Consider the following 70,119-nt stretch of genomic DNA (forward strand, 5'->3'; position numbering starts at 1 on the left):
CCATCGACGGAGCCATTCGCGTGGACGCCGAGTATTCCGGCCCGAAGTGGGTTCACCGGCAAGGGCAGTGTCTTCCCATTCTGGAGATTCGAGGGGATTAAACAAAAAAGGTCCATAACCAGAAAATTGTGAAAAGCCCCCTCACACGTCGGCCAGGTCCACGACACATGCCAACATGGCCGATTTTTACATGACTTTGGCCATCTGGACTAAAATAAACAAAGCTGCCAAGTTTAGTGAGTCATTTGAACAGTTTTCAAGTTAATGGATGAAATTGAACATCGTTGCCAAGTTCATGGACATGCAGTGTAATTTCCTCCCTTTTCAGTGATAATAGAAACAAAATCCGGTTATTTATGTGTGGATATTCCATGCAAAGATACCATTAATCGAGATCTTCGGTGGTATTGTACACCAGAAATACACGATGTGAGCGCTTACCCGATTTTCTAGACTGTCCAATGTTCTTCCAATTCCTTCGGAAAAGTAGCAAAAATAATCCGTTGTACTCACTCTGATCCTAAATTTTTTACTCAAATTTGTCCAAATATAAATGCATCTATTCTTAAAAAGCGTCTAGATACATGTAATATTTCGACAACAATTTAGGATCGGAGAGAGTACTTATCTGTGGTATGACATGTCCTAATTCCAAGATACATTACAGCTTGGAGTGCAGAAGTGGCATGCCGGTCCTGACGGACATCGGGACATATCATTTAATTATACCAGTATCCTCAATTAGCTTCAGGTAATCCCTCGGTTCATATAAATTGTCTTAAATTTGTCTAAATATGGATATATATCTATGATTCAAATTTGTCTAAATATGGATATATCTATGACTAAAAAACGTCTACATACATGTAATATTTCGACTATTAATAGCTGTGTGGGTGGAGAAAATATACTGTGACATCCGGTGGAAATTACGTTTAGAATTTTAAAAAAGATCACAGAAATACAGTATGGTGAAATCCCAAATGATAATGAGTCTAAACTTGAGACTTTACATGTTAATCAAACATTTTCTGAAAACTACTAAGCATCGTTTTTACATAGTTTTCACGGTTACTTGATTTACACTGCAACATATGTACTATAGTTATATCCCTGCAGAATTCGTACAACGCATCTCCAACTTCTATTCACAAACATGAAACAGCCAAGGTAACGGTTCAAAAAATATTGGCAGGAGCATACCAGCAAACAACATAGATAAAGAGTTATCATCAGATGACTCTGTTCCCTTTCTCAAAAAAGAAAACAAAATATGACTATTCCATAATAACGGGCCTTACTTCTGATGTGCCAACCAGCAGGAATATGACTTCCCTGCACCATTTCCTCAAAACTAAGACACGCCCAAAATTGTCTTGACAAATAAGATGAGCTTCATTCAGAATTACAGATGCTAAGAATAAAAGAGAGAAAGCTACTAGTCAGTTGGAAGTTCCTTTTTCCTCTTCCTTTTAAGCCTGCAATTGGTCCCGTAGATAAGCATGTTTAAGCTGAACATGGTCTCAGCAGCACATAGAGCTCAGAAGAAGGAACACCAAGATCTCTGTCTTTTAGTCCTTTCTCTTTTCTCTTGCAGAGGAAGAAGGGCAGAAGAAACTTCCCCTTTGGCCAAGGGTATATGTCCTGATTCTGCAGCCCTTGCATGTCTTTCCAATTATTGAGGTCATGTCAGCTTTCCCATTGTTAAGGTCATGTCAGCGTTGCGACAGGGTGTGTATCCCTGACAGCAGACGGCTTTCCTTGGTCAAGCAGACCGGGTCATTCTCTGACCAACTGTCAGAGAATCCACTTATTTCTGCACAAAGCACCCTTGAGAAATCTTCACTGAAGGCATCATGCGAAAATGCTCAAGTAAAACCATCAGGGTTATCAAACAAATGCCGAGGAAAATGACTACCATGAGATATCAACAGATTGGACAATTACATATATAAAAGCTAATCAATCTATCCATGCCTGTAATTTGTAGAACAACAGCAGATGAAACTGAGGTGACAGGAAATAAGGCACAGTGTGAAATCAGTTGACATGCTAAGTAACTCATTCTACTTCCAATCTTACATATTGTTCAGGATCCAACTGCAGCATAGCTTCTGAGAGCCAAATGGCAGATCTTCGTGTACAGCCAAAGTGGAGTGACCCTATGTTGTATACTAATGCACATTGGACGCTACTGTATTAACAATATGAGCTACGGAACAAAACCAGGTTCAAGTGCTTGTATGGTCTAACATTGACATGAATCATTAGTAAAACTCGTGGACCATGTATTGCAGATTCACATGCTAAGCTACTGTAATCTATAACAGTTTTCTGCTGAACGAGTTGCATCAAAATTCAGCGAGTGATGCACCACATGCCCCCATCTCACTGAGTGCACAGTGCACCCTCCTTCACAGATATAGTTGAATTGTATATTTGCTGCCTTGCAATTGCACGGATGATTTTGATACCATTTCAGTTGCAGCTTATCTCCACTGTGGATCTGTAAAACAGAAACGAAAAGCAAAATAATTACATTGCAATTTCAATAGAACAAAGTTTCATCAGAAAGCTACATATGCAAGGAATAATCTTGCGGAACTGCAGATTTTGTGATCAATCATATCAGTAACTGTACAAATAGGAATTTGTGAGTATGCCATGTGGGCCCAGGTTCTGTGAAATGCATCCAGCCCCATGTTTTGTGATATTAGCAGTCTTAAATTTATAATTATGTGGAATTGGTCTTTAAATAGTTTTGAGATATAATTGGTCCTGAGCTCTGTAGTTCTATAAATGTTTGTAAAAATTCAAAACTTTTGTGATAGTTTGTACATCAAACTTGTAGTTAGCAAAATTTACTCGTTTCAATAGGACTCAATCAGATGAAACATCACAAGGTTTTCAAAGGAAAAAGGAGATTACAAAACATCGTTAGCTGCTCTATCAGCATAACATATGCAAAAACATACAGAACTCAGTAGTGCAAATTTGATTTGTTAAAGTTTGACTGGTTGCGAATCTTGGTTGAGAGAATATCAGGTGTAGTACATTCGAACATCTCAATGCTTAACATAATTTCGGGTCCACCCTAAGAAGTCATGAGAAGAATTAAGAGATGTGCAATCGATGGGGATAATTGGAAAAGTTGTTTAAAAGATTTCAATTTAACAGATCAAACAATTCCGAAATCATGTTGAATTTGCACTTGACACTAGGCAGGATCTGGATGACATCCAGATCTCGCCACTATAACTTACATCTACCACAAGAAGTTATTTTCTCAAAATACCTGCCGTATGTGTTTCCAAAAGAAACTCAAGTTTCAATACCATGTTGGGTTCCAATAACCAACCAAATGAGTGAATGACACAGAAGCTTTGAGTTAGGTGCAAGATAAGTAATATACACATACTTCAACTAGTCCATTGTAATATTTGGCGACATAAAGAAAAGGACCATTAGAAGGATAAGTTTATTGGTATCTGAAATATTGAAATGTACAAACTGTACCTATTAATTTTTTGAAAACTAAAGCGTTTCACAAATAAGCATTAATGGGCTAGGTCCTGTAAAGTTCACCAGCCGAGATAAAGGAAATAACAGCTTCCCTAGCCTTAGGGATGTTCATCACCAGGTTACAGCGGATTGTGGTGCCAAACCAACTCGTACCATAAAGAACAGGTTCAAACAGTTTGGGTTAGATGGTTTTCATGGGTTGAAGCAAACCAGCCAAGTCCCACTGCTGCTCGTCGCCAATGCCAATCAACGAGCAAGAGCGTGCCATCGACATCTCTGCACTGGTGCTAGCACATTGCGGCGAGGTCTCGACCTCCCATTCCCTGCCATGCTCGGCATGACCTCCGATCTGAAACGAGCAACTCTTTTCTAGACCTTCTCCTTTCGAAACAACCAGCCATCGGGGCGCCAACGATGAGGGTGAACATAGAAGCACAACATCAGAGAAGAGCTGGAGCACCTACAACAAGCCACGACCTTCAAGGGATGAAGGAGCATGGGCACTGATGCCAATGAGGAGCAGGAGCTCAGTTTCGATGAAGACAGTTGCAGAGTGAGTACGGGTTCAATGGTTTTAACCCATTGTGACCCGGGACCCATGTGAAACCGGCCAAGCAGTCTTACTCGGATTGGTTCAGCGGCTTGCACAGGTTGAAACAAACCCATTAGCAGGCCTACCTAGCCCATTGCTATTCCATTTTTTATTTTTTATTACCATGGCAGCAAAATGAAACAACCTCAAAGTTTGACTTTTTCAACATTTGGCTCTTTAGCATATAATATACCATCTCAGTTAAAAAGGCGATCTTTGCTAATCCACGCACAAGATTTTAAAGGAACAATTTGATTAACAAAATCATTGAAAGGGGCGCAAATCTGAGTATACCTTGCAAACTCTCCAGTTAGCTTAATGTATGGTAACCTAAAAGTCCTGGAAAGTCGTCTGGGTTTGATGGTTTATTCCCAGGTTTAGTTAACCATGGAAATAATTTGGTAAGCCCTAGTCTTTCAGAATCAGGACCTTTTTGTCTACCGTTGACCCCATATTTCTCCCTCTCAATGGCATCCATAATATCCTCCCGAGCCACAGTATTTCCACCTGGCCAGATCACAATCATGCTCAGAAGGATATTAACATAACATCTTAATTATCACACATTTCATTAACTTAATCATATAAAAGACCTCTCTGTTTCCAAAAATGAGAAACAAACAGAACAGAAATACATGCAACATTATAATTTCTCAGTAGCACTGATAGGAAAAACGTAGCAGTTCTTAAATCTTAATAGCAGATAACAAAATACTTGCCCTATTCTACTGAAAACGGGCCATAAAATTATAGGTTTTACATATTGGAATTCAATGCAATTCCTAGTCCAGCAATTATTTGTGTTTGCTTGCATTAAATATGATATTTGTTGCATAAACCAATTGATCCACTCTGTAGTTTTATGCATCAGATGATACAAGATGACTTCAAGTTACCTCTTCGAGCAGCTAGTAACGCGGCCTCATTAACAATATTTGCTAGATCTGCACCAACCAATCCTGGGGTCACATTAGCAACCAGATCACAAATTATTTCAAGATCCTCTTCTAAAGGAACTTCTCTGAGATGAACAGCCAGAATATTTCTGCGGCCCTCCAAATTAGGCACGGCAACAAAAACCTTTCTTGAGAAGCGACCGGGTCGACAAAGTGCAGAATCCAGAGCTTTAGGTCTATTAGTAGCAGCCATGACAATAACTTTCACATCCGAGTCAAAACCATCCATTTCAGTAAGTAGCTGTTTATAGAAAAAGCAACAATATCTTTATTTCTTAATATGATTTGACAAAGAAAGAAAGACGGTGAAAGCCTGAGAGGCAAACCTGATTTAGAGTTTGGTCCCTCTCATCATTAAAACTTCTACCTCTGCTTCCACCCACAGCATCAAGTTCATCAATAAAAATGATTGACGGAGCAGCTTCTTTGGCTTCCTTGAACAAATCCCTGACACGGGCTGCTCCTCTTCCAACAAAAACTTCAACAAATTCACTAGCAGAAACAGGGAAGAATGGAATTCCAGCCTCTCCTGCAACTGCCTTAGCCAGCAGTGTTTTCCCAGTCCCCGGAGGCCCAACAAGCAGAACACCCCTTGGTAACCTAGCTCCCAGCTTCTTGTAATTCAGTGAACCGCGCAAGCAGCTCACTATCTACATTTCATATTGTATAAAGTTCATGAACCTCATATAAATATTCAGTCAATTGGAGTACAGAACAAATTCTTGTATAAAGAATTGAAAACAAGACAGTAGTTCAAACAACTATAATCGAAAAACTCTGCAGCCAATGCTGCAGAATGAATAGACAGATCTACTAATAATTAAGCTTGTCCAAGACTTTCAGTATCTATGGTATTTGTATTTGTATTCATATTCCAGACATGCCGTCGCTATATTCTTCAAATGAGGATTTATTAATCAAAATTGGAGCAAACATATGAATTCCCACAGGAAGCACATTGTGTTCACTGTTTTTTTTTGCGGGTATTGTGTTCACTGTTTTTTTTTATTAATCAAAATTGTTTTCACTGTTCAGCAGCAACAAGTCAGTGAGGCAAGCAGGCTAAAGTGCAGCCGGACGGAACTTCAATCGGATCTTAATGTCACATTCTTATTTTCTCAAGTCCCTCCTCATACCCTCGCTATTTGCATTTTCAGTAGAACGACACAACCCACAAGATTAAGTCAAGTAAAGTTTATTTGGCAAGAATGTAGTGTATTTTGATGCAAAATGAAATGGCCAACTTTCAGTCAAATGAGATTTTCTTAAATATCAGTCAATGAGCTTAGCGTTGAGACCTGTCCTAAGATCCAGGTTTTGTTTCTATACAGGTTTCTATGGAGGGTCTAAAACTAATTAGTTTCATTATTTTTCTTTTGTTTCTTTTAAATTCATCAAATGAACACTTTTGTCGACTAAGATGAGGTCAAGCCAGAACCTATGAATAATTGTGTGCAATACTTCCCCTGATGATTGACATTTTGCTGACTAGCCACGTCAATGTACTCTACTCTACCTTTCCCTCTTCCACTCTATGATTACTGTCTACCGGCAATTATCTTCACACCTTCATCAACATCACAGAAAACAATGACGAGTAAGCATAGAGCATCCATATTCACCTCGACAAGCTCCTCCTTGGCTTCATCCACGCCCTGGACATCATCAAATCCTACTTGCTGCTTCCTGGGCCGGCGCCGCTTGTCTGCACTGCCGCCAGCCGACATTTGCCTCTGTAGGAACCACATCATCGGCAGCAATGAGACCCACAGAGTGAGCAGCGTACTCAACATGTCCACCAGCAGCCTCCCCGCCGGCCGTGGTGCCGATCGGTAGTCCACCCCGCCCTCCCGCATTAACCCCAGCAGGAACCCCTCATCATGCGGCACCCTCCTCGCGTAGTACGGCCACTTCGCTGTGGCGGCGCCTTTACCGGTATCGCCCTCGTCGTCACCGCTGCCGATGTCCTCGGCCTTGTTGAAGTAGATGCGGCGCGAGTCCTCCTCGAACGCGACGGCGGTCACGGCGCCCGCGCGGAGCCCCGCCAGGAGGTCCGAGTAGGCCACTTCCCGGGCCGAGTTCTTGGGCAGCGTGAGCCGCGCGGCGAGGAGGAGAGCCCCCAGGACGATCGACGCGACCGCCGGGGGAGGCACGCGACGGAGGGCCCGCCGCAACGCCGCCGCGGCGTCGCCCGCGAGCTCTCGTGGCGACAGGCGCTGGAGCCGCCACGACAGCAGGCGCAGCCTCGGCCTGAGCCTCAGGCGCCGCCGCAGGCTCTTGCGGTCCGGGCGGAGCCCCAAATCGGCGCCCTTGTCCCTGTCCACCTCGCCGACCTTGGCACGGACGGGGCTCCTCCACCGCAGCCGCAGCCTCGCGTAACGCCCGGCGTCAAGCACTCCGCAGCAACCATTGCTCTCGGCGAAGCAGGCCCACGAAGAAGAAGAGGCGGGGTTCCTGAAGCAGCAGACGTGGGGCCGCGGGAGGGAAGCAGCGGTAGCGGATAAGATGGGGAGAGACGCCATCGGAGGAGCCACGCCTCGCCCTCGCGTCTCCCTCTTCTCCTCCCTCACTCGTTTGTCACCGCCATTCGGTGGGAGTCGGACAAGGCCGCGGGCTGCGCGCGCGAGGTGTTCGAGGGAATTGCTCCGAGAAGAAGCGGAATCAAGCTTGGCCTGTCCTGTCCTGGCGTGGTGTCTCGGCTTGGCCTGGTGAAGATGCGTGGACGGAGAGTCGGAGAGGATGATTGGCCGAACAGATTTTTTTCGTATCCAGCCAGGTAATCGACGGCCCTGGGCTTCTTTACGGCCCCACGAGAATGGGCTCTGCTCTCCTAGTATGGATGCGGGCCGGGGCCTGTCTTCCGAACGAGAATGACGCGAAATGTCTGCGCTTGGGCGAAGCGCGACTTTGCAATTTCTCTCTTTGCGTATGCCAGCGCTGTATATCTTTGACCGACGAAAGAGAAACTAAACCTAGCCGTCCTTTTTAAGAAAGAATTGATCTCCATGGTCCCCTTCGTCATTGATAGTCGACTTGCTGCTAAGAGAAGAGAGAACCACGGATCAGTCTGGCATAGTTTTGCGATTTTTCTTGTTATGTTTTGTGTTTTCATGGTGACATCTTGACTATGGAGATTGCTTCATCTAGAACATTAGTGTAGACGTCACAGTCTATTTCATGAATTCAGTTATTCTCATGGCTCATTTTTATGCTACTGGTCTTTTTTCGTGCCAACTAATCAATGGATTAGTGGTTCCACAACTTGTCTTGCAAATGGTGTCCCTGGTGCGTTCATGAATTTTAGGTTCCCACCGTTTGAGGTGCAGTCTCATGCGGTTTTTCAAAACCTATGAAATCAATCGAACTTGTGCAAATATGATTTTCGTCATCGAACACTTTGAGGGATGTGAAGATGCAAAAAATAGAACTAGAGACTGATTTAGAAAGACCATCATGATGAAGCATTTTGTTTTATCAAGGAATGTTCACCTCGATCGATCTATATAAATACTTCTACGGATGTTTCTTTACATTAGAGTGTAATTCCAACGACAACAAAGGAGAAGATTGTCCATTGTAAGCGGACAAAAGAAAAATGGTTACACATGAATTAGGCCATGCAGGTCACCTTTCTGTTCTCGTGCGATAAGTAAAAAAAACAATGATGCAGTATTCCGGATGGCACCTCACGGGTTCGTGTATGGGTACAACTCTACCATACCCGTACCCGTACCCGTGGTCAGATATGAAATTTTACCATACACACCATCCGCCACGGGTACGGGTAACCCGCGGGTATTTTTATCCAACCCGCCAAAGAACAATAGTCAACAGAATTCAGCAATCAGCAGTAGCATTCAGCAGCAGAATTCACAGCATCCAGCAGCATAAACAACAGAATAAACAACAACATACAACATTAGAATAAACAACATTCAGCAGCATAATCAGCGTAATCGGCATGCATGTGGGTCTGGCGTAGGGCTTGGCATCTGCGATGTACTCGGGGTCGGGGTGAACACCTCGTGATTTCTGATGTCATAAGGCTCCGGCGATGGACCTGGCGTCGGCGTCGGAGTCGCAGTCGTGTGGTCACTCTTGCCGCCGCCGGAGTCGGAGCCTTCGAAATCGATGTCCATCTCGAGCTGGAGGAGGCCGCGGACGGGCGGCTAGCGAGTCAGTGTGGCGGAGTAGGCGGGTGCGCGGCCGGCGTACTGGTGGAGGAGGAGGCGTCGATGAGGGCAGGAAGTAGGAAACGGCTCGGGGAGAAAGCAGGGCTGCTAGGTGGCGACTCGGGGAAGAAGCAGGGCTGCTAGGCTGCTGCTCGGGGAGGAAGCAGGCGGCGTCGTGGTGGACTGGACATGGGAAATGAGGAATTAGGTTTAGGTTATGATTTTTGGCAGCTTATATATGAAGTCTATTTGGGTTGGGCCAGACAACAAGGGATTAATGGGCCTCGAGTATTGTCCTGACAACTCAGGTGCGGGTACACGGATAGACGGGTTTGGATGGTCCAATACTATATCTATACCTGCCATATCCGTCGGTACAGAATTTTAACATTTATATACACGCGGTATTGCTTTGTACCAAACCTGTATAGAAACCGTCGTGTAAACAGGTATCATGTATCCATTGCATCGGGATGCAGTATGCACAAGGAGTGGCCCACATGGTGCTTGTCCTGCCACGAGCCGTACGCGAATGAAAATGGGCTCGGTTTCCCAGAACCAGAATCTTTGCTTTCGGGCCCACAGGCCAGGGGAATGAGAAAACAAAGAACCGCCGGCATCTTGTGGCACACCATCCCAGACGAGTGAGCCCAAACCATAGCGGAGTCTATGGTCCGTCTCACCTGGACGGCTGGACGGCAACTGATTGCCACGACCTTTCTCTCCTGCCGCCGTCCTACTCTAGTAGTAGTACTCCCTTTCCCTTCCCATGATCCCATCCCACCTACAAAAAGCCAAGCCACCGAGCCGATGAGAGCCTGACGCTGCACCTCCACCGTCTGATTAGCTCAGGGGACGGGATTGGAGTTAATTAGGTTTAGCGACAGTGAAGAAGCGGAGCGGAGAGGATGGTGAAGACCATGGCGGGGTGCCCCGCGAAGATGGGGTTCCGGATGCCGGCGGAGTGGGAGCCGCACGAGCAGTGCTGGATGGGCTGGCCCGTACGTACTCTCGTCCCCTTCCCCTCGCTCTCTGTTTCGATTCACCGTGACCGCGACTCCCTGCCATGTTCTTCGCTTTCGTAGTTATTTGCTTGGTGATCAATTAATAGAACTGAGATTTTCTTTTGTTTTGTTTTGCCCGTGCCGGGTAGCGCTGAGAGATGCCATGGCTATGTGAATTTTAGCTCATCTTCGTGTGAGCAGTGATGCGTCGACCATATGGTTCCGATCGAATTCGCTCCCTTCTGCTTAGAGAAATGTTTAATTGTCTGGCGGAGTCGCTCGCTCGCTGCCGATCAGGTTTGTTCGGCGTCGTAGGTCGCGGGGCTCGACGGTGGCGGTCTGTCCTCGCGCGTCGTTTCTCCTGCCGGTGCCGTCCCTCCCCCGGCAGTTAGTTATTTGCGAATCCCCGTGGGTGGCCTTGATATGTTGAAGAACTCTGGCAAATAAATACTCAGATTGACACACTAGGACCTTTGCCCTGCTAGTCGCTGACATGTGGGTTCGGGCAGCCAGCAGAATAGTTGTTCAGCTGGATTATTAGACTTTTTGTCAAGTTGGAATGCTTGATTCCTTTCAAATGGAATCTTTGAACCGGGGCAGTATTATATGTTCTATTTGTGGCCTCAGTCACCGGAGCATCCAAAATTAATTAATCTATAAGCCCCAAGCACATCGATTGTCTTGTTGCATAGTTTTTTCTATCCTACACGACCAATAACAAAAGATCTAAGAATGCATTTTTACTCGTAACTGCAAGCATGGCTCAACCAATGCAATTCTGCAGATAAGATGAGTTTATTCATGTTTGTTTCATAGTAGTCATGTGTAGAGTATATTAGTTCCATAGGTGCCATCCCACCCCCCCAAAAATGCAAAAATAAATCATACGGTCCAGTAATTTATATAACCCAGACAGCCGTCTAACTGTCAAGGTCTATTTTGGACCTATTTGTTGGAATAATTATGCTGTGAGGCTGTATTCTATTATTTTATTTTAATTTTGAACTTCTAGGTTGGATATATGATATTCATATTGTGAATTGAATTTTTTGTGTGAAATGTGGCACCCCAGCAATCCATCATTGATTGTTGAAAGCACCATGCTGCCAACTATCTAATATCTCTACTATGTACTGTATTTTTCTTCGCCTTGTTCTCTGTGATTTTCTGCCACGCAATTCTACAGCTATCTATATGTCTCTAATATGTTGAATTCATGTATCAGAGGACTTAAATGCGATCACAATATCTAGTTCCATGATATCTTTTATCTCTGCCCAATCACTGTTCTGTTGGTGCAAATTTTCCATGATATATTTTCTCTGCCTTATCATTATTCTGCTGATGGGTTTTTCCCCAAAATGCCTATGCAGTTTCTTTTGTCATTGTGTATCCTCCCCAGCATGCCATTGTGTTTTCCCCAAGTCTTCTTGATTTTTACTTTATCAAAAAACTTTACTTTATGAAACAATTTAAAGTGCAGCATCATAATAATTTTTCTCACTTCTTTGAATCTTAGGAGCGTCCTGACAATTGGCGGGAGAATGCCGGTCCAGCTCGAAAAACATTTGCGAGAACCGCAATTGCCATTTCAAAGTTTGAGCCCGTCACCATTTGTGCAAGTGCCGAACAGGTGACACACTTTATATGAACTTGCTGTAGGCTTGTGCAAAATCATGTGTGACATAATGTTATTCAGTTCCACATTTTGTCTCTGCCAGTATCCTTATGTCCACAAGCTAATGCAACATCAGCCGAACATCAGGGTGGTTGAGATGAGCATGAATGATTCCTGGTTTCGTGATACTGGTCCCACTGTGCGTAACTTATTTTCTCTTTTATCCCTTTACTATTCGGATTTGAAGTCCGGTGTGTGGGGTTGCTAATGATATCCCTGGTTTTTAGTTTATTACACGTAAAGGCGGATCAGATATAGGACTCACAGATCAAACAATAGCAGGAATTGATTGGGAATTTAATGCCTGGGGAGGTATGCTGTTAAGTTGAATTTTGTTCTACTGAGTACTTTTCTCATGCTGTTTATATCTTTTGTCTAGTTTAAAATGTTTTTAAAATAATAAAGTATCTCTGTTGATGCAAAAGTGCAGTTATAAATCCATGCCAATGTCTTAGTACCGACTTGTAAATGGTTCCATTTTTCCTCCTAAGCAACAGAGGACCTGATTTGCACTAGCAAAGGATAAAAGCACTCTACTATTTTTAGAACAAAAGTTCCATGAATTTGCAACTCATTGTCTCATCACCTTCACCACATGAATATTCAGTAAGTTCTGGTTCTGCTGTCCTGCAGGAGTTGGTGGTGGTTGCTACGATGATTGGAGTCTTGACAGAAACATTGCCAAGAAAGTGAGAAACAGATCCCTACTTAAGAACAAATTGATGTCTTTAGTTAGTCTCTTTCTATACCTGAAATTCATCCGCTTTTTGCCAATTGATTTTAGATAATTGATATGGAGAGGATCCCTAGGTTTCCACACAGAATGGTTCTCGAGGGTGGAAGCATTCATGTAGATGGAGAAGGTGCTTGATGTGTTATCTAATCGTTGATGAACAGATGATTTCAGTTTTGCGTTCTTGCTAACAATTTTGTCACATTACGGAAGGTACATGCATTACGACCGAAGAATGCTTGTTGAATCCTAACAGAAATCCCAACATGACCAAACTAGAGATAGAGAATGAGCTCAAGGATTTTCTTGGAGTCACAAAGATCATTTGGATACCTCGGGGACTTTATGGTAACAATGAAAAGTATTTTGTCACTTAATGATATAAAGCCACAAATTGTCGCTTTCTCACTTCTGGAACTACTTTACTGATAGATAATCTTATAATTATTTTATAGGTGATGAGGATACAAATGGACATGTTGACAATTTATGCTGTTTCATTAAACCTGGTGTTATCCTCTTGTCATGGACGGATGACGAGAACGACCCACAGTATGAACGGTCGGTTGAGGCACTAGCAACTCTCTCTCAAGCTGTCGATGCAAAAGGGCGGCACATAGAAGTGGTAAAAATCAACATACCAAGGCCTCTATACATCACAAAGGAAGAGGGGGATGGTGTTGACGCAACGGTCAGTATTACATCTACACGTTTATTATATAATAGGAAAATGCCTGCGCTTTGCTATTACTACGGATAAAGAATATATAATCGATCATATTAACTATTAAGACATCACCACATGCTCAATGCTCAAAAAAATGCCATTCTATTTTTCGTTAGAGATTTTGTAACAAAGTGGCTAGGTTAGTTTGTTGTGTTGTTCTGTTTGTGTTACTCTTTTCCATATTATAAGGCATATAGTTTTTGTCCTAAGTCAAAAATTGATGTTTGACCAAGTTTATAGGGAAAATTATCAAATCTACAATACCGAACTGATATCACTAGATCAACTATGAAATATTTTCACAAACATATTTATTTAATATCATAGATGTTGATACATTTTACTACTCCCTCCGATCCATATTAATTGTCTCAAATTTGCCCAAATATGGATGTATCTATGCCTAAAATATGTCTAGATACATATAATATGTCGACAATTAATTAGGATCGGTGGGAGTATATATTTGGTCAAACTTTAAATTTTTTGACCTAAGACAAAAACCACATTCCTTCTAATATGGAAAGGACGGAGCAGTTAGTTATCTTTTGCCTAAAGAATAGTAAAGATAAAGATACAACTACACTTTGATTATACTCCATATAACTTTATGGGTCTTTGCAATGCTGAGTTTTCTGCCATTTCTAAGATTGTACATTGTGTGACTGTTTTCAGGGGCATGCTGTACCAAGGGTACCTGGTGACAGATTGGCTGCCTCATACGTGAACTTCTACGCAGCGAACGGTGGAATCATAGCACCAGCTTTCGGTGACAAGCAGCGGGATGACGAAGCGCGTGAGGTTCTCCAGAAAGCATTTCCTGACCATGAGGTTTGCTTTAGTGCCCATTTCATCTCAAATTTCAGGCATCCGTGCTGATCTTGTCGACCGTAAAAAAAAAAGAAACCACCATGAGGTTAGATGTTTCTGAAGTTGCCCATGAACTGTTGGCTACAGATTGTGATGGTCGAAGGCGCAAGAGAGATCGTGTTGGGAGGAGGGAACATACACTGCATCACGCAGCAGCAGCCCGTGCGCCCGTCGTAGATGAACTGCGTGGAGAAACGACCATGCTCGGCACTGTGGTCATGATTCAATCACTTATTGTTGCTCCCCAGGCGTTGATAGATTGCCCAAGTGCAATATTGGTGAATTGTATACATATCAAACGCCCGCAGCATCTTGCACATTGAAATTGCTTCGCAGGCAAATTGATATATCGTAAGATCGATATTGAATGGAGTAATACGTAGTAGAGTACAATACTATCTATCGGCAGCAGCTGCAGAGGGTACGCAAAACTTACCGCCTAGGAGAACATAGCAACATGAGCAAGGACCCAGAAGAGGATGGTTCTCAATTTCATAGCCCATCTCTGTCCGTGTGCCCCCATCTCATCCCTATTTCCGCCCACAGATTTAGATTTTCGTCTATTCTTGCCGGCTTGCCGCTACGTTCAGGAATGTTGTTGTTGCGCCGGTTCTTACATGGTCTCAATTTATGTCAATGTTGGGGGTAGCAAGCAATATTTAATGACAGCTTCAAGCACCGAGTTAGTAAACCCGCCTCGGAATTCCAAAAGTTCTGAGTAAGAAGGAGGCTATGGGCGAATCGCAGAGTAGGTAACCACCAGCTCCTGACCAACTGAAGATTAACATTGACGAGAGTTGGGATGATGAAACTACTAAGACATAAGGTCGGGGTTTTATTGTCCGCAACCAGCATGGTGATGCAATTGAAGCACGAGCAGGCGGGCTGGATCATGCTGCTGATCCCCTTCAAGACGAAGGTGGAAAACCCACGAGACCTGGCTCCGAATGGTGTTGTTTGTTTCGAGAGATCAAGGCCCTGGCGTTTTTGAACTTCTCGGTTTTAACTTTTGTTATTGTATGTACTCGTTCTTGTTGAAGAGCGAAGATGGTGCACACACCCCAAGCCATATTGCCGGGTCATGCACCTACCTGCACTAAAACGGCGACAAACATTTAAGAACGGAGGGAGTACATGACTTGGTGACTAACGATCTTGCTCGGCACATTCAATGTGGTTCTTAGAAGAGTGATAAACATTCCATTTGTGCTATGCAGGCTGTGGAAAACGCACCGAAAGTGTTTTAATAGTTTACCATAAACATTTGTCACGGGACAAAAATGGAGCACAATAACTAATTAGATCAATGGTTCCTAACAAAACGTAGCAAAATAGTTAATGAGATCAATGTCCTAAGATAACTTTCGAACAAAATTTCTGCATTTACATGGCAGTCAAGAGTTTCCATCTAGATAGCGATCACACACATTTTGGCGCAACCAACTTGCCTGGCGATAAGGCGATTTACCTTCCGATGTAAAAAAACATTGCCTGGCGATTCAGGTAGTAGATACATGAATAAGAAAACTACAGAACTCGTTGCAAGAAGTCACAACTCCTATTGTTCTGATTAACTAACTTGAGTAATCTGAACTACCGAACTCATTGCAAGAAATCATAGCTCCTATTGTTCTAATTAACTAACTCAAGAGCAAAAAAAAAAAAAATTGAGCTTAACTCAAGAGCAATTTGAACCGTACTTTTCTGAGGTCTTTGGTGGTAGTATCGAGGGCACCAAAGCCATGAATCGTACACCTTTCCTGACCACCTGCAGTAATATGTCATTGGTATCAGTAAGATAACAGGCACATAATGTAAATTAAGCGCTGACACAATCATGACAAATCTACCGAAAGCTTCATACTTAAGAACTGTCGATACTAGTTAGAGGCAACTGGTTGGTTGGACACAAGAACCATTTGGGAAACTCAATATTCAATGATAAGATGATAAAACCGAATCACTGAGGTATAAAAGAACCGTTGGGTATTTATATGATATCCGACAGTATTTCTTGCCTTTATCTGTATGTACCAACCTTAAGTATACTGTTGGTAACAGTACGCCACACAGATGAATGGTGCACCGCTGCAACATGACGCAAGTTGGAAAAGGCACACAGCCCCCAGCCCATCCCTCTCCATTTTCTTCCACTGTTATATGTCTGTAAAATCCCCAGATGGCTGTGACACAGGACCTGTCACAAACAGATGAGAGTTTAACTTGACAATAAGTCAAAAGTGGCACTGTGGCGTCATTAATGAATCATGAAGTTACTCACATGACATTATGTGGTGTTTGAAAGTCCTTCCAGCTCACTTCTATCCCAGCAGTTCAACTGCAATGCTTTGGTCTTGAGTTGCTCAAAAGCACATTTTAGTTTTTGCTTTTGTCCATATGTTACATCAGGCACATTAGAATCCTGCAGCCATAATTTGACACAAATTGAATCCGTTGTAAGAACCAATCTGTCTGAAGTCTGAACTATACATTCTAGAATTATAGAACGAGCTAGCTATCATACCTTAGAAACCATTAAGAGAACAAGCTTATCTAAACTATAGTGTCATTTTATGCTTTCAGTCTCAAATTAACACATTACAAAGAATGTTTAATACGAAGTACGGAGGAAGCTCAACTAATATAGATGACTATGAAATGAAGGGTTTTGTGCCCTTGCTACTCACCAGCAGATGCCTTATATAATGCAGGATGCTTTTAATAACTGTTTTGCCCAAAGAAAGATTTGTATGGAGCCTCCGATCATTGCATAAGAAGAACAGTACGGTTGTGACAACACAGACTCGTTGCGAAAGCTCCCTTGGGTAATCCAAATTGGAGGCTGACGAGAACATATGATCATCTCCTGATGCAAAAGATTTAAGCATCTCCAATATGCGGCAAAGAACCTTGTCATTTTGCTCAAAAATGATTATGCAAGGGTTTGTAAAGTATTGAAATAATCTTGTCTTGTCAGGTTGAAAGCCAACTTCAATGTTTTTTGACAAATCCTGCAATAAATGATAGCAGGAGTTGAGATCAATTCTCACCAACAACCCAAACTGGAGTAACAAAATAACACAAGAAATTGATCAAGACATGATGCTTAGAGGGAGAAGCATGTGAATAATGACAAACCAAATGCTAATCAGATAATAGGACAGCCAATACCTGCTCTTAGCATCGACCAGGTGGGAAAATAAATTTCCGCTTTATCAAGAAGATTAATCAAGAAAAAACTATTTTACAAAGGAAAATGGGTAGGTGCAGTGATAAAACCAGAAGGAGTTTAACACGAAAACCTGAACAACAGTTATTTGTAGGTTCACCGTGTTTTTACACGAAACAATTGTACACGCAAATTTATCAATCCCTTCACATCTGATTTTCTTTTCCCAAATAACATGACAGTACACATCAATTTATCAACTCCTTTGCGTCTGATTTTCTTTTCACAAATAACATGACAAAAGTGAGTATGTATGCAAGAAAGTTTCCAAGTGGTTGAAAACAGCAACTACCTAACCCATAGCTAAGTTTACTGAAAATTTAATTTGCGCTCAATAAACCATATCTGGGGGTTAGCTAGGTTATGCAAGAACTGGTAAATATAACTGGCTCCGTTGATTTTTCTTCTTGAGCTACCTCAGAAACACGGTCTATCAGTTAAGCCGTATGTTCTATTGAATAATGGTGAAAATCTATCAATGTCAAATCTATAAGTATGACGTGGGGGTATTCTGGACACCTTAATGTGCTGAAGCTACAACCATTTTGAAACATAGAATGCAATACATCTCTCTGTTAGCCTGAAAATTAGCCAGAGAAAAACAGTGGGCGCAATACACCATACAACTATGAATGTCAAAGCTTTGGAATTCAGAAAAGCACATACCAGAGCAGCATCAACCAAGTAGCCAGCTAGAAGCTTGATGACATCTTCATTCATGAGCTTATTAGTTGCTGCATCGAGTGTAACAATGATTCTAAACAAACCATTCATGTTATGCGACGATGGTTTTTGTGCCTGTAGTGAACTGACATGAGTTTGATGGTTGTTATCAGAAAATATAAAAGAAAAAACTGTTTAGAAAGCTCACAATCTCATTAGATAAATTATTCCACATCAATTCAAGGACCAAGGAGCCATCACCCATTTCAGATAAGGAGGTCAAAATTAAGTGATTCAAGGCCTTGAAAGTATTCAAATTTGAGACCTTTCTGGCATCCTCCTGAGTACAGGACATACCTAAAGTTACAAATTCAAAGGAAGCTGTCAGACAAAGTTAAGAAAAATTAGCTCAAATATAACCAATCAGCGAGTAAAACTTAAGAGAACATAAAACATGGTGGGTGACAATGGTACCTAAACCCCTTTAGACAAAAATAAAAAAGGAAACTTCATCTCCCACCCAATTTTCACTCCCAGTGCTCCCATAGTCCCTCACTTCCTTCAAACCCTCTTCTTCTGCCACCTTCAATGGTACTTAAGCCACCTTCTCTAAACAACTAAACCCATTTTCAGTCTCTCTTCTTCTGCCACCTTCACATCTCACCACTATCAATATTCACATGGAACTGAGCAAGGCAGGAGCAGTGGTAGCACACAAGCACTCTGAGACAGCATTGCATCATGAGGCTGTATGTTCTCAAGATGTTGCCTTTCTAAAATCTGTATTTCAAGGATCAAGGAAGTACATTTTTATGTTGGTATCATTTTCCCAAGAATGCATGCTTCAAAAAGTTTGTACCTTTTGTGCTACATAACTCTACTTTTTTTAATCGTTCCCCTACACTAGCTATTATACCATCATACAAATTTCAGCTACAGAGCAAATTACTAAGAGCAAACTTTGTGTTGCCACCAAAGTAAAGGGGAAAACAAGTTGAGGTACTCACCACGATGAACATTGAATCGTGCCATCAGGGATGACAAGAAACTGAGTTGCTCTGTTATCTGTAAATTCCCAGCCCTGTATGTTGACTGTAGAATCTCAACAATCCTAAATAATATGTGGTGTTCCAGCTTATCACCTACATTGTATAAATTAAATGATATCCACGGATCTCAATGGGGAAGAATATAACTATACAGTTACAAAATAAAGCAGTACTATTGTAGAACCAAAAATGAACTTACTTAAGCAACAGCAGACCAATGGCTCGATTATGTCAGGGAGCAGATTGGAGAAGTAATAAAGGCATGAAATTGCGAGTTCTTGGCAATCAGATGGAAGGTTAACAAAAGGGCCAAGCTCTACCATTCCAGATGATGCTGTCAGCAAAATGACATTAGTGCATGGCAAAAACAGAAGATCCCTTAAATAGTAGATTACTTACATTTAGTACCAAATAACTGTATGAAGGAACGCAGGTTTATACACTCAATTGTGGGGATATACTGTCCAATTCTTAGAAGAAGCTCCAAAACAACCTACAAGAATTCATACGATCATATAAGTACATAACTATTGAGAAGGTTAACTACATATGTTCAACCTGAGTATAACAACTCTGTGAAAAATGGGCATAACAAGACTATAATGGATAAACAAACTTACAACAGACCTTTGTAACTGCCGGAGCTTTATCAACTGACTGTAGTAATATTCCAGGTAGCTCGTATATCCAAGCGTTATGATATTCTGATAAGCCTGAATCATTTTCAGCAAACCATGTCCCCGACTTCTCCTACCCAATGACAAAGGGAAGATATAAGAAAGTAAAATGTATGTCAGTACTCTCCTTGTAAAGAACACTTGTTCTAGGTTAATGTTTGTTTGGAGCAAAACATATAGAATGATTAAACACGGCGATGTATCTAGTTTTGGGCACCAAATAAATAGGAAAAGTTCCCAAGAAAGACGTTGAAGCATATCTACAGAATGATTTACCAGTTAGGCAGTTACCAACCATCCATTTTTTCATATCTCAACATGATTGACAGGTGTTAGGACGGAACTGAGAAGTTTGCTGGGTGAGCTGAGTTTTTCCTCGTCCCTATTTCTTTTAGATTGTTCATTTGACAGAGTTTCTGTTTTTGTTCTATACTTGATGATTTGAGTTTGAACTTGAAATATATAGAGTACCATATGACTACCTCAACCAAAAAAGAAAAGAATACATGTGTCATTTTCATAATCCAGATCAAAGTTGTGTGCATGTTAGCACCAATTTGGTGGCTAAATTTCTTGACGATTAATCATATCAAAACATTCAGAAGGAAGTTAAGTATCTACTAAAGACGCCTACAGGGTGCAACATGTCTCGCACTGCATCCAAATATGGCAACATTAGCTTGCAATCCACCTTGGAACCTCCGAATGCATCTGTAAATGCCTGCAGTTGAATATAATGTTTTATTGATGAATTTATAAAATAGCCAACATATTTGACAGACATGTAAATGAAAATCAGCCATGCCTCCAGCAAATATCCTTTTGAGTCATCTCCGGCATTTGATATAAGACCCGGTATGAAAGCTATAAGTGGACTCAGATGTGTTTCCATGAGATCCTTATTGCGAAGTACTTTTGCCTGGTTAAGTCAAAAAAAGAATGAAAAATTAGAAGCTGTTTATTCTCTGCAAGAAAGAACACACAATACACAACAGTTGTTGAAATCAACGAAACCAGAGCCAACCTTTGCAAGTAAGGAAGATACAAACTGGCATAACTCCTCAGCTGGAAGCACTGTATTATCCATCCATGAGCTCAAGCACAAAAAGATTTCAGCAATTTTAAGATTGAAAATGAAAAACCTGTCATCTCCCTGCCATGAGAAAGAAAAAATCGTAAAAAAACCCAGCAAAACTGTGAGCAAATATATGTTAGGCCAAATATTTCTGAAAAAAACCGATACGAAATATAAAGTACTCCCTCCGTCCGGGTATGTAAGGCCTACGCTGAATTTTATGCCAAACTTTGACCAACAATTGTACAAATAATATTCAGTACATGTATATAAAAGTTATATCATTGTAAAGTGTTTCTCGATACGAATCCAACAATATTTTGTGCCACAATAATTTCATATTATTAATGTAATTTTCGGTCAAAGTTTAGCATAAAATTCTGTGTAGGCCTTACATACCCAGACGGAAGGAGTAATGTGCTAATATAAGAATTCCAGTATATCTGGTATCACCATTCATGAGTTATCTCTAAGTAAAAAAAGAACATACCGTTACGAACAAATTATAACACCAAGTATTCTGGTATACATATAATAATATAAGAACATGAATGATTTATCCTCTAAATCACAAATGGGTCAACAACTTTATCCCCGATATGGAACAAAAGAGAACAAACGAATTTGGAGGATTGAGTTCCCATAAGAAATTTTCATATGAGCGCGCTCAAAACAAAGGAATAATTCATGAGGAGCCCAACAATGGAAATTTTCAAAGGTGTTTAAAGTTCGTGTGTTTTTCCTATCTGACATCTACACAACATCAAAGCTTTTTTATATCCTGTAACAATCCAAAGAACATGACAACCTAATTCCTGTGGTATCCCTATTCTTACTTTTTCAATTCATGTGTTCAAAAAAGGGCCTTAAAGAATATTCCCTCCTAGTCAACTCATGCTGGATCTTTTCACCAATTTGTTATGGTCACTCCTAAACTACTAAATCAGACCATACCATGTTTTCTCTATGGGTGGACCAGATAATTGTTTCAATAGAATCAGCAACATGGAGCTAGTAACGAACAGGGAAATAGCTTTCTACCTTTTCATGAAACAAACGTTTCACTCCCCATAGTTTCTTTAGATATACCAACACGGAACTATTCAACCAATCAGGCCCAAACTGAGTTTGGGATCTCCCGAACTCCATCTGAGGTTTCTTCGCCTCATGAATAAATGTTCTACATATTAGATCCAGACAATGAAGGGCTGATAGTAATGCTTCACTTGACTGAGCATCATTAGCTGGCTTTGCACAGAGTTCTGAAGCTGAAACCTCTACCGAATTAATGAGAATTTGTATGAGGTTCTGAAGCTTCGTTAGTACATCAAACGTCGAAAATGCTCCTGTAGTAATGCAGTGTAATAGTTAATTAAGACAAAAATAACAAAGTTCCATTAACAGAGCAATGTGACAAAAATAACAAGTAAACAGGTAAGATGTGCATCTACGACAAGATAAAAATAACGCTGCTGGAGGAGCTGTAATAGTATGCTACCGCCATAAAAAAAATTGATGTTTCTTTCAAATGTTGCTCTTGGTTGGTATTCTGAGCTTAATCAAACCCCCCAAATCTATTATATGTCACTCTGGGTGCTCATCGTGGCCGGCCTGTTTCACTACCAATTAAACTGAATTCTTATTCAAAAATTGTCTTGGGTCTAGTACAAAGTTAGTACTTTGCTTCCACGGGTTTGACCATCCAAACCACATTTGAACACCCTATATGTCATTTGACCATTCTGATTAAACATTCCTAGGTCTGCTGATCATACCGAAAGCAGGAAGTGTCACTCAAAGCTATCCAATATTCAGTAAGAACTACTTACTTAGCATTCAGTGTTTATTGATTTTGTGATCAGACTAGTAGGCTAAACATCCCACACAAAACAAGGTTAAAATGTGTAAATGTCTAGGAAGTTGGGTGGTCCAGTTAGCTTACTACTGAGCTTTCTCTGATTATATTACAACTAAATTCACGTTCAGTGTTATTTGTTCCATCAAAAGGTTGAGCGACTGCATAAACTACACATCAAATGAGGAAGCAACAGAAGAGGATAAAGCGCACTTGACTTACTACTTTCTGGGTTATCTTCATCAAGGGTAAGTTTCAACAGTTCTCTCAAAGAGAGGTTATGAGCCTGTAGATCACGAGGAAAGATTCTGATCATTACAATAGAAGTGTTTCAACTATTCCATGCATACGTGCATTTCAGAACATGTGAACATGTCATCATAGCTCCATCTGTGCCAGCAAGAAATTTTCAAAACAAAAATTAATAATTCAGCTTGCTACTGTACAAACCAGTCGATTTGATGCATCATCATTTTCAGTTGCACGAACAACCAAGGAAAGGCAGTGCCCCAGCCCAGTAAGGACACTGTTAAGTTTACTCTTATCCTGCAGATGGATTCTGTCGTTGCTCAATACAGCAACGAAGTTGTTGAAAGCCTGTCAAAATGAATTGTGAAAAACAATATTACTTGGTAGCGGACATGGTCAATCACACATCTAGCAGGAATGAGTGTGCGTCTCAATAATATATTACTTATTTCATAACCTGGCACGGTCACTTCATAGAAGAAAGAGTATGAAGCAAGTTCTGGTAGCTTAATAAACGCCAAATCCGGCAAAACAAAAGGGAAGGCTTTTTTTCAAGGGAGGCGACTAGCATCTAATAATGGAATAAGCAGGACAATATATCTCTAGCAAACAAAATTTTGTTAGCTCACAAGCTGGGTTGAAACTAGCATGTAATCAAGGAATAAGCTGGACAATACATCTCTAGCAAACTAAAACTCGTTAGCTCACAAGCTGGCATTTCAATTTTCAACACACCAATACATGAGTGAAGTCCACTGACCTGTTCAGCATATCTGGGAAAGGAGGATGGGAAATTAAGAACCACGAGCTCCAGAAACCTAAAAGCCATTAACTGGATATCCATAGATAGGTTTGTCATCCCATTCAAAACATTCGCCATCAGCAGAGATAGTGTGCTGCGAGTAGATATTGCATTGTCCTGCAATAAACCTAGTATCACATTTGAAGCTAACAAGATCGATCTAAAAAACTGGAGCAGATCAGAGGAATAGTATGCTAAAAACATGGCATATATGTGCTTACACTACTTAGAAGAGACTACACGGTCTGCTAAATAAAATAGACAATTGTGGGTTAAAACGGAATGAAGTTAAGTATGGTGCTGAGTGTTTGGAGAATGTTAATGAATTATCACCGTCATAAAGTTGTCAAGAAGCAAGACTTCCAAGACTCAGTTGCTAGCATGTGCTATTCGAATGTAGGGCGTGATGCGACTATAATGTTCAGTTAAATGATTTCTTGTGATTCCAGGCAGCATATGGTGAGGGGTGGGGGAGGCATAGGGTTGGGGGTTGGGGGGAGGGGGGGGGGGGTATGAGGGATACCTCTTTCAGAGATGGGAATATCAGAGACTGCAGTATATTGTACAATGATTCACGAACCACCTTATCAGTGTCGCATATCCGTTCCTGCAGCTTCTCAATCATAGCAACCTTGTGCAATTTAAGCTCCTCTGGATGTTTGACAACGAGATCCTTTATTCCATTCAATGCAGCTTCAACAACAACAACAACAAAAAAGCATAATTCGGGTGAGCTGCCTATCATTAATAATCAACATAGATTAACAGTTGCGTGCATTTGGCGTCCCAATGCGCCGTGCAGAGGCTAAACTAGGAAGCTCACCTCGCCGCACTTTGGCATTGTAGTGCACCGTCTGCTGCAGCAGCTCACGGAGCGTGAGACCGCGCTTGTTCACCGCCATGCCCGCCCTCTCTGACGCCATGCTCTGCTCCGGCAGCACGATCACTGCACGCATACAACACAACAACAAAAAAACTAGTTATGCGCCGCGACACCTCAAAACATCATAGCAACAGAGCATAAAAGCAAGCCTCACTTTTGGACTTAATCTCCGTGTTGGTGGTGTTCTTCGGCGGCGGCAGCTTGCGCCCTACCTTGTGCTTGTACTTCTGTGAACCACCAAAAGCTTAAACGGTTAGCTCCGAGTAGAGACTGAGGGTTCAGGGGCGCTTCAGGAAACGGCCGGGGTGGTTACCTTGAAGTCGACGCCGCCACGCTGCTTCGGCTTGGCCTTCGGCTTCTTCGACGAGGAGGAAGCCGCGGCGCCGCCCTTTGGTCGCCCCATGACGCGAGGGCGTTGCTCGGGACAGGCGGCGGCTGGGGGGAGGAGGGGGCGGCGGCGGCAGAAGGTTATGCACTTATGCGAAGGGATATGGAGGAAAAAAACGGAGACAAGGAAACGAGGCCCGCGCGTAAAAGCCCGGTTTTACGCCTCGGGCCCGGCCCTCTCTTGTGCAGGTCCACTTCCCCTTCTGATTTTCGCTTTCAAATATTCTTTTCAATTCGCTCAAAATAATACTCCGTATTTCTTTATTTTTTCGAGAAAAAAATATATTTCTTTCCAACACTATATTTTTTCGAGAGACTACGCTTTTTCAATGGTAAGCCTCTTCACTTCCGTTCAGGTTTCGCTATCAATGCACTTGCCTCTAACTATACTCGCGCAAACCGAAGGCAGATGTTAACCACCATGGATGGATCCAAGCACTCTTGGATTATGTTAAACTCAACGTGATGTCTTCTTTGATAATAACCTCCCGCTGGCCAAATCTTCCCTGAGCACTCTACCTGTTCTAGTCAATAGTGTAAAATATAAGTATTGATTAATAAAGAGTGTTTTTCTGTCAAAAACAAGATCTCCCAACCATCCACGGTCAATGGTGTGTTTATTGAATCGAACGAGAACGTCAAAACTCAAATATCGCAAAACTAAACAACGATAACAGAGCAAGTAAAAAGGCGAGCTAAGATAAATGGTTGTCCTGAGTTGCCCTCGTGTGTTCAAGCATCGCTAGCAAATATTACCTCATTTTCATAAAGGTTTGGCGTATTTGGTTTCGCTAAAACAATACTTCGACCGATTATAACTTCATTGATATTTAATTTATATGATAGGAAGCCACACTTATCAACAAAAAAAATTTAAGGACGAATCTACTAATATAAATTTCATGTTTTAAAAAACATATATCGATAAAATAATTCTTTCTTTTAAGTTGGGGGGATATATTACTCATCGAGAATACGGTTACAGTCGGTCGCAACTCGGCACGTCACGCAGGACGGCACAGAGTCGCGCAACACACTCCCACACAACACACTAATACACCAACGAGCAATACCTTCCGCCGCTGCGTTCGCTTGGCGATCGACCTTGTGGCAGGAGAATCCAGGAGCACCGCCAAAGGTTTCCTTGATGGAAGCGACGATGCCGGCAATGGAGGACCGGTTTCTAGAGCTGTTGTTGATCGCCTGGACGACCGACAAGCAGCTGCATTCCATGATCAGAGGAAGGGGAGACCAGCTGCGAACAGTCTTTAAACCTTCAAGGCAGGCGACCGCCTCGGCCATCTCTGCATTCGGGCAGTTCGGAACAAAGTCCCAAGCAAATCCAAGGACCGTACTGTGACAGTCACGTAACACCGCCCCCCAGGCAGCAAGGTTGGTTTCCAACCGGAAGCTCGCATCCATGTTTGGTTTAATGGAGCCCGGTGGGGGAAGATTCCAGTGGCAGGAGTGGGAACTAGGGGAAGGAGCAGTCTTGGGAAGAATGGCAAAGGCCGGGGCTTTACCTTTGGCGATCGCAGTAGGGCTGGCAACATTCAGGTGAGGCAACGAGTCCACATAGTTGAAAATAAAATGGGCCGAGGCCTCAACTGAAGCATCACCTTTAGCGAAGATAATATCATTCCTGAGGTGTCAAGCTCGCCACCAAAGAAAGAGCAACCTGATCCTGCTGTCCATATCACTTTTATTCAGCAGCAGGAGGACCCAATCCTTACCAGTAAATTGCAGCTCAAGCTCTGGCGGAAGAGCCCAGTTCTTCCTGGCGCGTTCTCTAAGAGCTCTGGCTTTAGTGCAAGACATTACTGCATGAAAGCCATCTTCAGCCTCTACACCACAGATTTTGTAAGTAGGGAGCACATCCATGTTTCTGGCGTGGCGGTTGACTTGGACAGCGAGAGTGTTCGTCGCGAGCTTCCAGGCAAAGACCTTGATTTTGGGAGGGATCGGCGCCTTCCAGATCAGATTCCACAGATCACGGTGGCCATCTGGTGTCGTGCTGGAGCTCAAAGCGGACAGGTTGTGCTTCAGATTAAGCGCGAGGCAGTAGGCGCTTTTGACGGAGAAGGTACCCGATTTCTCAAAGTGCCAGGCGATGACATCTTCCGAGTGTAGCGGGAGTGGTTGGATTTTCATGAAGGGTAGAAGCACTCACGGATCAGGGGCTCATTCCACAAATTTGTCCCAGGTAACAGGAGATCAGCCACACGCCGCACTCGTAATCTGGTTCTCGAGGGGGGGGGGGGCGCTTTCAGGTTACCACGGGGTATCCAATTGTGTCGCCAAATCTGAATATTTTTCCCAGAACCGATTCGCCAGATGATGCCTTCTTTGAGGAGCTCAAGGCCAAACTGGATCCCCTGCCAACAAGGCGAAGAGACTTTCGGAAAGATAGTATCAGTCAGACTCCCATTTGGATAGTACTTGGCTTTAAGGAGTTGGGCACAGAGGGAGTTTGGAAACATCAGAAGGCGCCACGCTTGTTTTGCAAGAAGGACTTGGTTGAACAGGCGGAGATCTCTGAAGCCCATACCACCGAAGGATTTGGGCCGAATCAGGCGTTCCCAACTCATCCAGTGAGTTTTACGGCGATCCATTTCGTCGCCCCACCAAAAGTCCCGGGCGATGTGGGAGAGCTCTTCACACAGGGTAGCAGAGAGCTTGAAGAGACTTATGGAGTAGGTTGGGATGGCCTGGATGACAGATTTTATAACAACTTCTTTGCCCCCACATGATAGGTACTTTTCAGCCCAATCGGAGCAACGCTTCAACATTTTGTCTTTCACTGATTGGAACTTGCCATCCTTCATCTTTCCTGCTGGGACCGGAAGTCCGAGGTATTTAGTTTCGAAGGTGTCATGCTGCACCTCAAGGATTTGTTTAACTGACGCCGGAGACACTTTGTTGCCCATCAGAATTGAGCATTTATCCGAGCTAAGAGATTGCCCGGTACCAATCTCATAAGTATTGAGGGTGTTGCGGATGACGGTAGCTTGGGCAGCGTTGGCTTTAAAGAACAGGAGGTTTTCATCGGCGAACAAGACATGAGAAATCCCCGGGCTTCGACGGCAAATATGAAGTTCCTTAAGATCACCAGAGATAATCTGTTTCTGCAACAATAAGGATAGGTTTTCAGCAACCAACAGAAATAAGTAAGGTGATAGGGGGTCACCTTGGCGGAGTCCTCTCTTGGTTTGAACATGTTCAGTAATTTGCCATTGAATCTCACGCTATAATTCTTGATCCAAGTGTTATCTTAACGAAACCAAATACGCCAACCTTTGTAAAAACTAGGAGTAGTGTATTGCTTCCAATCGCTTGCTGCCTCGGACCATGGTGTCTCCTACCTCTTGTTTTCTGGAAGTGGGCTGCACACATGAAGACCACCTGCTTTTGGTTGAAAGATAATAAAGCCAAGACTATACCCCCAGGAGTATCTACCGTCACCGTCCTGGCCACCTTCGCAGGGGGGGGGGGGGTGTCATTTAGGCCCCGTTTGGAACCAACGATTTTTATAGGATTCTCGTAGGATAGGAATTGTACATGAATATATTCCTTTGGACCATTTGGAACAATGGATAGGAAAATGTGCATTCCTATGGAACACTGTTGCTACAATGTGATTTTATAGGAAAGAAAACATCCACTTCGAGCCCATTTTTTTTACACGTGAAGCAACTCTGATTCACGGTTTCTACAAATTTCGTTCTTGCATTCCAAACGGTTTTTCTATCTCAAACCTATGTTTTCAATCCCTATAGGATTTCACATGCCTGTCATGCCAATTTCTGTATTTTTCCTATTACTGTGTTTTTTGAGCAGTGCTATGCATATGACACAAATCATACTATTTGGGTACACCTAGGCTTGGACCTCTGGGATAAGCAAATATCAATACATCACCTAGGCATCGGACAGAAATCGTACGATTTTTGTCGTACGCAGAGTAGTTCCGGTGTTTTTTCTATCCTGCGTCCCAAACGGGGCCTTAATGTGAATTATATAAAAGAGAGGTGATCAGGAGGAAAAAGTCTCTCTCTCTGATGTGACCGCCGACAACTTCTCGCTTTGTTTCTCTCGTTTTCTCATTCTCTCTCTGACTTTTTGCATGTGAAGGCTGGCACCTTTTTGCATGCGACGTGCTACCACATTTTTCTTCCCACTTTTGTATCGGTTCATTTGTAAGTACATTCTGATACATGATAAGTACTTTATTAATTTGTAGTTCGCGGCCAATTATGATGGATACATCAATGTACATGACAGATACATTTAGGTACATGATGGTACATCACATGTAGCTTAACAATTTTGAAGTTCTCGTCATATCAATACTTCGTACCATGTACATGAGCTCATAGCAGTACATCATGTATCACGACAAAAACAACAAAAAAACAAATAATAGTACATAGATCAAACAAAATTTAGAAGATACCTAAAGCACCGAGGTACACGAAAAAAATCTCAATTCAAAGAAGAAACCATAAAATCGAGTCCCACGGATGAATCCATCCATCCAAAGACAAACCCAACATACACTCCTCGATGGCGGCCAAGTCGACGGCCGGAGCGGCGGCGCAAGGCCGGCTGATGCGCTGAGGGCAGGGCCGCCGATCCGGTGCCAACATGGCAGAGGGCGGCTAGATCCGGCGCCAGCAGGGCAGAGGGCAGCCAGATCCGGCCCCATGGCATCTCTCTATCTCTCTCGCTTATACATGTTTTCTTTTGTACATGGGTGCCAAGCAGATATATTCCTTTGTACATGTTCGTCGCAAAGAAAATTGGAGGATAAAATAACCCTAAGTGGTGGTTCAAAACCCCCAATTTCATCGGTACAAAAACCCTCGAAATCAAACCTCAAAACATATCTAATCCAAGGCGATTCAACGAGGAGCATGCAGGGCACTTACTTATGTTTGTGTGAGCGTCAATCATCTCAAATCCACGGCGATCATCCGCCGGTTGCCATTGCCGCTGCTCAAGCTTTGGGAGGAAGAGGGCGAGTCGCGGAAGAGAGAAGAGAGGATGGGAACGATGGAGTTAGGGGTTTAGATGGGCTAAAGGTACAAATGTGCCGACATATCACTCAGGCCTAACAACAATCTTGATTTCTTTCGTTGAGTCATCCATCCCACACGACCAAACGGGTTTTTTAGGGGGGTTTTTTTGAGGAAGGGTTTTCTAGGTATTAGAGGGCTAGTTAACCGAAATTAGTTAGCTATTAGAAGTTGAAAACCAGGAATTTGGAGGCGAGGTTCGATTCCAACAATCTTTAAGAAGAATATATTTAAAACGGACCTTTTCCTTCTAAAACGCACTCACAGTACGTGCAAAAGAGCGTGGCCACTGCTCACTAGGATTCGAAACCACCGTGGATGTGAATGAATCCGTGTTCTCACTCACTGGTCAAACACTGCGTAATGTTTGAGAATTGAGATTTACAAAACTTTAGTTACCCAGACCACTTGGGCAGCTGGGCACGTTGCAGGGCGCGTTGAAATTTGACGACCGTGAGACGGAGATTGGAGAGGTATCGGCGGCAGGCAGGCGAGTGGAGATAGTCGCGTCGCACGGCACGATGCGCGGCACGTGTGGCTCCTCGGCTATCGGCGCACGCCGGCTTGTGTCGTCGTCCAACACCACAACAGGCAGGCAGCCCGGCTCCCGAAAGCCACCCACCGCCCGGCGCCGGATTGGGCAGCACGCCCACCCCTCGTGCTCCGGCCCGGCCACCACTGCTACCCCCAATGGCCTCCTGCCTGCAAACCCTGATGAGCAGGAGAAAAACAGGGCACCTTGCTCGTGGCAGCTGCAGGTCGGAAAAATAAATAAATTCGAAACCAACAGTTTGATGGCACCGTACCTGTACTTAGGCTCTAATGATCTGACTGTAACTTGAATACGGACTTAATAAACGGAGTTTGTTCATCTAATGATCTGATTGTAACTGAATACTGACTTCTTTTTTTTTCTGGAAGAACTGAATACTGACTTGATAAACGGAGTTTTGTTCATCAAGTGAAGCTTCAATCATTTGGCGGACAGATATTCCCAAATGCTGACGACGCTCATGACTCATGTAACTGGATTACTAGTACAATCAGTACTGATGAAATATGTACTGCAATTACAGTAGTAAAATCAATCAGACAGTGAGATGAGCTCTTGGATGCTCTCTTGGGTCGATACGTACGCTCCAGGCAGAACCACAGCCAGGCAGGACCTCAGATGACCCATAAAACAATTCCTAGGGTTCGTAAAACAAGATTAGCACGGTGGTACGGTCGTCAGGACAGATGTTCTCTAGGCTTGACCGCGTACCTATCCCTAGACCTAGCTAAAGCTCTAGCAAGCACATTGGGCATTACTGCCTTCCCTATAAAACCCAAACAACCCCGGCCAACCCTGCCCTTCTCTTCAACTCCTAGACACCAACAGTACTGCCGTCGTCACACAGAAACGCAGGAAGGAAAACGTTCGCCATGAGCTCCAGATCAAGCAGAAGCACCAGCACCGTAGTCGGTCTCCTTGTGGTTGCATTGCTCTTCTCCACGTTCCTCGCGCCTCATCTTCCCGCTGCTTCTGCTCGCCACGGTGAGTCCTGCGTAGTGTAATGGTGTTCTTTGTCCATCAATCCCCTTCTTGTCAATTAACTCGATTAAGCCCTGTGTGTTAATCGATTTGATTGTCCCCGGCTGGCTGCAGTGGCGGTGTTCAAGGCAAAAGATGATGCAACAGGACAGGCTGAAGCTGCCGGCGGCCGCTCGAGTCGACCGGGAAGAACTTCGACGGTGGAAATGCGCGGCGGCGACGCGTGGGCGGCGGCGGAGATGCAGGATATGCTCAAGAGGGATTACGCGTATAAGGCGCGCCGCCGCTCGCCGATCCACAACGACGAACCTCTGCAGGAGAATGACGAGCCCTGATTAAGCTTAGCCTTGATGCACACAGTACTCATGCAGCTAGGTACTGTACATAGTCAGAGGCTTGATTAGTTAGCTGGAGCCGCTCTCTGATTTACTAGTAGTACTACACATAGTTAGAGTTGCAGGCTAGCTTGCAGGATGGATAGATAGAGCTTAGTGCCTTAGTTACCCAAATATTATGGAATAGTGCAATGGTTTGGGTTGGCTGGATAGATTAGCTGGTCAACCTTAAGTTAAATATTAGCATCCAAGCTGGGCATCACATTTAGCCCTGATTTTGCAAGAACCTGAAAGGTTCGTGTGAAAAACGGGCAGTTTTGTGGCTGATGTTCACGCTTGGGGCTATGCTACCTTGTACTATATGTATGTCCACCAGAATCAGGCTTGCAACTTTGCATGCAGATATCAGTGAAAATATATATCCTCGTCTTATTTTGTTGCTTGCTCACATGCTGATCATGGCGAATTTACTGAACCCCTTTATCTGAGAGCGGGGTGCAGTCAACTAGTTTCGCAAAATCCAGATTACAAACAAACGCACTTTCAGGAAACTTTGGAAACAAGTTTAGGGACCAAAAACATAGCTACTGTCTCTTATCTAAAAAAAACAAAGTGTATAAGCAGGCTCAAGCCCTCAACCCTCCAGGGAATTCTCACCTACTGTGGTACTTGAACATATAATCAGACATGCTACATCAAAGCTATACCTTCATTTCTCGCTCACAATGCAAATTACAAGCCACTATCGAATCTGACAAGCCATTGACCTGCTATTGGTAAATAAAAGAAGCAGGGCATGTTGGGGAGAGAGGGAGCGCAAGAGGGGGGAAAGACATGATCAACATTTGAATGAATTTAACATGGCTATAACACAACCTCCAGGAGCGACGCAATGGGCTGAACTCAAACAGGAAAAATGCCGGAGCAAGAAAGCACATTCAGAATTTACAGCAGAGGACTCTGTAACCCCAGCCTCGATCTCGCCTTAGACGCCTGCGGTCTGCTTTCGCCATCCTCACCGGACTATTGTTCCACTCTGTCTGCAGCCTGTCGATTGAGAAGAAAAACATTATAATTTACAATATCCTGTGCTCCTGCTCATATAAAAATTATGCCTGATGGTTACCATACTACAAGAGACAGATGTGGTGATAGCCCCTCAGATAATTACACACTACACAATAACAGTACAGAATAGGAAAATAATTGTACCTTGACAAAATGTAATTGGGGGGGAGGGGGTGTCTGTTCACTTACACTGGGAATGCGAAGGACCGAGTACTTGTTGTGCTACTGTCTGAACGAAGAGAAACGTTGCCTATGTGACCAGAGGGCGTTAGCGGATCTGACGTGATGCTAGGCCCGGAGAAGCTTGATTCAAATGGGTTGCGAATAGCGGTACGAGCCGACAACTTTGCACTATCAGGTCCATTTTGTTGAACTGTAGACTCAGTTTGTGCAAGCACGGAACTCTTACTGACGGTGTTGTCCTCCGTTACATTTGTCCCATCCTCCATGCCTCTTGGGTTAAAATCATGTGCATCTTGGACAGTATCATTCTCACATTTTTTATGGTCCTCACTCTTGACATCACTAGGCTCTGAACTGCTAATACCCGTCCCAGGCGATTCGTCAGTTCTCATCTCGCTAGCGAGATCTTCTATTTGATCATTGCTCTCTTCAGATGCTTGGACATCCAACCTACTTGAACTTTCTTCTATAGAATCTAATCTAGTGTGCTTGATTCTGCTTTCATCTGTTCCAATAGAATCAAATCGTCCTGGTGCGCCGTCGATGAGATCACTGAAACTATCTGTCTTTTCAACACGACTCTCTCTTTGATCATCACTCTCTTCGGATGCTGGGACACCCAACGTACTTGAATGTGCTCCAACTGAACCTAACCTACCGCCTCCAATTCTGGATTCAGCTGTTTCAACAAAATCAAATCCTCCCAGTGCACCACCATTGAGGAGATCACTGAAACTATCTGTCTTTCCAACAGGACAGATGGGGACTACAGAAACATCATCAACGAGTGTAGGTAGAGTGTACTTGGGTTCCCATGTATCCTCTAAAGATCCATAGGCAATAAAAGGGTTATAGTGATTAACTTGATTCGACCCTCTCTCATCTAATTCTCCACCAACACCTTCTTCAAGGATTGATGCTGAGAATCCATCAGCAGTTGATTCAACTCGTAAACCATTGAGGCTACTAGTCTCAGTTGCAATTTTAGCTGCAGTTTCACGACAATCATTTGTTGATAAAACCTGTAATGGCAGTAAACATTCTGAGTGGTACAATAGCAGAAATAATTGATATAACTGCAAGTAAATAGTCCTGATTTAATATTCAATCTCTCATTTGTTGATACGAATAAACGCAGATGAGATACCAAGGCATTTCTTAGAGAGAACCAAAGCATCATATTAATTAATCATATCAACTTAAATTTACCAATAATGGGCCACCAAACAACTATGATAGATGTTATAGCAAAAATGAAATTGAATCGGCGCAAAAGCGCTAGTGTAAATTCCAACTCTTAATTAATAGAATCAGCACTGCCGTTTTCGTCAATAAATAATAATTGAACAATTGAACAATTGACGTGGCAACCATACATTTAATAGATGTACTGGTAATACTGCAAGTAGCACCGTACCTCATCAATTGCTTCTCCATCACGAAATGGCTTGTGACTTTCATCGGTCTCTGAAATTTCAGTGCCCACCTGCAGGTACTGTCTTGCAGCTTCATAACTTACTAACTGTTCAGGACTTAATTTCTCATTGTTTAGATTGGTCAAGTCATCTGTAGTATTTTTGCCTTCAAGTTCACGCACTTTGCAATAAGAACATTCTTCCACGGTAGTATCATCAGTAGCACATGCCTCATGTAGGGTAACCATTTCTGACTTCAATTCATGTGCAGTTTTCACAGAATCGACTCTTATTTCTTCCATCAGATTACCATTTCTATTGCTCATTGAAGAATCAAAGTTTGGGGACACCTTTTCACTTACTACCTTTTCTGCTGAAGCCTTCTGATCCGCAACCACCCCATCATCAATGCAGACATCCTTGACAAAATGGACACCATAATCAGAAGAAACCAATGCATCTGGCAGGTTGATCTCAACAACGTCCTTGTCATAAGAAATATCTTCGATCCGTATTTGTCTGGTTTTGCCTCCATTCTGATGCTCAGCCTTCACAAAATTACGGTCTGATGGATTTGTCTGTTCCACCATTTTATCTGCCAGAAGATTGTTCTTAGTTTCCCTTTCAACTTCATCATCTACTTTTGGGCCACCATTGGATACAAGCTCATGAAAAACATTACTATGGTAAGGCCTTTCATTATCTGCACACAGAAATCAAAATTATCAACCATAAGAGTGCAAGTGCGAACAAAAAAGGAGACTATTTGACAAGTCAATAATTGTACCACATTCAACACTGATGGTTTGTGATTTGAACAGTCAAACAATTACTACGACTGTAATAGATCTCAAATGGACAAGAGATACTATTACAATAGAATGAACAAAAGAGAACCTGTGCACAGTCCGTTTGTAGTTTCTCTTTCATTTTAGTTGTAGTGTCGCTTTAATCATCTGCAGACATTAAAATTTTGATGCTATGTCTCACAAGTCACAACTCTACTATCTTGTTAAACCTTAAATGCACAATGTATCTGTGAAAGAGACAATGCTGTTAGCTTAGTTATGCGGGATGCTGGTAGTATTGAAAGAACAAGACAAACACAAAGGAAATCCCAACCCAAAATATCAATTTTGGCATGAAAATTGACAAACTTCCTACCGAAAAAGATGGATCTAAGATCAGGTCCCAGACAAATAGATAACTGCCTTCAGTTGCAAAAAGACAACAAAGAAACTAGTTGAAACCGGATACATAATGAGGGTTTGAGTCCCTGTTTCAAATCCTCTTCAATTCGGATTTAGGTGCCTATATTCCCCTTATCTGAAAAGAACATAGTTTCCCACCAAACAAAGGAACCTACTTCCTCCAAGGTATTCTTGAAAAAATGGGTACATGATGAAACCTTCTTTAACAATTATATTACAGCAAAATAGAAAAAAGTATGCATAGCAAAGTCATTGAGTAATTAGGTGTTTTTTTTTGACTGAAAACTGTAGGAGAGACTCCGACAGTAATTACGTGTTTCATTTACTTGCCTCATGGAGTAGCAAAGTAAGATCTAAAGCAATGAGTCAAGTATTTCTAAAAGGGGATGCTTGCTGACCAGTGGGTAGATGAATGATTCAGAGGGTGTTAAACTGTTGATCACCACAAGTCGAAAGTTCACCTCAGAGCATATCTCATGCCATGGTGTAAGAATAAAAAGGCTACTATAGTAAGGTACATTTCCCTACCCTCGGATCAAATTTAAAATTCAATTGGTATAACAAATTCATGTAACATAGCAGGTGTGATCATCTCAGCTAAAAAACTAAGTGTGATCTTTAGCTTTCCGTCAATTGGCATCTACTTTACTGTTTTAACGAAAGTCCCTGAATATATGACTGCAATTCATCAAATCATGTATACCATTCTAATACATACAAAGCTAACCTCTATGGGACTCAGAATGTGCAATGCTTTAGCGAACACAAATTGAATGTCGAAGATGACGGGTGAAAGAGGAAGGCCTCGCTTACCTATCTTCATGATCTGCACGGTATGTGCTCAAGGCCTAGCCATGCGTCAGGAGATGCCTTTGAGAACAGAGCTGGCTGTTTCCCTGCCAACAATAATAATAATAAAAGATCCACAAGTCAATGCTCCATCAGGGAAAAAATCACGCCTGCCTCTTGTCCAGCAGATCGGCGAACGAAAAGCTCTTAACATCTAATGATATTGCCGATGTCCATCCATCGACAGACAAATGCCGTCCTTTGCGTAAACTAGATTCGTTCCTCGACGAGAAAAGAAAAAACATTGCAGCATCCTGTTAAAACCAGGGACTTTACACTCTAACACACAAACATACACCCAAAAGTGAAGAGACAGGAAGAAGAAGAAAAAGAAAAAGAACATTGACGCAACAAAATAAACAACCTCACAAAACATAGTAACGCTTGCTTGCCTAGAAAGGGATCTGGAGATCAAGAGAAAAGGCAAATTGCACCGACCAAAGAAACCGACTGACAGTGGGCATTTCTTCTTTCCTGGGAGAGAAGCCAGTTTCCATCGGCACACTCACGCAGAACACGGCACCAAACAAGCCACTGCTAGGTGCTTTACACGCGGAGCAGAGACGGACAAGAAGGGGGAAAAGAACAAAGTATGGCAGATTACCGGCGTGGGCAAGCAAAGGAAGGCCAAAACTTGGATCGAAAGTTGGGAACCCAATTCCAACATTTCCAGAACAGACGAACACAGGTGACGGCACAACCGAGCCCAGAGCAACGGCACGAGCAGCCACGAACGCACCAATGCCAGAGCATCAAGCTACTGATGCGTCGTTGGTACTTTACCTGCGCGCATCAGGCGGTGTCGTAGTAAATACTCCTGCTCTACACATGAGTCAGGACTGGCTGTGCCGTCCCCACTGCAGTAACTACATGCAGGCAAGAACCACACAACAAGGAACAGCAAACAGGGAGAAGAGGAGGACTCCGGGAGAAAGATTTTACTACCCAGTATTTCTTTTCCTCACTCTTTTTTTTTTGCTGGTGAAAAGATCGTTGCCTTCGCTCCTGTTGCGGAGCATAGACATCAAACCAGTTCTTCCAAATGGTACACCGACAGTTCTATCCTGTTCCGGATGGTATCTTTGCCAATCCGGATCAAAATTCCAAAATCGAGAAAAAAAAAGGAAAAAGAAGACCGGCGCAGATGAAACAGGGCAAGATGCAGAACCGACCATGAAAGACTCACTCACTCACATGGAGAACCGATAACGGACGGAGGAGGAGAGCACCATGGGAAGAAGAACAAGGAGACGAGGTGAGGGACTGAGGGGACAAGAGAGGGATTGAAGAAGGATCAAGAACTGAACTGAACTGACTGACTGACCTTTTCTCTTACGGATAGCACCGCAATTCTCCTCTCTGCCTCGAGCAGAAAATCCGGGAGAATCGCCGGGAGCAGCGGGGGGCCGGCGAGAGTGGGATCGCCGCGACGAGCCCGAGGACCGAAAGAATTCCAAGATGTGTATAAAAAAATGTTTTCGCAGGGCGGAGAGGGTGGAGACTTAAATAAACAGCGTGAGAGGGGCAGAGAGCAGTGCAATAAATTTTGATTAGGTGGTGTCGTGTCTTTACACTTGCGTCCCTCTGCTGCCTTGCATCGATTCAATAATAAGGACATGGGAATTTTCTAAGGAGCCTTTCTTCACGGTAAACAAAAACTTTCAGTCAGATTTTCATCACACCCCTAAAACATTGTTGGTGACGTGCAGGTGTTGGTTGGATACTTTATAGCCACCCTTTTTGCATTTTGACACCCTTGCTATGTGACATTTGTATTCCCCCCCCTGTTCTGTTTTATTATGGGCTTTATTTTGTATATATCTACAAAGATACACTATATCTTCCAATGTTGCCATTATAAAATAGTAAGTGTATACAAACTGAATAATGAACGTTCAAACAAAAAAAAGTTGTCATTGGGTATAATGTGAACCATTTATTGAGAAGGAAATACTTGCTATATATCTGAAGATTGCATTTCCTTGGACTTCTTCAATAAGATCATGCAAATCTCATCTGAAGATAGCGATATAGATGATCATTGCTTAATCTGTGTCCACGTTTATGGTAATCAGAAACAACGTTGCTTAGTACGTACTTGCTTAGTACGTACTGTATCATTTTTTGAGAAGGAAATATTAGTATCTAAAGATAGCATTTCCTTAGATATGTTCAATGGAATTATTCAAATCTCATAAAAAATGTCAAGGTAAATTTCAGTGCTTTATTCCTGCACACATTATATGGAAAATCATGAAAAAAAATATGATTTAATGCATGCCATTTATTGATAAACAAATAATAATATTTAAAAGATATCATTTTCTTGGACTTCTTCTATGGATTATTTAAATCTCATAAAAATGTCAATATATTCACGTTTATGAAAAAGAAACATGATGTGTATACAACTTTCAATGTGACGATTCATAACTTTCAACTATCGTAAAATCAAATTCTCAATCCTTGATCTACAACTTTAATGTCACACCTACAAACATTCAACTTTCAAATTAAATATCTGACTCCAAAAGACAATTTCCAAATTCAAAACTCAAAGTTTCAACCACAAAAAATAGCAACTTTAACAAACTTTGACCTTTAGAACTCAAAACGTGAACCCCAAAACTACAACTCCAGACTAAAAAGTTGGCCAAGCTTTCAAGCACAAAGCTACGAACTTTCAACCGCCACGACATTCAGCCTAAAAAATCAACAAAATAAAGAGTTGCATTTGTTGCACGGGGTTGTCAAATAATTATAAAAATCAAAAAAGACCAAGAAAAACTACTGGATCATCCCTCCTAGGTTGCGCGATGGGAAAGGGTAGAGGGTAGCCAACAATATAAGTGTTAGGAAGGGGTGAATGGATGCACACACCATCGCCGCATCGTCTCGCCCTCCCATCTCATCAAGGACAGTAGCAACTCGAGGGTGAGCGCTCGTGTGGGTGGAGGATAAGCATCACCTAGAACTGCAAAATTGTGACCCTCGGGGTACCCTTTGACCCTCCTTAGTTCAACCAAATGAATTAAAATTTTAAAATGATGCAACTTTTTGAAAAACTAGTTCATTTATTTAAACTAAGCAGGGTCAAAGGATGCCCAGAGGTTGCACCCCTAGCATCACCATGTGTGAGATTCTTAACCAAGTGTCATTTAACAGCCAACAAATAGTCGATCTTGATACCTTTGAACACGGCCGCAATTAATACGACTACCAGTTTGCTTAGATACAGTAAGGACATACTCCTTCCCTTTCGGTTTATCAGGCCCATCTTCAAAATTACAATTTACCGTTTTGGTATATTAGGTCAAGCTTTGTATTGAGAATTAATTGCACAAAAGATCCCTCCTCAGGCGACATTGGACGACGCGACGTGACACTTTGTTAGTTTGCTGCATGATGGCAATAAAGGTTGCATGTGAGCCGTTATTGTTTGCGAATAAATCGCCCACCAATCTTTTTACTCATCCGGTGGGCGCATGGGTAAGGACGTTTTAGTTTCACTAGATATGGCAGTTACACCTCACACCGGAGCGATGTGCGAGAATCACGTTGTCTTCTCCCGCAATTTTTCAGGAGAGAAAAGCATGCGACCGTTGGGCAAGTTAGATTCAAAATTCGCGATACGCTTTGGTTACAGTAAAATTAATTATGAGCTAATAATGCGAAAGGGAGAAAGTGACTCATCCTATGAGTTGTTTTATCATCGACTCTACAAACAACTCTAGCTAAGGATGCAGTCGGTGCATGAAAAATACCAAACAAGTCAATGAAAAAGATATTAATTTAGAAAAAATCGGAATGAACCAAACAGAAACAAGAGACAACTCAGCAGTGTTTAAGTAGTACCACTATTCTAAAATCTAACCTACCACTATGGGCCTGACATTGGTTATAGACACAATTATCAGCTCGAGGAAAACAAAATAATCCAAGAATGCAGCCATGTAGGTAAAATGTACTCCTAAACTCTGTTCTAAGAATATAAACCAGAGGAAGATGCATGTAGAAATGCATGGGCACATCACCGCGTCTCGCACACATATTCGTGTGTCCCAACACAAACAAATACGATCAATAATCTTCATTTGATAATTAAGTACTCCGTCCGATCCATAAAAAATGTCTCAGACTTAATACAACTTTTTATCGAGTTAATGCAAAATCTGAGACACTTATTATGATTTTGATGGAGTAAAGTATTTATGTTTCACCATTTTCCTAACTAAGGGCCTAGATAGTTAAACCCCCTCAGTTAAAACCATACTTGACCAAATCTACCATTCGTTTCTTTTTCTTTTACTCTTTCAGGCAAAGGATCGCACGCAATCAGAAAAGCAGAGACGACTCTCTCTGCTTTGTGTTCCTCTTCAAAAAAGAAAGAAAGAGCAGAGACGACCATAAAAAAAAAAGAATGCAGCGGCCTTCCGGAGATCCTCAAGAAACTCGTCATCATTTTTGCGGTGCCCCCAAGGAGCTGGGCCTCTTCTTTGGCCAAAAAGAAATAGGAGATGATGGCATTGACTTGTGCACCTCTAGGCAGAGAGGGGTAAACCTGGATGATTGGCTGCTGCAGGCAGAGGCCACTACGGGAAGCATGGGTGGCGATGGCATTGCGCTTTCTCTGGGACTCATCCGTTTGACCTCAGACGGTTACCATGATGCGGAGTGGCAATTCGAGTTGCTTTTTAGTGTGCTACAGCCTACAAGGCAGTTTCCACGGTAGAGATTTTGGACCAGAAGCACAGCGTGCACGTGAATTTTATTACTTTTAATATAATAGAAAAGTGTACTCGCTTTTCAAATGGTCAGTCTTCCAGCTATTTTATGGAGGAAAAAACAGAAACTCTTGCTAGAATCTTGATTTCGTACCTTCCAATTCTAAAATCAACAGAATGTTCGGTGCGTAGCAAGAGTACTACTTTCCCATTACATGTCTAGTTTTGTAAATATTTACTAAGTACTTCCTCCGATTCTAAATTATTGTCTTAAATTTGTCCAAATGTGGATGTTCTATTTTTAAAAGGTGTTTAGATACATGTAATATTTTAACAACAATTTAGAATCAGAGGGAGTAAAAAAAACAGTACACTTTTTTGCTAGCTTGTTCCATATTCCACGGAAAAACCTGCTTCTTTTCTTGTTTGGTGGTCACACTCAGATGTTCTATGTTCTGTTCTTTGAGATCCACGCGGATAAGAACGACAAGGATTCAGTTAAGTAGGTACAGAATATCCATGATTATATTCATTAGCAGAATTACAAATTGGAGTAATCGACGAGACCAAGGAATCCCATTACCATCCTGTGCTCCTGAAGATAGGAATAACCCTACTGACAGCTACTCTACATGGCAAAGCAAGGCACTGCACTAGAACAGTACACTGACCTTGTGCACTTTTGCGGAGACACAAGAGGCAAGGCAAGCCTGAAGCCTGCTGCAAGTTGAAAGGCCATACAGTTGATTGGCAGCGTATCAGGCAATACCTCAAAAGGCAGAAATTGTCAAGCATGCCCGGTCGATGCACCTGTGGGCCAAGGGATAGATAACCACTGCAAGAGCTAGCTCGATCGATACATTTGAAGAATATGTAGCCATTTTTATGTTCGCAAATTAAAAAATTGTAGTCATGCATCTTCTTTTGTAAGGCTCGGAAAATGTATGCCAGATCAAAGGATATGATGATCGTTTGCATGCTTGCACTCCACACAGCCGGCCGCTTGCGTAGTGCTGCCGTACGTACATACGTGTACATGAATTGTGTTGTCTCCTAGGCAACAAACTAGCTTGTGCTTCACTCCCTTGGCAATTTACTCCATCTGAACTCCTTGTCTGGTTGTCTCTTCACGAACCAAGCTGGCTGGCAACCATAAAAGAAGGAACCCCGGTCAGTGCATTCCGTCCTTTCCGAACAAACTGTTCAGACACAGACGTTGCCAACGAAAATACGTAGTACTACTGTTCAAGCTATAGCTAGTTCCAAGTCCAACAACTTGCTTTCTCGAGTACACGTGCGTTAGGCAAGCAAAAGCAAAGCCACGAAAAGGGAAATACCCCGATGTTGTACCTGCACGTAGTGGAGACGGACGGATGGGCCTGAGCAATCGATCGGTCTTCGGTCGACGCCTTCCTTTATCAAAGAGAACAGTATAGTCGTCTCGAGTTCAGCTGGCTAGCATGCCTGCATCTGCATGGTGATGGAGTACGTGCTAGTGCCGCGCAGCGTGGTGGTGCGCCGTGCCGTGCTTTTGGCCGGCCGGAAAAGCAGGGCCTTTTTTTTTCCTGCGTGTGTGTGTTGCGCCGCAGCTGCGGCGCACGCATGATGCGAGGCGCACATACGGCCGGTGTGTTGCGGGGCCAGGAGGGGGCCCGTCATACATGAGCCCGGCGTGATGGCATGGCACGCCCCGCGCCACCGCAGGGTTTGGTTTTGGTCTTGGTTTGGTGGGTTGCGGGTTGGATGAATGAATGGATAGGACGCGCGACACTTGGAACGATCGATCGGGTGTTACCGGCCGTGTCGTCGGAGTCGATCTTAATTGCACCGACACGACAGATTGGGGGAATTTGGGGGAGATTGATCGCTTGTGCTGTGAGGGAGATCTGCTGATGTTAACTACACCTCTGAGAAGTCATCATCGATCAAACAGTCCCGGCCGGAATTGACACCACAAGGAGTAGTATTTTGCATCACGGGTTAGCTAGCAGGTAGACGAAAGTCTGCAGGTACGGTGTCTATTTCTGGTCTCTATACGATCGACCTCAATATGATTATATGATACCCCCGTATCCATGGCCGTTATACCTGCACATGAGAGTTGACGTCATGCATTGCTGCCTCTGTCTATCATGTGCCCTGCAGAGAGAGAGAGAGAGAGAGAGAGAGAGATGTCGATCGTACACGGAGCCGTCCATCACCGAATCTTTTTCGACGTGTACACCGTTTCCATATGCATGCATGTACAAATGAAGACACCATGTATAGCTAGCTTCGGTCCCAAACCTTCCAACAATGCCTTTGCGTGCCCGTGCTAGTTTCCGGCCAGCCGGCTGCCGGAGAGCTAGCACATGGATGATGGATGGAAGGGTGTTCGCCAAGCAAGGTACTCCAGAGTCCAGGGGAACGACACAGACCCATATGCGTACGTATCGATCAGTTTCCTGTCACTGTAGTACTCGATATTCCTATTTCGATCGATTTCTGTCTCTCTCCAAATAATTAAAAGCGGACGGCATATTTTTACAGGACATATGTTAATCGCCAATATTCTACGGGTCGTTGCTGATCGTGAGAGATCTTGACTTCCAGTAAGCAAATCTCGTGGCCAGCCACTCGAATTAATGACCACCGCACACGTCTGAACTGCCATGCGCGCGCGCTAGCTGATGATACAAGCATGGTATATTAGTATACTTAGAGACGTCTGCTTCGATCCGGTAGATAATGCTATTCTTCATTTTGAATGATTCATAATCGACCACTGAACTAAAACTATCGTGGTGGTGTCACGGCAGATGTCATAGGATGGCTTAACTTGGTGTTGATGGACGAAAGAGGAACCGGAGGAGGAATGACGTGAAGGGAAACACACACAAATCACACAAGCACACACGGATCTACCCAGGTTCGGAGCCCTCTTGCAGAGATAAGACCACTACTCCTGCTTTGTTGCATTAGCCGAGATAGGCAAGCTCAACAATGTCGCTCCTTGAGCTGTATCCTTGAAGAAGAAAAAGAATAAGGGGAAACCCTAGTTGTCTAAGTGCACACTCCCTTCCTACAGAGGGATAAGGTTCTATTTATAGGCCGCCCATGTCACACTGACATGTGGGCCAAGTCTAACGCCATCTTCCTTGGGCCCTGCCGAGCACGCGGCTTGGTTCCCTCCCCGTAGCACCGCAGGGGACAAGGCAAATTTACTTTTCCCTGTCACCCTGCAGAAAGTACCGCTATCCTCTGTCGGCTTCCATCAGAAATTCTCTTTCGATGCTTCCTTTCTGCAGTCGCCTGACGTCGGTACGCAGGCGCTGATTGCCTTTCTGAGATGATGATTGCTCTGTTTTACTTTGCACCGCGTGGTCAGGATAAGACCGTTGAGAGATCTCGGCGATATTGTCGAGATCAAGGTGCTCGTCCTTATCCTGCAAACTCATAAGACAAAATTGTCATGTCGGCATATGCCCAGGATGCCGGCTTAGTGTTAGTTTTGACTTTACGATGCCGGCATATATAACTATGCTAGCTTTGTTTCCGTCATCTTGGTTAGAGTTGTGTCGCCATGACCCCTACCCGGGGTCATCCCCGACAAAAACAGAAAAGTTACTTGTTGAGTTGTGCTTAGCGAAGAAATGCTGACCGCTAGATTACCAATTCCGGTCTTCTCCCTTTGAAGGCATGCATCCGTATTTTTTATTTATCATGATAATATATCCCTATCTTCAGCTAATCTGTCTGGACATAACCTACTTTGGGTAGTGAACCTAACAAAGTATACACAAGAGACAACGCTATGTGTGATCATTTTTTAATCTGTTCTGTCACATGATATCGTGATCGTAAGCAAACTATGACTCTATCTTCGGAACTAATCTCCGGAACTAAACGAAGAAAGGGACAAGGAGATTAAGCCAAATTAAATGCAACCACTAGATTTGATCTAGGAAATCCTTTCAATGTTATTATTAAGTAGTAGTAGTATCTTCTTGTTGGTAAAAGCATATTAGCTTGAGTGTCCTGCTAACCTAGTCCGGAAGGTGTTAATTATTTCCTAATTATTTTGTAATATTTTTGAATATATAGATCAGATCTGCAGGTGCAACCACCATTCTAGTTTATTTTCACATTCCTGAACCATAGTTTTTAAAGAAGACATGTAATCAACCACACTGCTTCCTGCAAAAAACAAAAGAGTACTCGAAAGCTTACATAGATAATCTCTTAGTGTAATTTGGAAAAATACATATCGTTTTAGAAATGCGTACATATGTTGGTCGAAATATGCACATAGTATTTGACCATTGCTTTTCACACGATTTGTTGGTTGGAATTTATAGAAGTAGAGTATTAGAAAATATTTTTCATAGGAAATCTAATATTTTATCTACCCAATCTTGATTCTTTAATACGGTTTTGGTATATCTAAGTCGCCAGATTTTTAGTTAGACTAAGTCGATTTCTTAACCATTGGATACTGTATGTGCATTAAGATTTAAGGCTTGCGATGGAAAGAAAAGATTGACTGAGATTTAACCATTTCACTTAAAAATCAGGGCCTGAGATGTAGCCACATATTTTTAATATATTGTGAGCAAAAGTCGATGAAACTTGAGCGTACACAGTCTAGGACGACATATATTTACGAACGAAGTATGAAAGGACAGAGGCTACACGAAGAGGCGTAACCACAGAACAATAGAAGATTGTCCATGGCCACCCAAAACGTCAGCTACGAATTAAGAAACCAAGCTTGACTAATATAGGGGCCCAAAGATCCTGGATCGATGGCCGGTCACTCAAACGAGGCCATGACAGGATGAGAAAGAGACTCACTCCAAGGCAGACGCATGGGCGCTTTTGTTTTTTGACATGCTAAAAGTCCACTCTTTCACTTCCAAAAGGGACAAGAGAAGGAGATCACACTTCACACCGGCTCGATCCCACTTTGCCATGTGAAGAGAGCCGTTTGACCCATTAACCCAGCGCAAGCTCGGCCGAACCAAAAGGCCAACCAAATAAACAAGGGGCGCAAGAATCATCCAAGCATGTGACCCGCCTGGGCTTAATTTGTTCCGAAGCCTCGCGCCGTGCATTCATGCATGCACGCGTAGAGGAGGCAAGCCCAATCATTTGACTGTCCGCACAGTCCAAGACGTGTGAGAATTCTCCAGGATCTCTCTCCCTGACACCTTTGTTTAAGAAAAACAAGCCAGTAGATAGTCGGTACGGACCTCGGAGCGGAGAGAGATCTAGATAGAGTCACGTGACATGAGGTGGTACGCGTTGGATCCCTTTTGTTTTAAGAAGCACGACGGCCGACGGGCATGCAGCTTAACGTGGAGTTCACATGAGGTGTTGTGTCGCTCAAGTCGCGTGCGAAGCAAACTCCCGTGTTCTATGCGTGCCCGAGCGCGTCCCCTGTTTCTTTATCCTCTGCACAGTGCCGAACTCCCCAAAAGGAGGGAGGGAGGGAGGGAACCGACGAAAACACAACATTTAAATTTAGTTTCGAAGGAGTTGCACGTACGAGTGATCGGGAAGGCCGGCCGTCCACTGGGTCGACGTACTGTACGTACGTAGGAGTACGAGGCCAGTGGTCCGATCGAGCAACACATGTGGTTTGGTACCTAGAAGTTCGAAGGAAGTACAGTAGGAGTACCATGGGTGCATGAACGGTTTGGCTAGCTGCATGCCGTGCCGTGCTGTCCAGCGGGCCGCTATGTGCCAGCCAGCAGGGCAGAAAGAAGAAGAGAGGGCGGCGGCCAAGCCCATGCGGCATGTGGATGTGGTTATGGCCGGCCGGGGCCGACGGAGTAAACGCCGTGCCGTGCGTTGCCACCGCGGTACGTTCATTTATTGGAAGCCCGGCTGGCCGGTCCCGAGGTTGCACATCAAAATCGTAGTCGAACACACACAATCACGGAGTACAGTAAAATAGATGAACATCAGAAAGTAGAGATGAACAAGAGCTCTTTATTAATTTCTGATCTCAAGTGTACGTACAAGGAGTAGCCTCCTCTCCTTTATATATTTTCAATGGATAAGAATCTACAACAAACTATTAGATAGAGAAACGAATCAACAGGGGGTCGGTGGGGGCCGCACGACTCGGGGGCCACCCCACCCCGTCGTTGTTTTTTCAACACTCCCCCTTGGACGATTATCCGTATGTCATATGTCTCAAAAACTCAGAAAAAACCCAGTGGGAAAAACACATGGAGAAAGAGAGCATAAAATACGTTGCTATGTTGCACAGATTGCCTCGTTAAAAACCTCATGCGAGAAACACATGAAAACTCGCTGAGGAAAAAAGAGTACAACCTACTCAATCTCCAAGATGAGTACTTGATAGCCATGATCAAGATTTAACGATGAGTATGTGAAGTATCTCCCCTGAACCTTGCATCTTCCTAAGTCTCAACATACCGATTCCACACACACACCTTTCAAAAGTGGATGCCGGTAGTGACTTGGTGAACAAATCAGCAAGATTTTCACAAGACTTAGTATGCAAGGCTTTTACCTCGTTCATCTTTTGCAACTCATGTGCATAGAAAACTTAGGATTTATATGCTTGATGAGATTACTTTTCACATAACCCGTTTGTACTTGTGCAACACAAGCTGCATTATCTTCATAGATAATGGTGGGGGTCTGGACGGTGTTCAGCCCACAGGTCTGCTGAATGTGGCGAACCATCCGTCGAAGCCATACACACTCACGATGCTTTATATAGTGCTATGATTTCCGAGTGGTTCGTCGAAGTCGATATAAGACTTTGCTTTGACGATTTCCATGAAACAGCAGTTCCACCACATAGAAAAACATATCCAGTCTGAGACTTGGATGTATGCAGGTCCGACAAATACACAGCATCGGCATACCCTATCAAAGATAGGTCTTGATTCCTTCTATAAAATAGCCCAAGATCTTTGGTCCTTCGCAGGTACCGAAAGACATCCTTAACAACTTTCCAATGCCGTTTGGTAGGTTCAGAGCTGTACCTAGCCAGCAAATTGACGGTGGACGCAATGTCCGGCCGTGTATAATTCGCGAGGTACATGAGTGCTCCAATAGCACTCAGGTAAGGAAATTCTGAACCCAGAACTTCCTCCCCCTCTTCTTTCGGCCTGAAAGGGTCCTTGTCTTGCTGTAGTGACCGCCCAATCATGGGAGTCTTTGAAGGATATGCCTGGTCAAATCCAAATCTTTCAAACACCTTTTGAGTGTAGGTAGACTGGTACACTAGAATTCCATCATGGGAATGTTCCAGTTGCAAACCTAGACAGAACTAGGTTTTACCCAAATCCTTCGTCTCAAATTCCGACTTCAAGTAGGAACTTGCTTCCTCAATATCCTCAGGTGTACCGATGATATTCAAATTATCTACGTACACCGAGATTATACAGAATCCATCTTGGGATCGCCGTATAAATACACATAGGCAATCTTCATTGCTTGTGTAGCCCTTTTCATGTAGAAAATCGCTCAGGCGATTATACCACATTCTACCCGACTGTTTAACTCCGTACAGTTACTTCCTGAGTTGAACACTGTATAGACCTCTGTTTGCTCTGTCTTGGTTCGGAACCGGGAAACCATCAGGTATCCTCATATAAATGTCCGAATCCAAGTTACCATACAGGTAGGCAGTAACAACATCCATCAATTTTATTTTTAAGTCCATATTGACTGCCATTGAGATCAAATATATAAAGGTAATTCCATCCATGACCGGGGAGTAGGTTTCCTCATAATCGACCCCAGGTCGTTGAGTAAACCCCTGAGCAACTAACCTTGCTTTGTACCGTATTACCTCATTATTTTCATTTCTCTTGCGGACAAATACCCACTTATAGCCGATAGGGCGTACGTGGGGAGGGGTTCGACACGCAGGTCCAAAAACCTCTCTTTTGTGCAGAGATAATAATTCGGTAGCTATTGCCTTCTGCCAATCTTTCCAATCCGACCTCTTCTTACAATTAGTGAGCGAGTTAGGCTCGGGGTCAAGATCGATGATTGTGGCAATTTTCTTAGCAAAGTTTATGTCGACATTAGTAGTCGCTCAGTTTATTGATTCTCCAGTATTAACATAATCTATGGCCATTTCGTCATGGGGCACATCATGCGCATCCTCTGTCTCAACAGGATTTCCCATTCCTGGAGCGAGGTCTTTTACTTTTTCCGTGCCGATGTGTGTGCTCATATCTCCGCTGGATGCTTCCACTGTTGGAAGGTTAAAGTCCGGAATTTCTTGCGCCGGAGATTCCGTACTTGTGCCAGGTCTCAATTGGCTTCCCTCACTCTCTTTGGGCTTTTTAGTAACCGAGTGTGATAAATCCCCCTTGTCCTTTTTCGTCGGGCGTCCCCGAGTACTTGGGATTTGAGGAACCGGATTTCTCGTCCTTTTAGGCCTTTGGACTCGAGCGGGTAGACCCACAGGATCCTTGGGTACCTCTACCCTTTCCGGCACATTGCGTGCAGGCACATGTGATTTTGTCACAGTCTCAAGTCACTAAAGTGATCAGGCAGTTGATTCGCTAAAACATGCAAATCTATTATCTTTTGGACTTCTCTATGTGTCTCACTTGTGCGCGGGTCATTTGCGTGGATCCCCGTGGCTTGCCACGTCAATTCTCGACTTTTCTCATCAAGAGGTTGATTTCCTCCCCCTAAAGTCGGGAAGAGATCCTCGTCAAAAATGCAGTCAACAAAGTAGGCCGTAAGACAGTCTCCTGTCATGGAGTCCAGATACCTGATTATGGACACAGTCTCATAACCAACGTATATCCCCGACTTACGGAGCGGTCCCATTGCTGATCGCTGAGGGGGTGGTATCGGTACATATACCTGGCAACCGAACCTACGAAGGTGGGAAATTTTCGGTGCCGACCCTTGCGCTAGCCGGACAGGTGAATGGATGTTTTAGGCCGTGGGTCTATAGTTGATGAGATTTGCGGCGTGCAACACTGCATGCCCCCAACACGTGGTTGGTAAACTACAACCCCGGAGGAGTGGTCTGGCATGAATTTAATCCTCTTAATCAATGCCTCCGCTAGTCCATTTTGCGCATGGACATGCGGTACAGAGTGCTCAACCTTAATGCCAAGTGACATAAAATAATCATCAAATGCTTTTCAAGAAAATTCTCCAGCGTTGTCCATTCGAATAGACTTTATACGATGATCCGGGAAGTTATTCCTCATTTGTATGATTTGCGACATAACTTGGCAAAGGCATGGTTCCATGTAGACAACAAGTTAACACATGACCATTTAGACGAAGCGTCTATGAGCACGATGAAGTATCGAAACGGCCCCGAAAGGGGCTGAATCGGACCACATATATCCCCTTGGATGCGTTCCAAAAATGCAGGGATTTCATCCCTCACTTTCAATGGTGATGGTCGAATGATTAATTTCCCCGTCGCGCATGCCGAGCACACGAAATCATCATGATTCGGGAAATTTTTAACATTCACCCCATGCCCATTTGAGTTGTTAATTATATTTCTCATCATTCTAATACCCGGGTGGCCTAATCTATCATGCCATAAGCAAAATAGTTCAGAGCTTCTAAATATAGTTTTTAAGGTAGTGTACACGGGCGGCACTACAAGGTTAGTGTAGTAAAGCCCCGTGTCGAATGAAGGGAATTTTTCAACAACATGCTTACCGTGGGCATTGCGCTTTGTGATAAGTACGCACTCTTTGCCATTATCATCATCGGTCTCCACATGGAGGCCGTTTGCGCGAATGTCCTTAAAAATCAAGAGAGTTCGAGTCGACTCTGGGTACAATAATGCTTCCTCAATGAGCAAAGTTGTTCCCATGGGGAGTATGATAGTAGCTCGTCCAGAGCCTACTATTTTTGACTCGCCCCCTGCGATAGTCATTATACTCCCCGGAGTCTTTTTAATGGACTCGAAAGAATGAGTTTCTTTCAAGATGGTGTTTGTGGTACAACTATCCACAAGGCACGTTTCCTCCATTCGAGCGCCACATGTTCTAAAATATAGCATCTAATTAATTAATGAAGCGAGGAAGTAGCAACATAATTAAATAAATGCATTACATATTTCAGAACATAACAAGTCATCAATAAAGGAATTAATGGATGAACTCACAAATCATCCAAGCGTTGAAAGAACAATGTTTTGCTTGCTCAGAGCATACACAACCACCTCAGGTGATTTTACATCATAGAATCATCAAAATCAATTGACAAATGAATCATTAGGAGGGCCAAGTGCACTTGACGATGGTGTTCTCATCCTCCGCATATGTCACAGTTCGGCATGCTCTTATCCCATTATCAGCTATCACGGTAGCGATAATCGGGAGAGACGTGTGTGAAAGCACACATAGCACAAACTCAACGGGGGTTGGCCAAGCTTAATAGAATCAGTTAGTGCTTCCATTTTGCGCCTCCCCCTCTGAGTTATAGCGAGGTTAAACCTCGCGCTATTACATAGCCTGAAAATACTTATGACATGCGAGGATGAACAACACATGTGGAACCAGGACCATCTGGTAAAGCATAACACTTTCCCAACATGTATGTACTTGTCCAAAAGTACAAAGGGATGGTGCAATGCCTAAATGTTCTCCTCGCAGGGTGGTGGCGGTAGTCAACAAGACACCAAGCCGATCAACCTTCTCAAAATCTACCAAGCTCCGAGAACAAATCCACATCCAAAAATCAAGTCCAACCATTTTAGGTCGGCTCCTCGAATTGCAGGTTCGTGACTCATATCATTAATGCGAATTTTTACGAGATTTCAACATATAATCTCGAGGTAACCTCATGTAACCCATTGCATAAATGTGATAAAATGATATAGTTGTTCATAACAACGTTCCAATATTTAAAACATGTGAGTTCATGTCTTACTTAATGATTAAAAGCAATAAAGCATATTTACAATTAATCAACAACAGTAAAACATGGTAATACAAGCATGTGCATAGAGGTGGCAAGTTAAACGTTTCCTAAATGTGAAAATTAGCCCCCAAAACACATTTCCGAAGCCATTTTGAGCCAAAATACGCGATTTCAGCAAAAACTGACAATTCCAAGGCCTTAATCGCAAAAACGCAGCACAGTAAACAATGAGCGTAATTACAGAAAGACCAAGGGCTGAAATGCAAATATACCATCCCAGACCTAATCTGGCCCGCCCGCTCGCCTATTGGGCCGATGGCCCAACTCCCTGCCTCGCCTGGCCCAGCCCAGCCGCGCCAACACTCATTAGGGTTTCCCCTTGGGTGGCGGCGGCGGCCTGTGCCCGCGACTGAGGCGGCGTCCGGGGCAGCCTGTGCCCGCGCGCTCCGTGGCGCGGTGGCAGCGCTCGTGCCCGCAAATGGAGTGACGGCTGCGCCCCCCCGCACGGGGCAGGAGCAGAGGTGGTCGAGGCGTGGCGGCGGGGCCTGAGCGGCAGCCCGCGCACAAAGTGGGGACGCCGGCGGCCAGCGCCCAAGGCGGCAGCGGCGCGCGCGCTCGTGCCTGACGCGTTCCTTAGGCAGCGCGGGTGGTGCGCGCGTCAAGGGCCGGCAGCGCCCGCAGGGGCGGTGTGCGCGCGTCTAGGGCCGGCAGCACCAGCAGGGGCGCGCAGCGAGGCCTCACACCAACGGGGCGGAGCCTGACAGCCACTGGTTCGACGGCAGCAGGGCTGCGGTGCATGCGGGGCGTGCGGCGGCAGCTCTCTGCGGCACGCACCCAAACATGTCTGGCGGCAGCGTCGGCGAGGCGCGGTATCTAGCGGCGGCAGTCAACAGCACTGCGCGGAGGTGCTCGTGGCCAGCGGCCGCTCCCGCACGGCCAGTGCCTGCAGCGTCCCGCGCACATCCAAAGGGCGGTGCTCGCGCATTGAAGCAGCTGGTGCGGCATCACGCGCGAGGCGACGACTTTGGAGCAGTGGCCAGGCCAGCACCTCGCAGCAGCGCTCGACGGCACGCTCCGCGGCAGCGGCTCCATGGGGTGGCTTGGGACGGCTCGTGGCATGGAGCCTGCGGTGGCCGGCGGTGAGCACAGCAGTGCGACACAGTCTCCCCATGGTTATGGTCAACAAGTCCCTCGTGCGGCGATGATGATCGGCTTGGCCGGCGACTTGTCGGCAACATCTCGCGAGGAAAATCCATACTACTGGGTAGAAAAATCCGAAAGATAATCTAATCGCAAAAACGGAATCGTAACACAAAGAGGAATCCATTTTTGCAATAAAATTTCGGATCCAATTCCTCCGTGATTTATGTCGGGAGCCTGCTTGGAGTAGGCTCGATGAAGGCTTGGGGTAGAGACTCATGGTGATAACGTGTTGTGCAAATCCTGCCGGCTGGCCGGTCCCGAGGTTGCACACCAAGATCGTAGTCGAACACACACAATCACGGAGTACAGTAAAGTATATGAACACCAGGAAGTAGAGAGGAACATGAGCTCTATATTAATTTCTGCATGTCGTAATGGACCAGCTGCGGCCCCTTCTTCTCCGGCGACGGCGGAGCCTTGCCTGAAGCCGCCATGGCCGCCGCCGAGCCCAGCAGGTAGCCTGTCGGGGGAATGACCCCGGGTAGGGTCATGACGACACGCTTTAGCCAAGAAGACGAAGGCAAAGTCGGTATAGTTGTGTATGCCGGCATCGTTAAGTCAAACTATTGTTAAGACGGCATACCAAGTGTATGCCGGCACGACTATCTCGTCTTATAAGATTACAGGATAAGAACGAATACTCTGATCTCGGCTGGCACCGAGATGTCTCAACGGTCTTATCCTCACGTAGTGGCGCAAAGTAAAGCAACACTATCTTTATCACTGAAAAGTAGTCGCCGCTTACGTTGTGGTGCCAGGCGACTGCGTAGAGAAGCACCGAAAGAGAATCTCTGACAGAGCCGGAAGATGACTGCTATACTTGTTGCAGGGCGGCAGGAAAAGTAAAGTTGTCTTGTCCCCTGCGGTGCCACCCTGAGAGAACCAAGGCACGTGCCCGTCGGGGACCAAAGAAGATAACGTTAGGCTCCTGCCCGCATGTCAGTGTGACATGGGCGGTCCATAAATAGAGCACTCCCCCTCCCAGGAGAGGGATCCAAGACTTAGGCGTCTAGGGTTTTCCCCTTTTTCTTCTTCTTCCTCAAGAATACAGCTCAAGGAGCGCCATTGTAGAGCTTGTTATCTCGGCTAATACAACAAAGTAGGAGTAGGAGTCTTACCTCGGCAAGAGGGCTCCGAACCTGGGTAAATCTATGTGTGCTTGTGTATTCGTGCGTGTTTCCCTTCACGTCCTCCCTCCTCCGGATCCTCCTTCGTCCATCGGCCTCAAGATAAGCCATCCCATGGCATCTGCCGTGACACCACCATGACAGTTGGCGCCCACCGTGGGGATAGCAGGGGCGCTGACTGGAGTTTTCATTCGAACGGCAAGCTTTCTCGCCACCGGAGAGCGCATGGTCTCCAGTTTGCTCCAGAGATTCGGCTCTCTGGGCTTCATCGACAACAACGCGGGCTGCTTCAACAACGTACCGCTTCTTTGCGCGGGCCGCTTCATCAACTTCGGCATGAATGAGGTTTATGTCGCTACTGACAATCCCTGCAGGTATCTCGAGCAGGTGGTGGTGGCCGAAGATCTCCCCGCTGTCTGCACGGTTCGCGGCCGGCACGTCGATTGCCCTGCTAACCGTGTGGAGGTCATGGTGATGGCTCATTGCGTCAATGCTGGCAAGGGCACCGCAGAGAGTGGCGCGGTCCCAAGCAAGTCCGGCAGAACGGCAAAGTTCCCCCTGGAGAAGCCGGATAACTTTGCTACTCAAGCCAGCACATCGGCTCTGCTGCCAAAGCCGACTCAGCTCCAGGCCTCCATCGAACGGCTGACTGCACCGGTGGCGTCAAGCGCTAACCCGGCCCAGCTGCAGGCAGAGTTGGAGTTGGAGCGCCAAAAGCTATTGAAGGAGGCCGTCGATGTGGCTTGCGCTCGGCAAGAACTTGATATTTTGCTCCGTGAGTATAACAAAGCCCATGGTCTCAATTCTATCGCATTGACTAACCCTAGCCGAGTTGGGGAGGTGCGTAACCGTGGCAGGAATTTGAATGCCGAGGTAGCCAGAGATGGCAGAGGGGTGCCCGCAATGTTGGCAAGTTTTACCTCGGCGCTGAGGCCGAAATATAACACCCCTACCAAGAATCTCAGGGCCGCCGAGGCTGCGGCCGAAGAGTTGCCGAATCTCACGGAAGAGGCACTCCGACTGCAGCAGTTGCGCGTGAAGGAATTGTTCCACACAGCCAACGAGCAGAATGAGGCGTACATGAGGTTGCACGGCAAGCCCGGCGCGTCTCAAGTCGTTCACTCGGCAGCGAGCGCCGATGGCCGGGCTGACAAACAAGCGTCCTCGCCTGGTGGCAAACGGGACATAGTGTCAACTCAGGCCGAGATAAGCGCCTAGAGTATTATGACCTAGTTTCGGCCGAGAAGCAAGTGGTCAGAAGAGTCGAAGACAACCAGAGTGGCCTGCGTCTCGGCAACAATCGCCGCGATCAGCAAGAGCGTCACTCGGCTGCTCATGGACACCAACCTCGTGGTTGGGCACCCAATATTGCTGCAGGTCAGCAGGGTGTCGGGCGCAACCCCCTGTATCGAGGTGAAAATCGCCGGTAAGACCATTATGATGACGGGTACTCGGCCATGGGTGATGAAGGTTATCTCAGGCGAGAGCGTGATAATCTCGGTCCGCTCGGAGCCCGAGTTGGGAACAGACAAGTGTCGCCGCTGGACGCCCGACATCGGCTCGAAAGAATCTATCTGTCGGAGCTTCTGGAAGAACAAGGACCACCGGGACTGCGTTGTTTCGCGCACCGGATCATGAGGGAGACACCAGCCCAGGGTTTCCTGCCGCCCAGGGGTACGAGAACATATGACGATAGTACTAAGCCGGAGGATTGGCTGGAAGATTATGTCACGGCGGTGCATGTGGCAGGTGGCAATCACTGATGGGCAGTACATGTACCCCAGATGCTGGTAGGGCCGGCAAGGATATGGCTGAACAATCTGCCGGAAGGCAGCATAAATTGCTGGATAGACTTTGATGAAGCTTTCGTCAGCAATTTCACAAGTACTTACAAGAGGCCAAACCGTACTCAGCAGTTGTCCATGTGCAAGCAATGGGACAACAAGACTGACCGAGATTACCTGACAAGATAGAACGATCTCCGCAATTCCTGTGAAGGGATAGTGGAGTCGCAAGCCATAGCGTGGTTTGCCCAAGGATGCCGACACGACAGCATGTCGTGGCAAAAGCTGCAAAGAGAAATGCCGGCAACTCTGTCTGGGATGATCAAGATCGCCGACATGTATGTGTTCGGTGATCCGACTCAGCCATCGCTGATGCCGGCGGAACCGCAAAGGGAGCAGCCGACATACAATCCTGCCGGGGCATTCCGGAGGAACGATCATCAAGATCACCGCAACAAGAGAAGGGACGACAGGCCGGATTACCGGTATGGGCCAGCCCATGTCGCCGCTATCCAAGACCTAATGCCGGCTCTAGCCAGCGTCAGAAGACTGGGAACCAGTAGTGAGTCAAGAAGGGAGAGCAAAAGAAGCACTGGCAAGATAAGCAGAAATATATGTTCGAGGTGATGCTGGATCAGCCTTGTCGTTTTCACAAGACTAATCCTAGCAAACCGGCGAATCACACAACCTGGCAATGCAGCTGGATGCAGCGGGCCAAGAAGGGTGAGTTAAGCCAGCTGCCCCCTCCTCCACCGCTCACAACCGCTAATGCCCAGATCCAGGGACCCCCTCCCGCAAACAATGCTGTCAATCAGGTGGAAGACCGAGGTATACCGGAATATGCCGGAAGAAATGAATACAAGGAGCATCACCAGAGCTACATGATCTGCATCATGGAGCCAACTGACAAGCAGAGTCAACGCAGGCGAGAGATGGAAGTCAATGCTGTGATGCCGGCGGTTCCGAAGTTCATGTACTGGTCGGAACAGGAGCTCAACTGGAATAGGATAGATCATCCCAAAGTTATGCCAAATCCTGGTGGATATGCTCTGGTGGTTGACCCGACACTTCTCGGGCCCGACATTAACGTCAAGTTCACTCGGGTTCTCATTGATAATGGGAGCAGTATAAACATCATGCACCGGGACACGATGCTCAAGCTCGGCATTACTGATAACATGCTTGAGCCTAACCGGACTACCTTTCATGGTATCGTGCCAGGAGTATCTTGTGCCCCTGTAGGCAAGATCTGAGTTGACGTTTTATTCGGCACCCGAGAGAACTGTCGAACCGAGAACCTGCTGTTCGAGGTGGTGGACCTTAGCAGCCCGTACCATGCGCTACTCGGCAGACCGGCATTGGCCAAGTTCATGGCGACTACTCACATAGGCTATCTGAAGATGAAGATGCCGGGGCCAAATGGTACCATAACCATTACTGGCAACTACAAGCATTCAATGGAGTGCGCAGTGGCAGGGTCTACTCTGGCCGAGTCACTGGTCATTGTTGGCGAGAAGAAGAAGTTGCAAGAAGCTGTCGCGATGGCCCAGGCGGCACAGATTGGTCTGCCAGTTATGATCAATCCCCATGGGAGTGTGGCTTTGCAGGCAGCCAAGGAGACAAAGAAGATACAGGTCGACAGTGAATTCCCGGACCGCACCGTCATCATTGGTGCCGGCCTGGGTGAAAAATAGGAAGGCGATCTCACCAGCTTCCTCCGTGAGCATCGGGACATCTTCGCATGGTCAAATCAGGACCTGCTGGGTGTGCCGACGGAGCTGGCTGTGCACTCATTACATGTGAGACCAGACGCAAGACCGGTGAAGCAGCCCCTTCGATGCTTTGCCGATGACAGAAGGAAAATCATATCGGAAGAGATATCCCGGCTTCTAGTTGCCGGCTTTATCATGGAAGTTTTGCATCCCGACTGGCTGGCAAACCCGGTCATGGTTGAGAAAAAGAAAGACGACCCAACTGCTGCCAAGGTGTGGCGCATGTGTATCGACTACACCAGCCTGAACAAGGCATGTCCAAAAGATCCTTTTCCGTTACCTCGGATCGATCAAGTGATTGACTCCACTGTCGGGTGTGAGTTGTTGTCTTTTGTAGAAGCGTACTCTGGTTTTCACCAGATACCGCTGAACCCTAACGATCAAATAAAGACATCATTTATCACCCCGTTCGGGGCTTATTGCTATCGCACTATGCCGTTTGGTTTGAGAAATGCAGGGGCTACTTATCAAAGATGCATGCAGAAATGCTTGCACGATCAACTGGGCAAACATGTACAGGTATATGTCGACGATGTCGTCATAAAAACCAAGGAAAGAGCCACGCTCCTGGATGATATCCGGGAAACATTCGCAAATCTGAGGAGATTCCGAATGAAGCTGAACCCGGCCAAATGCACATTTGTTGTGCCGGTAGGGAAGTTGCTTGGGTTCCTAGTATCAAGCCGAGGTATAAAAACGAACCATGTGAAAATCGCTGCCATAGAGAGAATGAAACTACCAAAATGCCTCAAAGATGTGCAAAAATTCACTTGATGCCTAGCATCACTAAGTCATTTCGTTAGTCGGCTGGGTGAAAAGACAATGCCCTTATACCAGTTGATGAAGAAAACCGACAAATTTGTGTGGACGCAACAGGCAGAAGTAGCTTTTCAAGAGCTGAAGAAGATGATTGCTACGGCGCCGATATTAGCCTCGCCGATGGAGAAGGAGCCGATATTGTTATACATAGCAGCAACAAACCGAGTCGTTAGTGCCGTCATAGTAGTGGAAAGAGATCAAGATGGCAAGTCGGTGCAAAGGCCGGTATATTACTTGAGCGAGGTGCTATCATCGTCTAAGCAGAATTATCCACATTATCAGAAGATGGCATACAACGTTTATATGGCGGCAAAAAAGCTGAAGCATTATTTTGATGCACATCAGATCCGGGTTATATGTGAGGTGCCCATCTCAGAAATTATGCGCAACAAAGACGCAAGCGACCGGATAGCGAAATTGGCTATTGAGCTAGCACCCTCCACGGTGCAGTACGACAGACGGGATGCCGTCAAATCTCAGGCTCTGGCGGATTTCTTGGTGGATTGGGCCGAGATGGAATATGAACCACCGCCCCCGAAACTAACTACTGGAAGATGCATTTTGACGGCTGCAAGATGAAAATCGGGCTTGGTGCCGACATAGTTCTGACCTCGCCAAAGCACGACCAACTTAAATATGTGTTGCAAATTCACTTCACAGCATCCAACAATGTTGCCGAGTATGAGGCGCTTGTGCACGGGCTGAAGTTGGCAAAAGAAATTGGAGTTCGCCGGATTCAATGCTTCGGTGATTCCGATCTAGTAGTCCCGCAAGCTTCTGGCAATTGGGATGCATTGGATGCCAATATGGCGCTATACTGGTTCCATGTTCAGAAGATCAGTGGTCACTTTGAAGGGTGCGAATTCCACCATATACCGCGAGCGGAGAACGAGGCAGTCGACACTCTGTCGAAGCTTGGCTCAACGCGACAGGCCATCCCGGCTGGTGTGGCATTGGAGCATTTACGTAAACCATCCATCAAGCCATCACCAGAATCAGAGTCAATCTTTATCCTGGCAACTCAGAGGCTGACGTCACCCCATGGACATTGACAGTGGTAGCCGTTCTAGTGACCCGGGGACTGAGCGCCCTAACTCAGCGGAAGCAATGGCGGTTGAGCCAATGGAGATAGACGTACCAGATGAGCCGGTCTTTGCCACTCGTCCCGTGCCAGCTTGGGCACAACCGATAATGTCTTACCTCAAAGATGGGAATCTCCCGGAAGAGGAAGTGTCGGCAAGGCAAATTCAGAGAAGGACAAAGGCATACACCATCATCAATGGCGAGATATACAAGAGGAGTGTCATAACGTCCTGCAGTGATGCGTTGAGCAGAAAGAAGGGCAAGAGATACTCTGGGATATTCATCGGGGAGAGTGTGGCCATCATGCATCTTCAAGAACGTTGGTAGGCAAGGCATTCCGGCATGGTTTTTACTGGCGAAGCGCACTACAGGAAGCAGAAGAATTGGTCAGGAAATGCAACGGTTGCCAACGATATGGCAGCAAGACTCATATGCCGGCATCCGAGCTCAAGACTATTCCAATCACTTGGCCATTTTCTGTTCGGTGTTTGGACATGGTGGGACCTTTCAAGCGGGCGCGAGGAGGCGTGATGCATATCTTGGTCATGGTGGACAAATTCACCAAATGGATTGAAGTGAAGCCAATACGAAAATGTGACGGCAAAACCGCGGTATCATTGCTGAAGGACATTATTTTGAGATATGGTTACCCGCACGAAATCATCACGGATAACGGAACGAACTTCGCGGAAGGACCTTTTGCACGGAAAAGAAAATCCGGCTAGACATTGCCTCCGTGGCACATCCTCAGTCCAATGGACAAGTTGAGAGAGCAAACAGCATGGTTTTAGCCGGCATAAAACCTCGGTTGATTGAACCACTAGAACGCACTCCAGGATGCTGGTTAGATGAACTCCCAGCTGTGCTGTGGAGTCTCAGGACAACTCCAAATCGCTCTACCGGCTACACGCCATTTTTCCTCGTATACGGGGCGGAAGCAGTCTTACCAGCCGACATTGAACATAACTCTCCGCGAGTGACCATGTATACGGAGGTCGAGGTAAAAGAGGCCCGAGAACATGATGTCGACCTGCTCGAAGAAGCACGGGAATTGGCTCTATCTCGGTCGGCCATCTATCAACAACACCTAAGGCGTTATCACAGCCGGAGGGTAAACCCACGAGTATTCCGGGAAGGAGACCTCGTGCTCCGACTTGTGCAGCGCACAGCCGGCATGCACAAATTGTCGCCTCCCTGGGAAGGACCCTTCATTGTGAGCAAAGCGTTGCACAATGATTCCTACTATCTTACAGATCGCAGGATCCGAAAGCAAACATGATGGACCGGTCAGGCGAGGAGACCAAGAGGCCATGGAATGTAGCTTTACTTCGTCCGTTCTATACTTGAAAGATGAGTATTTTTATAATTTTCTCCTTATGTTCAATGTTTTGAGACAATGAAATTATCCGCGGGGTTCTCAAAAGCAACTCGGGGACTTCCATGCTATTTACGTGTTATATTGCAATTATCATTTTGTATGTCGGCATGGTTTAGTTGTGTAATCTTATGTCGGTTTAGTACTGTGTCGGTATTGAAAATCCCCTCTATGACTTCGCTGCTGTCCGTAACCTGGCTTCATGGCAAGCTAGAGATTGGGAACGAGATAACTGAACACATGAAAAACGATTGAGGAAACAAACAAAGAAGCAAGCCGAGATGCATGTTGTTTCACTTAACCCGGCATTTCATTCCGTTTTCGGGTATTTCCAAGCGAGTTTGTCGAGTTTAATTTTTTGAAAGGGTTGTTCTATGACTTCGTGATTTATACGTCGAACGCTGACAAGGCAGACAAAAGAACTGAAGTCATAAAATTTCACCAACACAAAAAGTAGACTCGGGGACTCGGTTGGGAACTCAGTAATTAAAAACTTAAATAAATTAAAAGTATGATGCTTCACCAACAAAAGTGTTATGACTCGGTTACATCTGCACCCGGCATCCCGGGGATCTGATAATCTTAAAGTGTTTTTTCTAAACATGCCTAAGAAGAGACGGAAGGATTGTTGGCGCCGGAACTCGGCGCATCCGTTGTAGTGGAAGCTGACTCGACAACAATCTCTTCGTCGATTGCCCCCTCGTCTTCTTCCTCGGCCATCTCTGCCTCTGCTTTGGATACCGGGCTCTCCACAAACTTATGCACTTCGGCATATTGGATGAAGGAGTAGGCTCGCTCCTGCCGCTTTGCGATAAGCTCCGGATCCGAGAGGTAGGGGGAGCCGACACGCATCGACTTCAACACGTCAAGGTTGATGCTGTCGTACCAAGAAAGTACAAATGACAAGGCCTCGTCGGCGCCGACACGAGCGGCTGACTCCCACCACTCATCCAGACGATCCTCCACCTCCAGTTCCGGGATGTCGGTCGGAGCTTCTTCTCCCGGCCACAAAGCTCGAAAGGCCCGGATGCCGGCATTGAGCATGTTCACCCCGAAGGACTTCAGAGGCTTTACTCGGCTCGCAATGCTAACCAGGAAATCCTCCAAGTCGTATTCGAAGGGTTCTGCCCCGGTTGGATCTCTCCTTTTACGGGCTTGAATCACGGCAGCTTGGGCGATCTCGACAGATTGTGGAAAAAATTCCGACAAAGGCAAAAAGATAGTAAATGAATCTCGGTACCCTATTGCTATCAACGGACGGGTGGTCAGAGGAAGAGATTTGGACAAGGGCCACTTACTAGTCTGCATGGCATCGATTTTGACGAGGTCACGCCGGCACACGCTGAGCAGGCGGGCGTTCTCGGCCTTTTCCTTCTTGGCAGTACTGGCGCGGGTCTTGACCTCGGCGACGAGATCCTTGCATTTCTACACCTCGCTTTCCAGGCGGATCTTCTCATCAGCCTGGGTAGAGAGAGCTGAAGTGAGTTGACCCACCTCGATCTTGTGCGCCTCCGCCTACACTGCGACCTGCGCCTTCAGCCGGGCCACTTCATTCCGGTGCAGCTCTTCGACCTGGGTCTTCTCATCTATTTAGCAGATATGTGTTACAGAAGCCTGAGTTTAAAATGGAAGGAACCCGGAATAAGGATAAGATGATATCTTGAACTTCAGCAACGCGCTTGTAGAGCTCAGATATTTGAGCATTGTCCCCGGCCGTAAACAAGAGCACGTATCAGTTTCTGCCGTGCATCAATACTCAGACAAAGGTTTTATGACGGTAAAATATACTTACTCTAGCTCTGGCGATCGGCTACCAAAGCCTTGTGCTCCGCCTCCAGCTTCTTGTACTTCGTTAGCAAAATCTTGAAGGTGGCGGTGTGCTTATTCATGCAGGTCTGCAAAATAGTTATCCACAGATAAGTTTGTTACAATGGAAGGTTCACAGTCTCTCGGGGAATAAGTTTTTGAAGTTTTTAAGCTTCAGGCCGACTATTCTAAACCCGGCCTGAATCTCGGGGAATAAGTGTTTGAAGTTTTTCAGCTTCAGGCCGACTATTCTAAAACCCGGCCTGAATCTCGGGGAATAAGTGTTTGAAGTTTTTCAGCTTCAGGCCGACTATTCTAAAACCCGCCCCGAATCTCGGGGAATAAGTGTTTGAAGTTTTTTAAGCTTCGGGCCAACTATTCTAAACGCGGCTCGAATCTCGGGGAATAAGTGTTTGAAGTTTTTAAGCTTCAGGCCGGCTATTTCTAAACCCGGCCTGAATCTTGGGGAATGAGTGTCTGAAGTTTTCTAAGATAAGTTTCAGGCCAACTATTTCTTACTCGCCCTAAACCTCGGGGACTAGGAGTATGGGCACTAGAGCTAGGAGTACAAATCTTTAAAAGAGTTTTTCATACCTCTGCATCTCGGCTAGACTCGAATAAGGCGACCCTTGCTTGGAACATCCGGGTCACCACGGACTCCGGAGTCGCCGCAGGCGCGGGTCCCACCAGAGGGCTTTGCCGCGCCGTCTGGAGGGTGCTGGAGTTCACCTCATAACTGTCGGCGCTGTTCCAGTCCATTACGAACTGGCCCAGCGACCCCCAGCTATGCCCGCCGGTCGTCTTGAGGGGAACTCCCTAGTTGCTCCGGGCTGGCTGTGAGCTCGAAGAATTTGGAGGCGCTTGGCCCGTCGGGATAGCGGAGCTCCTAGTTTTCTTGGCTTGGGCAGCGGCAAGTTGGGTAACTTGCGGCTGTGGTGATTATGGTGGCGGTGTCAGAGTCCTCTGTGGTTCTTGGGGTTCTTGGGGCCCCGTTGCCGGCTGCTGCGGGGTCTCCGTGACGAACGGCTCCGTTTGTGTCTCGGCTGCCGTCGAGGAAGGAGCAGCCCCGACTGCTGAGGTCCCGGCTGCGGATGTCCCGGCTTGGGCGACGCTTGTAGCGTCGATGCTCGGGCCGACATCCCGGACGGGAGATGTCAGATCAGCAGCAGTCTCGGTCCCACCCGTAGCCTGAGTTGTAGGCTCGGCACGGGGAGATGGAGTCGCCGGGATTTCAGACGCGATGCATGTCTGAGATTGTGTGGCCGTCAGAGCCGCCCTGCAGAAATTAAAGTTGGTTATTTTCATGACAGTAAAGAAGAAAACCGACATCAAGGATTGAAGCGTTGTAAGCCTTACCCAACGGTCATGGGTTTCGGCTTGGGTGCATGACAGGCAGTTTTCTTCCGCTTCACAGTTCGCGGAAGATCCTTCTCGGCGACACGTTTCTCACGGGCCGGCGCCGCAGCGGCAGCCAGACCCGGCGCCTCAGAAGCAGCTGGAGCCGATGCCTCCGCAGCGGTGGGCTCATCCGAGTCGACTGTTTTCGGATTAGTGCAGACGTAAGTATCTTGGTGATAAATGTTCTAATGACTATAAGAAGATGTCGAAAATTGTTACCTTCGGTGCGACGGGGGCCGGCGTGGGCGATCGGCATGTGATCCTCTGAGTCCGGATCTTCATGGTCGATTGTAGTGCGTTGGCTCCCAAAGCGTTTATCCGGAGACTTCCTGTCTTCGTTGCGATGAAGGGTGAACTTCTGCACAGAGAAATCAGATTGTGTCGAGATAAGTCTTTGTCAAATAAAATCCCGCATAACCATATGTCAGATATGAATAGAAAGTGTGTATAAACAAGAACTCACCGGGAGAGCGCGGTGCTTCCGACTGTATGCCGGCAATTCCCATTCCCAGCGCTCAGACATAGTCGTTTTTGCGATTGACTTAACTCGGTGCCGGACTTCCGCCTGGTCAAGCCGGACTGTGGACACCCGGTTCGAGTCAAACTGTCCACCGTAGAAGCACATCTTGTGTGTCTGACTTTGTAGCGGGCACAGCCGCCGGTATACGAAGGTGGCCAGTAAGTCATCAGTCGTCATCCCGTCTTCCTTGAGTTCGAGGATGCCGGTGTGGATTTCGTTGATCTCGGGGATGGTCTCCTTCGGATGATACGTCCAGTTTTTCTTCTCCTCCGAGGGGCCGACTACGAATCCCGGCAAGTTGATCTTGTCGGCCTCGGAGGAGTTCTTGATATAAAAGGTCTTGAGCCACTTCTTACAGGACTCAAGACCTTGAATCCGAGGAAAGGCTAATCCTCGGCGAGGTATGGCGCCGCACTGAGTCATGGGCTTAGGGGCGTCGGGATTCTTTTTATCAGGAAGAACTTGGGGCCGAAACATAAAGTATTTGGCCCACAAGTCGATGGAAGGCTAGAGGCCGAGGTAGGCTTCGCAACAGGTGACAAACGCCGAGAGAGTAAGGATGACGTTTGCCGGAAGGTGGTGCGGCAGAAGGCCGAAGAAATCTAAGAACTTCCTAGTGAAGTCGTTGGCCGGGAGAGCAAAACCGCGTTCGAAATGAGCGAGGAAGATGACATGCTCGCCAGGCTTCGGTGTCGGCACAATCTCGTCGCCGGGGATCCGGCACTCCACTTCTTCCGGAATCCGCCGGGAATGGCGGAGCCACGCAATGTCCGCCGGGGAGAGATTGGAGCCTTCCCAGCCAGCTCGCTCTAAGCCCGCCCTCTCTTCGACCTGGTGAGCAGCAGGGTCGACGGCGGCGGCGTCACAGGAGGAGGAAGCCATGGATTGAAAAACTAGATCTAGGGTTTACTTCTCCGGTGAGAAGGTGCTGGTGCGAGGTTCGAGCGAAGCAAGGAAGTGCGGCGGAGAGCCAAGCGAGCGCGTGCGAGTTCGCGGCGGCGAACTCGGTGGCTAGGAGCTAGGAACTGCGGCCGCAGATGAACTTTGAGCTAGCAGCAATGGCGGATTGCGCAAGGAGCAAAGGAGCAGAGGAGAGCTAGGGAGATGAGAAGTGCGAAGGGTTTTTTACCCTCGCCCCCTCTCTCTATTTATACCCGTGGCACACTAATGTGGCGCGGATCTTCCGCGCCCACGATCCCTGTGGCCAACGGGAAGAACGCGCACGATCATGGGGGCATTCAACCCCATTACCGCGCACGCGTTCGGAAACCGCGTGGCGTGGCACAAAGAATTCCGTCGAATCCGGCAGGATAAGTATCTGCGTGGGAACCGAAATTTCCCTCTTAATGGCTCTGTCGGTTTTACTGTCCGATGGGATGACGCGCTCGCCTCAAAAAGCGCGCCGGCAGTACTTCGGGTCTTATCTTTCAATACCTCCGTGATTTATGTTGGGAGCCTGCTTGGAGTAGGCTCGATGAAGGCTCGGGATAGAGACTCGTGCTGATAACGTGTTGTGCAACTCCTACCGGCTGATCGGTTCCGAGGTTGCATACCAAAAACGTAGTCAAACATGCACAATTACGGACCGCTCGTTGGTTTCTCAACAGGATGGACATGCCTGCCTCGGTCACTACACCGGCCTCCACAGCGGACGGCCGCAGCCCGCAGGGATGTCCCCATCGATCGTTGACAAGCGGCGCGGCCGGCCGGTTCCTGCTGTGTTTAATACTCCTAGTCCAAGTCCACCAGCAGGATGCTTGCCAGTGACCTGGGCTGGTCGAGCGACGTGCGAAACCGGCGTTTTGTCGGTCGGTCATCGGTGCTCTGCTGCGAGCGGCGAGCCGCAGCGTAGCGAACGACGGCCCAAAAGCACGGCCACCTCCGAACCTAGTTCCCGTATCAGGCCGCTGCTTCTATAGCGTAACGGCCCACTGTGTATCCGCCAATAGGGGACCTATAAAACTAAAACAATGATGGCCCAACTGGGAGTCCTGGACTGATTGGATGGGCCGGAGCCCCCGACGCGATCCGCAACAGCTCCCGCTGGGCGGCCCACACCAGCCTTCGTGCCGGTGACATCCTCGTGTGAGCAAGACCGGAGATCTAAGGATTCTCAGCAGCCAGCGGATGGCCGGAGGCCCCCGTCGTGCCGGTGATATACAACTCGTGTCAGCAAGACCGAGATCTCAGCACCCGCTGCTCCACTAGGAAGCATACATGCGTAGAAAGAAAAGGTCAGGGATGAGCAACTGGCTGCATCCATCAACAGATTAGACAGATCCCCTCGTGACCTCGTCCTGTAGACACCTGCTCCTATGTTCCATGTACATTCGCCAACTTCTCCGTCAATATCATTTTGACTCGGTACATGCTTTGTACATGGCCTTGTACATGTGCGTAATAGACTGGCATTTCCTTCTACTACGAAACATACAGTGAAGCTTTACAGGATGTGTAGAAATATCTCTGAACAGTGTGTACAAGAAACGCAAAAGACAATACCACTGTTTATTTGGCTTCTGTGACTCCTAACTGACCAACGAACCAGATCCCCAATTCCATTCCATTTTAACAAGCAAAATGAGATTTGCACCAGGGCTCTAGTTTCCCCAGATAATGTTTATACTTTATACATCTCCCTGGCATACATCATGCGCAATTCAAGGCCAAAACTAGGTATTGTCATATCAATGATGCAGCAGCAATCGCTAGGAGGAACACTACTACAAAACGGTCTATATCTTACGTCACATCAGTAACGGGTCCGGCGCGACCGTTACTGATGAACAACATCAGTGGCCGCAACCATTGCTGATGAACAGAGCGGGGTCTGTCCGTCCCCACCCAGCCATACATCAGTGGCGCTCGCGCTCGGCGATCGCCACTGATGTACCATCATTCCTCGTGAGAGACATCAGTGGCGGTCGGTTAAGAGACGACCGTTACTGATGAACCACACATCAGTAATGGTCGCCCTAACGTGCCCGCCACTGATGTGTGGTACATATCATTAACGGTCGCTCTCGGCCCGACCGTTACTGAGGTGTGGTACATCAGCAACGGGCCGAGTTAAAACGACCGTTACTGATGTACCCCCTATTATCAGTAACGGTCGTCTAAGTCCTGACCGCCACTGATGATAGTGACGGTTTAAGTACGCGGGGTAGAGCCGCAGCTGGTCGCGCTGCGCGTCGTAACGGACCAGCTGCGGCCCCTTCTTCTCTGGCAACGGCGGAGCTCTGCCCGAAGCCGCCATGGCCGCCGGCGAGCCCAGCAGGTAGCCTGTCGGGGGAATGACCCCGGGTAGGGTCATGACGACACGCTTTAGCCGAGAAGATGAATGCAAAGTCGGCATAGTTATGTATATCGGCATCGTTAAGTCAAACTATTGTTAAGACGGCATCCCAAGTGTATGCCGGCACGACTATCTCGTCTGATAAGATTGCAGGATAAGGACGAATACTCTGATCTCAGCTGGCGCCGAGATGTCTCAACGGTCTTATCCTCACCGCGTGGTGCAAAGTAAAGCAACGCTATCTTTGTCACGGAAAAATAGTCGCCGCTTACGTTGCGGTGCCAGGCGACTGCGGAGAGAAGCACTGAAAGAGAATCTCTGACAGAAGCCGAAAGATGACTGCTGTACTTGTTGCAGGGCGCCAGGAAAAGTAAAGTTGTCTTGTCCCCTGCGGCGCCACCCGGAGGGAACCAAGGCGCGTGCCCGGCGGAGCCCCAAAAAGATAACGTTAGGCTTCTGCCCGCATGTCAGTGTGACATGGACGATCCCTAAATAGAGCACTACCCCTCCCAGGAGAGGGATCCAAGACTTAGGCGTCTAGGGTTTTCCCCTTTTTCTTCTTCTTCCTCAAGAATACAGCTCAAGGAGCGCCATTGTAGAGCTTGTTATCTCGGCTAATGCAACAAAGCAAGAGTAGGAGTCTTACGTCGGCAAGAGGGCTCCGAACCTGGGTAAATCTGTGTGTGCTCGTGTATTCGTGCGTGTTTCCCTTCACGTCCTCCCTCCTCCGGATCCTTCTTCGTCCATCGGCCCCAAGATAAGCCATCCCATGGCATCTGCCGTGACACCACCACGACATAGCCCCTCCTCCTCTCGCTCCCTTCCTCCTCTCTCCCTCCGCCGGTGGCCCCCATCTCCATGGCCGGCGGCGGCCATGGCCGGCGAGCTCCAATCTTCGAGCCCGAAGCTTCCCTCTCCCTTGCGAGCTCTCTCCCCCTTCCGATCTATCTCGCCGGCCTCCAATTTCACTCCGAAGTTCCCCAATTTCAAATTTTTGAGCTCCGGTCGCCTGCCAAAATGCGGCCTCCTCCTCGTCGCCCGGAGCTTTCCTCTCCCTTGCGAGCTCTCTCTCCCTCCTGATCTTTCTCGCCGGCCTCCAATTTCTCTCCGAATGTCTCTAATTTCAAATTTTTAGTTAGTCCCGGTTAATTAACACCTTAATCTCCTTGTTAATGATTAGGCTAACTATTTTGCTTTGTGTTTTCTTGTGTATTGTGTTGTAAATTGAAGGACCGTTCTTGGATGTACGCCACGGAAAGAATCAATGCTCGATGGATAACCGAATGGACGGTATTTTTTGGAGTCGCGAAAGGTGATATGGGAAGAAAAGGACTTGTGATGATGTGTTGTCCATGTCGCAAATGTGGAAACACATGCATGATGAAGCCTGAAGATGTTTAGATGCACGTGCTGGCATCGGGTTTTGTGGAAAGTTATTCACGCTGGACTTGTCACGGGGAGGATGCGGTTGATGTCGGTAGCGGTAGCAAAGATGATGATGTCTTGCGGTATGATCTAGCGAATGATTCCGAGGAA

At 45.7% G+C, this 70,119-nt stretch overlaps 5 protein-coding genes across 12 annotated transcripts; 2 read left to right on the forward strand and 3 right to left on the reverse strand.

Moving 5' to 3' along the window:
- Positions 1–1,943: 1,943 nt before the first annotated feature.
- On the reverse strand, positions 1,944–7,808 carry LOC104585358 (probable inactive ATP-dependent zinc metalloprotease FTSHI 3, chloroplastic). Its single transcript, XM_010241703.3, has 5 exons — positions 6,693–7,808; positions 5,397–5,720; positions 5,011–5,311; positions 4,409–4,621; positions 1,944–2,506 (listed from the first exon to the last, which is right to left on the reverse strand). Exons 1-4 carry the CDS (start codon positions 7,590–7,592, stop codon positions 4,425–4,427), a joined length of 1,722 nt encoding a protein of 573 aa, XP_010240005.1. The 5' UTR covers positions 7,593–7,808; the 3' UTR covers positions 1,944–2,506; positions 4,409–4,424.
- Positions 7,809–9,901: 2,093 nt separating this feature from the next.
- Positions 9,902–14,656, forward strand: LOC100831302 (agmatine deiminase). Its single transcript, XM_003579885.4, has 10 exons — positions 9,902–10,243; positions 11,766–11,879; positions 11,968–12,063; positions 12,152–12,236; positions 12,558–12,613; positions 12,709–12,787; positions 12,871–13,005; positions 13,113–13,348; positions 14,060–14,215; positions 14,342–14,656. Exons 1-10 carry the CDS (start codon positions 10,151–10,153, stop codon positions 14,429–14,431), a joined length of 1,140 nt encoding a protein of 379 aa, XP_003579933.1. The 5' UTR covers positions 9,902–10,150; the 3' UTR covers positions 14,432–14,656.
- Positions 14,657–15,239: 583 nt separating this feature from the next.
- On the reverse strand, positions 15,240–25,211 carry LOC100830995. Of its 5 annotated transcripts, none has more exons than XM_010241705.3 (22): positions 25,050–25,139; positions 24,891–24,963; positions 24,677–24,799; positions 24,377–24,546; positions 23,812–23,970; positions 23,253–23,399; positions 23,025–23,088; positions 21,989–22,293; positions 20,897–21,025; positions 20,678–20,791; positions 20,507–20,593; positions 19,823–19,945; positions 19,595–19,688; positions 19,395–19,529; positions 19,154–19,288; positions 18,355–18,503; positions 18,150–18,281; positions 16,942–17,265; positions 16,536–16,676; positions 16,293–16,451; positions 15,955–16,022; positions 15,240–15,345 (listed from the first exon to the last, which is right to left on the reverse strand). In XM_010241705.3, exons 1-19 carry the CDS (start codon positions 25,137–25,139, stop codon positions 16,542–16,544), a joined length of 2,688 nt encoding a protein of 895 aa, XP_010240007.1. In that variant the 3' UTR covers positions 15,240–15,345; positions 15,955–16,022; positions 16,293–16,451; positions 16,536–16,541. The 5 variants fall into 5 exon arrangements, with proteins under 5 accessions (XP_010240007.1, XP_010240008.1, XP_010240006.1 ...); XM_010241706.3 differs by lacking the exon at positions 15,240–15,345 and adding an exon at positions 15,527–15,745; XM_010241704.3 differs by lacking the exon at positions 15,240–15,345 and having other exon boundaries at positions 15,538–16,022; positions 25,050–25,211.
- A 6,160-nt stretch (positions 25,212–31,371) lies between these two features.
- On the forward strand, positions 31,372–32,499 carry LOC106865637. The gene is made up of 2 exons (XM_014896142.2): positions 31,372–31,735; positions 31,847–32,499. Exons 1-2 carry the CDS (start codon positions 31,624–31,626, stop codon positions 32,065–32,067), a joined length of 333 nt encoding a protein of 110 aa, XP_014751628.1. The 5' UTR covers positions 31,372–31,623; the 3' UTR covers positions 32,068–32,499.
- Positions 32,500–32,717: 218 nt separating this feature from the next.
- LOC100831604 lies at positions 32,718–38,293 on the reverse strand. Of its 4 annotated transcripts, XM_024456161.1 has the most exons (6): positions 38,118–38,293; positions 36,758–36,840; positions 35,631–35,769; positions 34,736–35,436; positions 33,325–34,340; positions 32,718–33,114 (listed from the first exon to the last, which is right to left on the reverse strand). In XM_024456161.1, the coding sequence occupies exons 4-6, from the start codon at positions 35,321–35,323 to the stop codon at positions 33,006–33,008; spliced, it is 1,713 nt and encodes a 570-aa protein (XP_024311929.1). In that variant the 5' UTR covers positions 35,324–35,436; positions 35,631–35,769; positions 36,758–36,840; positions 38,118–38,293; the 3' UTR covers positions 32,718–33,005. The 4 variants fall into 4 exon arrangements, with proteins under 4 accessions (XP_024311929.1, XP_003579934.1, XP_024311928.1 ...); XM_003579886.4 differs by lacking the exon at positions 35,631–35,769; XM_024456160.1 differs by lacking the exons at positions 35,631–35,769; positions 38,118–38,293 and adding an exon at positions 37,988–38,007.
- Between the last annotated feature and the right edge of the window lie 31,826 nt (positions 38,294–70,119).

Source organism: Brachypodium distachyon, chromosome 5 (genome assembly GCF_000005505.3).
Source record: "Brachypodium distachyon strain Bd21 chromosome 5, Brachypodium_distachyon_v3.0, whole genome shotgun sequence".
NCBI lineage: Eukaryota > Viridiplantae > Streptophyta > Magnoliopsida > Poales > Poaceae > Brachypodium > Brachypodium distachyon.

Coding starts and splice junctions, on each gene's coding strand:
- LOC100831302 (XM_003579885.4), top strand. CDS start 10,151: ATGGTGAAGACCATGGCGGGGTGCCCCGCGAAGATGGGGTTCCGGATG. Junction 12,614..12,708: donor ACAGAAACATTGCCAAGAAA/GTGAGAAACAGA, acceptor AATTGATTTTAG/ATAATTGATATGGAGAGGAT. Junction 13,006..13,112: donor GATACCTCGGGGACTTTATG/GTAACAATGAAA, acceptor ATTATTTTATAG/GTGATGAGGATACAAATGGA.
- LOC100830995 (XM_010241705.3), bottom strand. CDS start 25,139: ATGGGGCGACCAAAGGGCGGCGCCGCGGCTTCCTCCTCGTCGAAGAAG. Junction 23,089..23,252: donor ATGATGCATCAAATCGACTG/GTTTGTACAGTA, acceptor CGTGATCTACAG/GCTCATAACCTCTCTTTGAG. Junction 21,026..21,988: donor AACGTTTGTTTCATGAAAAG/GTAGAAAGCTAT, acceptor TTCTCATGGCAG/GGAGATGACAGGTTTTTCAT.
- LOC106865637 (XM_014896142.2), top strand. CDS start 31,624: ATGAGCTCCAGATCAAGCAGAAGCACCAGCACCGTAGTCGGTCTCCTT. Junction 31,736..31,846: donor CGCTGCTTCTGCTCGCCACG/GTGAGTCCTGCG, acceptor GGCTGGCTGCAG/TGGCGGTGTTCAAGGCAAAA.
- LOC104585358 (XM_010241703.3), bottom strand. CDS start 7,592: ATGGCGTCTCTCCCCATCTTATCCGCTACCGCTGCTTCCCTCCCGCGG. Junction 5,721..6,692: donor CCAAGGAGGAGCTTGTCGAG/GTGAATATGGAT, acceptor TATGAAATGTAG/ATAGTGAGCTGCTTGCGCGG. Junction 5,312..5,396: donor GGGACCAAACTCTAAATCAG/GTTTGCCTCTCA, acceptor TTCTATAAACAG/CTACTTACTGAAATGGATGG.
- LOC100831604 (XM_003579886.4), bottom strand. Junction 34,341..34,735: donor ATGGAGAAGCAATTGATGAG/GTACGGTGCTAC, acceptor CTGCCATTACAG/GTTTTATCAACAAATGATTG. Junction 33,115..33,324: donor CGGTCCTTCGCATTCCCAGT/GTAAGTGAACAG, acceptor CTCAATCGACAG/GCTGCAGACAGAGTGGAACA.